Here is a 72,089-nt window from a genome sequence, read left to right on the forward strand (position 1 = left end):
ATCCTTTCTCTCAATATTGAAAATTCATATTCAATTACGTGTTTCATAAACACAAGAATCTCATGATCGTATTCATAATATTTATATTAAGGCAAGAAACGATTCATATTCTAGATTTTCTAGAGCACGCCTTATATTGATTTAAGTTCACCTAAATCTATCATCGCATGGTAAACATAGGCATATATCTCATATATAAAATTAAATAAACAAGTAAATGTAAAGTGCAATAAAGTAAATGTGTTTGGTTATGGCCCCATCCTATGTGATCTTTATCAAGCTTATGATAAAGATCAAGGTCAATCTAATATGGTGATGGAAATAAATACAACTACTTTTTACATAAGTCTTCTTCTTTGTATCACCTTCATTAGATAGCCTTCTTGAGTCTTCAATTACATTACATAGATTGAAAGTAAAACTAATCTAATGAACTTACAAGAATAACTCGAGTTACATTCGAGATTTATGATTACAAAGATTGACGACATGCAAGTCGTATTTAAAACCAAAACCAAAACCATTACACTAAGGTCGAAAGGCCATAACCATCCACCATGCTCATACAACACATAAAAGCATATTAAAATACACAATCTGATCTTAACATATCATATTATCCATGATCTAATCATAAAAAAAAATATGACAAAAATCAGAAAAATTATAATCAAATCAGAAAAATAAGAATCACTGTTTACGGGCAGTAAACGACGTCAAACGCCTTACAGACGAGTCGTTAATAGCTTTAGCTATCAGTTTTGTTCAGACGCTCGTTTATCTATTGAATAGGGTATTCGTTTGCGTAAATCGGACACCAGACCCAGATTTCAGCAAATCTGCAGCAGCCAATTCAGAATCCGTATCTAATATGATTCTCATAATTAGAACAAACATCAATCATGTATATATCAGTATATATACAGATTACATAATCATCTTATGATTATACAACTCATATGAATATCATATATTTAAAACCATACATATATAAGCATATTATATCAACATCAAATCATGGCGAATCACGTACATGCTCATATATCGAAAACAGTTAAACACATAAACGAATTAAAAACTTTTCACAAGTAGCTCTGATGCCATTGAAGGGTTTTTAGCACATAAACGCATAGAAAACGTGAATTTAAATCTTAAAAAAAACGAAACCGTCCGCAGGATCCATGCGAAAAATAATATTTAATTCATAGTTCAGTATGTTTACCTTAAGAAGCTTTACATTAATGAAAAGATGGAGGTCTTTAATAGCGATCCAAGAACGATGAGCGGAGATCCCTAGCAGCTGCTCCTCAAGTGTGAAGCACTCCACGGGTATCCACCAAGAGTACAATGTGATGGAGGAGGAAGAGGTTGAGAGAATTAGTTGCCTCCCTCTTGTTCTACTTTAGAATTAGGGTAAATTATTTGGGTTGATGCAAATAGGGTTTATAATAGTATATTTATAGGCAAAATTTTCAGCTGAAATTTTTCCATAAAATATTATTATTATTAACCCTTTAATTGATTATTCTTATTAACCAATTAACTAATTATTAAAACACCTTTTAATCATTAATCCCTTTTCTAAACACTTTAGAAAAATAATTCTCTCACTTGATTTAATTTCCAAAATTAAATTCTTAATTAATAATATTAAGAATTAATTAAATCTCATTTAATCAATTATTAAATCTGCTAATTATTTATTTATTTCACAAATAAATAAATACCATCCATTATTAATTAATTCCTCCACAATTAAATGATTCTCTTTTGTGGTGTGACCCTGTAGGTTCAATATTAAGCCGGTAGTAGAAATAAATAATAATAAAACTATTTTATCATTATTTATATAAATTATCTAATTCATTAAATATGATTAATTAATAAATTAATCATATTTATTCTACATCGTGAGGGATACTTCTCAGCATATCGCGACTATCCGGATAATACGAATTCACTGCTTAGAATACCAAGAACCTATACAGTGAGTAGTTACCGTACAATCAATTCCTTCTACCCTGCAATGTCACGATTAAATACAAGGCATGGAACTTGTGTCAAGCCTATCTTATTTAATCATTTGCTTTCCCATTCACTATGCTTAGTTCTATTTAATGTAAATTAGAAACTCCTTTCTAATTTCATTCACTCTGGCCAGAGATTCCTGAACTAGCATAAGTGGATCAGCATTGAAAATTCTCTTCCTTCACTGGAAGGGGTAGATCCTTTATTGATCATACACTATCTTCGTGTACAAATTCCTATACCCAGTAGAGCCCTTATAATTGTCCCTGGAGACTAAAAACTAAACCAAAGCATAGTTCAGTGTACACAAGATGGTTATGATGACCTCAAGTCTAAGGATACATGTACAACTATCACTATATGAACAACTGCTGACACGTGAGTGAACTCCATCAGTTGTTCAGCTGTGTGAGTCATGTTCAGTGAACTTATTCTATAATAAGCACCTACATACTAGTTATAGTGTCACCACACAAATGTCTATGAGAACAAACATCCTTCATAATGAAGCAAGCATAGTATGTACTGATCTTTGCGGATTACTAATTACCAGTTAGTAATCCTATGACTAGGAACTATTTAAGTTTAGAGTTATCATCTTTTAGGTCTCATTATTATGATCTCATCACAATCCATAAAAAACTTTACTCTAAACTGTGGTACATTTTATTTAAACACTTAAAATAGATAGAGCCCGCAATAAAAACAAAACAAGTCTTTTATTAATATCAATGAAATCAAAACAGATTACATAAAAGTTATTCCTAAATACTCATACATGATTGGACTTAGGACATATCTTTTTCACTCGTGACACTCCCCACGCGCCCGTGCATCGCACGCCTCCACCCCTCCTCTTTCTTTTGTGTGAGTGCGTCTCAACAGTACCCTAGGCGCCTGGTTTCTTTTCCCGAATGACTTTCTCCTGGCAGCTGAATGTAGTAGTTTATTTATTTCTTTGTACAACACATATCACCATAGGTGAATAAAATGTTAAGGAAAGGTCGGCGCACCTATGGCGACCTCCCTGTCTGCTTGATGTGTGTCGACAAAAGAAATCAAATCTATCAAAATAAATAAAAATTGAAAATTACTATCTTCTACTCCTCAAGGTCGCCATAGGCGAATGAGTCTCAAAGACAAATGACGACGCTGAATTACAGTTAGTCTCCTCAGACACTATCTCTTGGTCGCCATGCAAAAATTATTCTATGGCAATTCTATTACTCTGGTTGCCATACAAATTAATCCTGCAAGCTGTAAATTGAAACACTTGTATGAAAATTATCCACGTGTTATCCTCTATCTCTCCTACATTCTACCTTCTACAAAATAAGAGAATTGCAGCAGATTGAAAACACTTCTTAGCAAAAACACTATCGAAGCTCTGCAAATTTTTTCTTGTAGAGTTAGTTGATTTTATTTATTGAAATTAAGGAGAGAAGTGCTGTCCAATTTATTTCACACCAATTAAAGCCTTACAAACTTGTAACACTCATTATTTAAAGCTCTCTTGATTGTATTTAATATCTTTTGATAGAAGTTTTGAATTCTTAGAGTGATAGATAGAACCCTAGATTAAGAGTTATTATTTTGGTTCTCTCTATATTTGTTGCTTCGAATTATTTATATTCGGAGTTGTAAGCAAACCTTTACGGTTTAATTTCTTAATAATAAGAATTATTCCGTAAATCTCTTTGTGTTTTTTATTTTGTTTTCGAGGTTTATTTTCCGCTGCAATTAATTTTAGAAAATGAAGAACATACATTCATCCCCCTCTGTATGTACATTTGGACCTAACAAGCTAGAAGATATGCCTCGTTTGGATCCCAAGACGGCCAAACATTGTCTTAATATACAGCCCGATGCCAAACAGGTAAAGCAGAAGAAGAGGACTTTCGCAGCCGAATGGCAGAAGGTAATTGAGGTTGAAGTGGAAAAGCTATTGGAGGCCAAGTTTAATACCCTGACTGGTTGGCTAACGTGGTGGTCGTTAAGAAATCCAATAGAAAGTGGATGATGTGTGTGGACTAATCATATCTCAATAAGGCTTGCCCAAAGGACCACTACCCCCTACCCAGCATCGATCAACTGATAGATACCACGATCGGATACCAGGTACTTAGTTTTTTTGTTCTTTTTTTGGTTATCATCAAATTGCCATGAACGACAAGGATTTTCCCAAGACATCGTTCATAACTCCGAAGGGAACTTATGCTTATATCAAAATGCCCTTCGGACTTAAGAACGCTGGAGCCATATTCCAACGAATGGTGAACAAAGTGTTCAAGGAGCAGATTAGTCGGAATATGAAAGCCTATGTGGATGATATGATCGTAAAATCCCTGTTCCAAGATCATGCCGAGGATTTAAAAGAATATTTTGAGACACTCCGAAGAAATAACATGAGGATCAATCCGAACAAGTGCATTTTTAGGGTGTCAAGTGGAAAGTTTATAGGCTACATGGTCTGTACCCGTGGGATAGAGGCGAATCCAGAAAAAATTGAAGCAGTTATTAACATGGAAGCCCCTAAATACATCAGAAATATCCAAAAGCTGACCGGCCGACTGGCCGCCCTTTAACGTTTCATTTCCAGATCAGTCGAGAAGGCACTTCCTTTCTTCGTCGTGCTCAAAGGGTCAAAGAATTTTGAGTGGGGGCTCAAATGTTAAAAGGCGTTCGAAGAAGTGAAACAATATCTCACTAAGGCACCACTCTTAATGAGGCATGATCTGAAGGAAACACTTCAACTATACTTAGCCGTGTCTGACAGAACACTGGGGGCAGTACTTGTGAAAAATCATGAGGGTAACCAACATCCCAATTTCTACATATCTCGCGTCCTTAAGGATGCAGAAAGAAGGTACCCCAATGCCGAGAAATTCGCATATGGGCTGGTCATGGCATCCCAAAAATTGCGATACTATTTCCAGAGCCGAACGGTTCAGGTTGTTACTGACCAGCCTTTGAAGAAAATTTTGACAAGACCAGAAGCTTCGGGAAGGGTCGTGGCATGGTCCATCGAATTGGGGGAATTTGACCTCGAGTATGTCCCCCGAACGTCGATCAAAGCTCAAGCCTTGGCAGATTTCATGGTCGAATGCACGTTTTCAGGGACGCAGGACCTTACACCGGAAGAACAACTTATTCAGACCCCGGGTAAATGGAAGCTTTTTGTGGATGGGTCGGTCTCCTGGAAGAAGTGTGGGGTCGGCTTAATATTTTCCAGCCCCGAAGGGTTTGAGATATGTCAGGCTATACGATTCAACTTTCCCCTCACCAGTAATGAAACAGAGTACGAAGCCCTCCTATTAGGAATGGAGCTGGCCCGAAGTCTCGAGGCAAAGCATTTAAGGGCGTTCAGTGATTCTATGTTAGTAGTCAAACACTTCTCAAGAGATTATGAGCAAAGAGATCTTCGTACAAAGGAATATAACACTAAGGTAAAAAATGCTTCTTTGTCATTTGAAACTCTTGAGCTAAGTCAAATAGGCAGGGAAAATAATAGTCGGGTGGATGCCCTCTCCAAGATAGCTTCGGATGAGATACATGGCCTAACCGGTTCTATCTACCTCACTGATGCCAAGACGCATTCGATTGAGAAAAAAGAATGTCTGGAAATTTACCAAGGCACCGATTGGATGACTCCGATTCGAAATTTTCTGGAAAAGGGAATCCTGCCCTTAGATCGAAGGGAAGCCCTAAAAATAAAGTACAGGGCATCAAGCTACACAATTGTCAATGGAAGAATGTACCGCCGATCTGTCAGTCATCCCCTCTTAAGGTGCTTGAATACTAAGAGCAACATAAAACCCTAGAAGCGGTGCACGAAGGAATTTGCGGAGAACACCTGGTCGATCGGTCTTTCGCCTTTAAGATCCTTCGTTAAGGATTCTTTTGGCCGATTATGCGAGCCGATGCGAGTGAATATGCGAAAAAATACGAACAATGCCAGTTGTTTGCCACAGTTCCGAAGCAACCTCCCGAAGAAATTACTTCTATTTTTAGCCCCATTCCATTCACCATGTGGGCCATATACATAGTCGTAATTCTCCATACTAGCACCAAACAGGAAAAATACAGCATAATTGCCATCGACTATATGACCAAGTGGGTCGAAGCCCGGTCGTTATCCGCCATAACTAAAGAAGCAGCCAAGAAGTTCTTTTTGGAGCAGATCATTCTCAGTTTTGGAATTCCAAAAATTTATGTTTCGGATAATGGAACCCATTTTGTTGGAAACAAGTTTCGAAGGTGTCTGCATCACTTCAGAAATCAAAAGAAGTTCAGTTCAATCACGCATCCCCAGGGGAACGGAGCAATCGAAGCAGCGAATAAAATAATCTTTCGAGAAATAACGAATATGTTAGGTGAATCCAAGGGAAAATGGGCTGAAGAGCTACCTTGGGTCTTATGGGCTTACCGAACAATGCCTAGGTCCTCCACTGAGGAAACTCCTTTTCGGTTGGCCTATGGAACAGATGCCCCGATTTCGATTGAAGTGAGCCTAGAGTCTTACAGAACTGAAGTCTACAATGTGGATATCAATAACTTCGGATTAAGGGCAAATGTGGACTTGTTAGAAGAGGAAAGAGAGGTTTCCCATCAAAGAACATGAAATACTTACTGTAGGTAGCCCAACACTATGACTCTGGAATTAAAAAGAGGTTGTTTGGCATCGGAGACCTGGTCCTAAGAGAATTAGCCGCATCCATCCTGATAAGACGAGAGAAACTTCAGTCAAACTGGGAAGGGCCATACAAAGTAACTGATGTCATTCGCCCAGGAACCTACAAGCTAGAAACACTAGATGGCGAAGCAATCAAAAACACTTGACATGTCAGTCACCTCCGAAAATTTTATCAGTAAGAAAATTTTCTTTTATTTCTCAATTGAACTTTATTTCCGAGTTTCATATGTAAAGTGTAATGATTTAATGATCAACAAAAATGCATTTCTTTCTAGAAAATTTATTACTTAAAAAATTATTACAAACTAAGCAGCCGAATGAGTATTATTTATGGGCGATCCCGAAGAAGATAAACCATTCTGCCGCCGCGTTTGCTTTACTTGAGATAAAGGGCCAATGGATATTATCTAGGAGCAATCCTAAATAGATGAATATCCTTTACCCTATGACTGTTACTAAATTACGAAGAGAATACATGCGGCAAGGACGAACGAAGAACGTCTAAGAGAAATATTGAAAAAAAACTTTCCCCTTCGCCCTTCCCTTATAATTTCTCACTTTCACTATAGAAAGAAATGCAATATTGCCGAATGACGAAGAAGGCCTTGTCTAGAAAAGATCACGAAGAAGACAAACCCTTCGTCCTCCAATCATGCATCAAAATTTTTACAAGTAAACCTAGAGAGCGAATAAGGCCTCGTTTAGGGGCGATCCCGAAGAAAACGAGCCCTCTCCCTTCTCGGTTCAGTGTTACTTTGAATGTTACAATTCTAGCCTTAATTTTTACAAGTACCAGTTTTGACTGATGGAACGAAGGGGCATTGGCCTAGGGGAAACCCAAAGAAGGCCATCCCCCTTGTTCCTTTGCCCGAAAAGACTTTTCTTCTCCGTTTTAATGACCCGAGGTTCTCTTCGGACTAAGGCCTCGGCCCTATAACACTTGGGGGCCAAAGATGCAGGGGTACTATACACACAAATTGAAATTTCTAAGGTGAAAGTAATGTCGAAGATGCAATGAATACAGAAAAATAAACAATGTTGACAAAAGAAAAGAAAGATGCATTAAAACTTAAAGAAACTTTGTCCAAGGCGAGTTAAATTACAAAGCTCAAAGACAGGAGTATCGATTAAAATTTTCAAAAATTTACAATTCATAAGATCTAAGACTGAAGGTCCTCATCTGAGAGCTCTTCGTCTTCACCGGAAGAGATCGCAGGAGTTTCAACCGCTGGCTGACCGATAGGATCCTCCAGACTATCGTCCAACAACTGCTTATAATCTCAGCCAAGGCCATGAGCCTTCTCCAGGACATAGTCAGCGCCGAACTGGAAACAACGCTCCTCCGTCTGTTCCAGCTTCTTCTTCTTCTTCTTCTTCTTCAGCTCCTTTTGAGAACTCTTCAACTGGACGTTTTGGTGACTGATCTGCCTGTTGGCCTTGGCAAGGTCTACCTCCAGCCTTTCCTTGTTGGCCTGCAACACCTTTGCTTGCACCTCATTTTGGGTTTGCACCCTCTCGAGCTCCTCTTCGGCCTCCGTGGCCCTTCTCTCCAGCTCCTTAACCTCGGCCATCCGGACCTCCATGTCCCGGACCTTGTCCTCCACAGAAGTAGCCCAAGGGGCAGCCTGTAAAAAATACACAAGGCAAAATTATGTCAAATGAACAGAGAGAAAATACGAAGAAGGCCTAAGATAAGTAAAAGAAAATTAACTACCTACCAGGGACTTAAAAGACATTAGCTCCGCACAAGCTTCCATCGGAGAGGCCACTGCAAAGGAAGGCAGATCAACAAGAAGCTGTAGAACGTGGCATAGGTCGAAAGCCACATCCTTCGTCGACTGCCTAGTCGGGTAGACAGTATGATCAGACGTCAGAATGCCCCACCCAGGGTCTGAACGACCCTGTGTCGACTTCGGAGCCGCTTGGATGAAGCCCCCTCTCCCATAAACTCTGACTCGACCCCATCATCGTCTTCCGAAGCCGGAGGGGCCTGTTGAAGTGGGACCGCCCTCTCAGCATCGGGCCTCTCCTCCTTCTCCTCTTCGGAAGGATCCAGAATAATATTCTTACCGGCCGCCTTGTCCCTAGTTGTCTCCTCCATAACCCTTTTTTGGCCGCCTTGGCCTTCTTCCTCTAAATGAGAGCCTACCTGGAAGACACTGAAAAACAAGACAAAAAAGAGGTCAGTCTGAGCAAGTACTACGAAATGCTAAGTAAATAATGCATAAAGACTGAAGGGAGAAAATGCCGAGTGAACATAAAGGAAAGCAATCATATAATGGCAAAGCTACAAGTATGAAAAATAGATGAAGGAAGAGATTGTTACCCCCACCCCATAAGCTTAAAAGACAGTCCTTGTCCCGAAACTCCTCGGGACCAAGCTTGCTGACCTTCGCGTCCACTAGGGCCGCATAAAGGTCCTTCTCCTCCTCCGTCAAGTTCGACATTAGGAGCGTCAAAACGTTGACATCATACTACACTGACATCTCAGCTAGCTTAGGCCCACTGATAAAGCACCAGTGGGTGTGGGTAGATTTGTTGCTGGAGTTGGTGGTCGTCCAATCCGCTCGGCTAGCCCGACGGGAAATATTGTAGATACCTGAACTCTTCGGGTTCAGCCGAAAATCATAATGATACCAGAACAACCGAGTGAGCGGCTGAACCCCGGCCTGAAGGAACCTGTTGTGAAACAGTTAATGTGAATGAATCTGTTCATATCTATCTACCCCAGGGCAATTCCCATCTGGCTGAAGAGCCTCCTCAGAATCTTCAACATCAACACTCTGAAGCCGCACCTAAACGCCGCCTCCAAGATTCCTACGACGCAGTCTTCATACCCCTTCGGGACACCAGGACTATTGTAGATACGCTCGTCCTCTTTGGAATAGTCGAAGTACATTTGGTCCACGCGATCCTTCGACAGCTCCTAACGATTGTTGGCCTTAGGATACGATGCTACTGAGCCAAATAGAGCCTGTCCCATTCTTTCAGGACGAATGGAAGAAGTCCCAGCGAGAGTGTTCTCTCTCGGAACAGAAGTCTCATCTGGAGGATTCGCTCGGTCCATGTCTCTGTATTCGGAAATAAAAAGACTAGTTAGTCCATGTACTCGGATTAACGAAAAAAGGAAATAATATGAGGACAAGGGGACCGAGTACATGTCCAAAAATCGAGCAAACAAGAAAATGCCCAGAGTCGGCTCCCGAAGGATGTTTTACAGAAAAGTTTTCCCGAAGGAAGTTCTTGCCCCAGAAAGCCTTCACCTGCCATCTTTAAACTCAGCAGGCAGGGAAGAAGGAAGAACTAAACACCCTGGGTCAGCTCCCGAAGGTTGTTCTATAATAAAAACCCCCACGAAGAGAGTTCTTAACTGAGAACAACTCACATGACCTCTTTAAACCCATTGGGCGCCCCTAAAAAGTCCTACAACCTACCTAGAAAGGACACCCCGTACAAAGAGCAACACAAAAACACTAAACTCAAGCCCATAAAATAACCTCTAAACCCGCATGCAAAGAATAACACATAACAACTTGCATGAAAACATAAAGTGTACAAAAAAGAACTGACTAATTTGAAGATGTTGCTTGACTGAGATGGGATGATTGGAAAAAGTGGAGTTGTTGCTGCCCGTGATTGAAAGAATTTGGAGAGACTTTGTTGTTGTCTGTATTTGGTTGTCGGAAAGAAATAAAAAGAACACAAAAGTGTACTGTGGCTCTTTATATAGGAGCCTAAATGGATTTGGGTGCCAAAAGAGGCGACGTTTGGCCCTCTTTTGAAATAGACGGTCCAGATTAAAATAGTTGAAATTCAACGGCTGAGATGGGGCCATGAAACGACGTGACAGACAGCTGTCACATTAATGCACCCACGACGTCGCCACGTGTATAAAAGAAAATCGAGGAAAGACCGAAGCAGTCGTCCTAGGATGTCTTCACCCCAATATGGGCCTAGATTGATATCCATCGACCCGTCCGAAGGCCCAGCCGAAGGACATGGACATGTCGGATATGGACCCAATAAGGACCACCGAACGAAGGCATATCAGACAATTATACTATTGGGCCGAAGGCCCAACAGGTCCATGAACCGAAGGCTTAGTCAACTCAACAGATTGAGGCCCACTTCTACTCTAACCGTTGGGATTATACAATTATAACGTCCCATTTTCACTCTTCATAATTAAGGTGTAACGGACGAAGCATTGATGACAAAATCGGGTATAAAAATCCCAGAAAAGTAAGACATACACAATCACACACTTATTCTCTCAAATATTCTCTACTTTCTTGTATTCCTTAAACCCACTTTACATTCAGATTCTTATTCTCACACTGGAGGTGAATCGGGGGGACAATCACTCGCATTCTCTTATCTTTCAGGTAACAGCCGAAGACAGTTCTTGGCTAGCCGAAGACAGTTCATTCAGTTCGAAGAAGATCTGGGCATAACAGGTCCATTGAAAAAACACATAGACATCATGATCACATAATGATTTTAATCGACGCCTAATAGTAGCACTAATCTGTAAAATTTTCTACACCTCTTCCTCAATGACAATATGTCAATATTTTGAAGTAAAAGTATAACCACTATTTCGAAAATAATTGTAAGGTTATTCACCATCAATTTACACTTTAAATATGATAGTTAATGGCAAAATGTTAATAATGACCACTTTTTTAAGAGGCGAAAACAAAGTTGACGGATTTTAAGAAATTAAAATTTTGGGTACTATTTTAAAAATCAGGACAAACAATTATTATCACTCTATAATTTACTCTTTGTTGGTATGTGGGAGATAGTTAATAATGTATTCCAATTCAATGATTTTACGTATTTATATTGTATTAAAAGCTAAACCAGCAGAAGAAAAAATACGGTGTGCAGGGGCGGAACCAGGAATCTAACATGGGGGGACCAAAATAAATAAAAGTAGAAAACATACCGATTTATTTGAGATGTGCACGCCTTTCTTTGATCAAATAAAAAGAATCAATGATCTCCTCGGCAGAAATGGTCTCCGCAATCTCCTTTTCAATATACACTATCAAATAATCCCTAAGAAATTCATCTTCCATTCGATTGCGAAGACTTGTTTTCACAATTTTCATAGCAGAAAAAGCTTGTTCAGATGTTGCAGTAGATGCTAAAAGAGTCAAGACAAGCCTTAATAGTCTATCAACTAATGGATACATGTCAGCTTTCCCTGTGGTTACCAATCCATGACATAAATCACCAAGAGTAGACAGATTCTTCAAATCTGGATGAACCGGAACATCTAACTTATAATGTTGTAGTTCACACTGTAGATGGATTTTTTCATCTCCCAAAAAATCTTCTGGATAAAACTTTTCAGCTAACTTGCAAATGTTCTCTATGTTGAAAGACCTGTCCACAGAAAAGGGATAAACTTGCACAGGTTGATATGGGCCAAGATCAATGTATGCTCTCCTAATTAAATCTTTTTTATTTGGATGATAAGTCTCAATTTGTTTCCGCAAACCAGGATCACGTATTAATGAATTGAAATCAATAATTTCATTAGTGTTCTCAGAATTAATACCTTCATTAACAATCTCTGGATTTTGAGGATTTTGCTCGGAGTTTCTGTTTATCCCACCAAAAATCAGAGGCTCAACTCCATCTCCAGTGACTTCAATTGAGGCGGCAGAAGGCTCTTCATCTTCACAAGTAGTTGTTTGCTTCTTCTTGGATTGAAAATAGGATGTAATCTCTTTTCTCTTACTCATATTTACGGATTAGATGCAAATGTAGAGTAGATAAAGAGAGATGATATTAGGGATTGTAATTTTGTAATTTGTATGTATAGTGTGTATTGGGGGTTTTGAGACCGGAGCAGAATAACTGAACAAGTATGTTCTGTTTTTAGACTTTAGTTTTAAGCATTTTTTTTTCAAATTGTACTATCTTTATCTTATATGTTTATTTATTAATTATTAAGATTAATGAACAAATTTCATGATTTCCAACTAAACAATATTATTTTGAATGAAATATTTAACAAAATCAATAAAATTTTGTATAATCAATTCTCAATCTCAATTTTTTTTTTTTAAATCTAGGGGACCAAAAAATTTTTTGATAGTAAATTTTAAAATTTTATATTAAAATTTTGGGGTTATTTCGCAGTTGGCGGGGAACGGGGCTCCCTTCGGCCCCCCAGTTCCACCCCTGACGGTGTGAGTGACGAAAACTGATCAACAGGTTGTTCCGCCCCTCATCCCGGCATACATGTATGAAAGGTTATGAGTAAGTTTTTCTCATTTCGAATATAACAATGATAGAGTATTAAAAGATCTCGTGTATGTCAAGGGAATTGAGTTTTCATGTATCAGATGTTATGAATAATTTTTTTGCACTATTTTAACATTAATAGCAATTACTACAACTAGAAATATAATCATCAAAATATGTGAACAAAACATAATCTAAAATTTAAAAAGTATCAAAAGACATATATTTTATAATACCATCATCCTCCCGTGGAATTCGAACATGTGACCAAAAAGAGGATATATAGTTATCCCCTCTTTTAAGCCAACCCTTTTACTTCTAATTATGTGTCATCTTTATAATTTATTTTATTCTAAACAAGATCATAGAAAATATAAAATGAGGTTATCATAGAAAAATATAAAATGAAAATGCCTAAAATTTTCAACTACCTACTCCGATCTTGTTCAGAAAAAAAAATTATCTACTCAGATTAGGGGGACCAACTCCCCGTTTGTGAATAGGATTAACATAATCACTCACTAATCAACTTTCGATTCCAATGATTTCATAAGAATAGTGATGTATATCATATAATTGCTTAACAAAGAGCTAAAGAAGGAAAGGGTGTGAGCTATAATAGTGTACTTGACTTTCGCGTATTTACAGGCCCACGCGTCACCTAAAGAAGCTAACGAGATTTAATCCCTAATTGATCACCATCTCTTGGGTTTAAAATCAAAAGTTGTCACTGTTAATCCTTTTTTCCCAACCATAGACGGTAGACATTATGTAATTTACCCAACACTCAGCAGTATCTCCTCCTCCAGTTAGAGGTACCTCTTGCTTCCGAGTTTTAAAGTTGAAGGAAATTAACTGCGAGTTAAGTAAAATATATTTACTTTTCCTCGTAGTCATTCCGTTAATTATTGAAAAATAACAAAAGTAAATGATGATAAATATAAATTATATATATATTTATTCTAAATTTTTACTCTAAAAATGAGATAAATAATCAGTTATTTTCTTCCTTTTTAAAAAGTCGGGAACAAAGCTTTAAATCCAAGAAGTGTGACGGTGTGAGTGGGTAACTAAATTTTCTTAAAAAAAATTACTCATTCTCAAAGACTGGGACTAGATAGGTTAGGTAACTGATATAGAATCCGGACTCTTGAAAGTATACTAGGGATTTTTTGTCCGCGCCCTACATATTTTTTCAATTTTAAATTTTTTTCTCGAAATTTGTAATTTTTATAACATAAACAGTTATCTTCTAGTTTTATTTAATTTATTTATTACAGTTATTTAGGTTCCGTTTATTTTAAAATATAAAATTGATATTATAGTTTAACGTTAAATCTCAGTATTTTAATTTAGTTTTCTTTCTCTCACATTTTAACCAATTAAAAGTCTGTTAACTCATATTTTAACATTTCTCTTTTAGTTTTTAGTAGTCAATATTTTAATAATTTGTACAACAAAACTGAGTAAATATTTTTTTTAATTAAATACTTTTTAAAAAAATCCAGTAAATATTACATAACATAAATAGTACACCATGAGGATTCTTTAAAATATGAGAATATTTTTATCAATCTTGTTCCTGCTTAAACTTTGCATTAGATTGGTACACAGTATGTGAATAGATTTGGCATATAGAAAAACTTGGTTGATTTTTGTTACTGTCTAAACATTACTAATCAGATATTTCTATTTTGTATAGCATTATACAATGGTGTCTACTTCAATAATGAAAGTTGACAGTGGATTATATTTGTATATTGAGATTAAAAAAATCTATTAAAGTTAATTTTCGCATATATGTTTTTCTACATATATTGCTTAAACATGTGAACTTGAAATCATTTTTTGTCAATTACTCCTCTAACTGTATTTCTGTATATAAATTTCAAATATAAAAAATTAGTTCAATATTACTCGGCGTCGCCTTACGGGTCGCAGTTTAAAATTTGGAAAATTAAAAAAAAAATTAAATACTTAATATGAGTTATTTTAAAACCGTTGAATTGAAAACTACAATGTTATATTTCTATATATATTGCTTAAACATATGAATTTGAAATTAATTTGTGTCAATTACTCTCTAACTGTATTTCTATATATATAACTTAAATATACAAAAATTAGTTCTATATTATTCGGCATCGCCTTACGACGACACCTCGTAGTTTAAAATTTGGAAAATTAAAAAATGAAAGTACTCAATGTAAGTTATTTTAAAACAGTTGAATTGAAAACTACAATTTTACATTTCTACATATATTGCTTACACATGTGAATTTGAAATCAATTTTTGAAAATTACTCTCTAAATGTATTACTATATATATAACTTAAATATAAAAAAATAGTGCAATATTACTCGGCGTCGCCTTACGGCGACACCTCGTAGTTTAAAATTTTGAAAATTAAAAGATATAAATACTAATATAAGTTATTTTAAAACTGTTGAATTGAAAACCATAATGTTTTACCTGAATACATATACAAAACATATAAATTAGTGCATTAAAATAAAAGTTATTATTCTGCTAAAGGAAATTTTTTATTCAAAAGTATTTTAATATTATTGCGACGCCTCGTCGTTTAAACATTATACAATTAAAATATTTTTTTATCAGCACAGATCCATATCAATGCTCTATAATTTGCAAAATGATTCGCCAGTTTTCTAAAAGATTTGTTGGAAGTCTCTTGAACAGTAGATGTCATGGAAATCACAAATTGATTCCAAATAGCTAATGGCAAGATTGCAAGCATATGTGTGTTCTGCAAATGTTATTAAAAAAGTTACCTAAAAACATAGATATGAAACAATATACTATTCGTATCCACTTCCTGATTCTAATCCTAATGCTAAATTTGCCATAATATTCTATGTGAATTGTAATTATGGAGAATATAATTGAGAGTTAAGATTGTAATCACATCCTCATTCTAATCTTGATACTGACAAACCCTAATTCATATCTTGTTTGATTCATATCTTGTTGCATAAGAAATCTGGATTTCTCAGCATCAAGATTAGAATCAGGATGTTAATATGTAAACTATGCTCTAATAGATGTGAGAAATGAGATTGTTCGCTCGAACCTTCAATGTCCAAGCTACTTGAGTAACATCCAGAGCGGACAAATGCTGATGGTCCTCCATATCTGTATGCAAGAAGAGGAGAAACTTAATAAATTACTATGGAACTTCAATGTATATTTGACAAAATAAAAAATGTGTACCTCTATTACTTTCTTTTGATGTTTGAGTATAGGTTGAGAGCCCAGAAAACTTGTTTCATGAATATTGTGACTAACACGGTAAGAAATGTAACAATATAACCGGTCACGCGTAACTTGCATTTGAGGGTGATGAAAGTGATATAGGTATAAAAATGCGCACATCGATCGCATAATCACCCGGATAGAAAGCATATTCATTAGTTTCCCTTAAAAAATTAAATTCTGGAATATTTATAAGATATGTTGTATTTAAACTTGCCACTAATAATGTCAAAATAAAAAGAAATAGAACAATAAGTAATAAAAAAATAATGTAGTATGTGTATCAGTGATACCACATTTTCTTACTCCCCTATGTTTGAGCAGCGTGTGATGATTATCAAATTATTTTGATTACCATTTTTTTGTTGTGAGTCAAAATCCCCTTCAACATGCTTAAAACCGATATCATGTTTAGACTTTTCACATAAATCTAAGATTACCCGTGCATGGAATATTATACACAAAATAATATTGACAAAATTGCAACAATAACCAAATATCTACATAAACAGATGCAGTAATGCACTTGTTTTAGATATTAACCTTATAACCTACTTTAGTTAGATTATAAAGGGAGATGAGAGCTCTAACAAAAAATATGACGTTATCAAATGCTAATCAGGTTTGAAAACGACACATGTGACATTGAAGTAATATAAGGATGGTTGCAATACCCGTCGACACAAATTTTGATTCTTCAACATTTTAATATTACTGATAGTCACCTTAAAGTGACACTTCCAATTTTAAACATTATAAAATAAATTCTTCAAAAAAAAAGATAATAAAATTAAAATATTCAAAATAACAGCTAAATTTTGATATAAAATTTAGTTCAATATTACCCGCCATCATGTTAGGCGACACCTCACACTTTAAACTTTGAAAAAAATATAAATACTCTATATAAGTTATTTTAAAATATGTTAATTGACAACTTATACTTGATGTATACAATTTACAAAAGCAAACATTAGTACATTAAAATTATTTTCTAACGAAATTTTTCTATAAAAAATTCATTTTAATATTACTGATATCCACCTTAACACCTCCTATTTTAAGCATTATAAAATTAATTATTGAAAAATATATTATAAAATTAAAATATTTTTTTCTCGACATAGTTTGCTGTAAAAAATTTAAAATTATATAATATATAACAATGATTTTGAAATGCAGATAAATATGATTTTTCGAAAATATAAATTGTGTATGCATATATTTTGAAATGCATAAAAATATCAAATAAATATAACACTATCTCTTTTTTAAATTTTTGGAGATTTTCATTAATTCATTCAATATTTAATATTTTAATATCAAAAGATAATTGACCTCAAAATCAATATTACATAAGGTTACATAATTTATCCAAATTTTTCATAGTTTAATATTGCACTTTTATCTATCCAATATTATTTTATACATAATTTGAATGAACTTAATAATTTTATTAGTTAAATACTATAAAAAGTATTCATATAAACTAAATTTATTATTTATATACTATGATACTATTTAATCTGATTTTTTCAATATAAAAAGTATTCATATAAACTAAATTTATTTTTTCAAGTTTACATGGCAGTTCAAATTTTAAATCACCCAAAATACTAACTAAACTCAAAAATACTTGTGAAAAACAATATTAGGACAAAAAAATTGAACATTTGCTATTATTGCATCAATAATTTTTTTAACATTGCTAAAAATAACAATGTTCAAGCTTTGTTCTCCTCTGCATTGCGCTGCACAACAATCTCTGTTCTGAAAGAATATTTACCTCGGAAATGCATCGCTTTCATAAATAATTTAAGCTCATTGATAAGCTTGACATAAATATCATATTAAAGGAAAACAATCTGGTGAAGTGAATATGATGAATTTTAATCATGTGACCGGGACTACATGTATGAAAGGGTCTATCTACAGAATGCATCCGGCTGCTCCTGATGTCATATGTATTCGACCCACCTAGGAAAAAAAAAGTTAAGATTCTGGGATCAATAACAATGGCTTTCAACCTTATGTTTACCACATATTGCTGGTTGTTATCCCTCAAGGAGGAACAACTGAAAAGCTTCCTGGCACAATTACTTTGTAAAGATTTTCAATAGTTAAAGATGCATGTGACAAAAACTGATAACCCAATTTCTCAAAGTAACCTACATGTTGAACAAAACATCTCCCGCAACGACTATAGAATGTATGAGGCCTTCCTGACACCCTTGCAAGATTGTGCACACTGCCTCGGTCACATTTCCCATTTAAATTTATTTTTGTGCACGAATTTTTTTAAAAAAATCACAGTGAACACTTCATATTTATACTATATTTATACTGAGAAATACTTCAATAAAATGATTAAAAGATTTCATTACTTGGTTTACTTCAAAAAAGATGTAGTTTGTGATTATTTTGTTAATGACACATTAATTATAGAAAGTGGTCAAAAATTTCATTTTAAATATAAACTTTGAAAAAAATATGTAATTACAATTAATATTTTAATCATTTTATAATAACCGAAAATGTATCTATCTTGTTAAATGTTATATTTTTAATTTTACTGAATACATACATGTGCTTTTCAAATTTTTTCATCAAAACTACTTTAAAATTTCATTAGTATTAATTGAAACTTTAACAAATCTATATATAAAACTACAGACTTTGTAATTTTTCAAACTTAGAATGGAGCTCAAATATTAAATTGAAAATTCCTGAAACTATTGTAATGATAAAATAAAACTAAACTTAGAAAAATGTATGGATAAAAGCACGGGGACAACAACAAATTACATAACAAATACAACAATAATTTTTCTAACATAGTTAAAAAATAATCCACCATGTTCCAGTTTTGTTCTCCATGTTCAGCACTGCAGTGCCTAGTGCCCAGAGGTTGAAACTTTGTTATGTAAGATTACTTTTGTCCTGACTATATCTATTCTCTTTTTTCCTTTCATTTTCATATCCTTAACGGCTTAACCTATGTTAGGCTGAGCCAGGCTGAGCTCCTTCCACACTGGCAATACACTCCTTTCATAAGTAATTCAAGCTCATTCCAAAAATCACTTCTTTGTGAGGCTAACATATCCTTCTTAGATTTATAGGTCGTAAGGTATAAATAGTTGACATCAAGCAGGCCCATTGGTAAGCTTGACATGAATATCACAGTTAAGTACAAAATTAGAAGCACGGATCAGAAAAATAATCAAATATTCTGGTTGGATATGGAGAAAGAACAGGTAATTGAGGTACATAATTATATCTAACATTTTTTTATAAGTGCTTTGGTATATTAAAATAACTTATATAAAAATCATGGTTAAGTTGTCTGGAACTCTATTAACAATGTTATGAATACAAAGTGAATCATAAAATATACTGGAAGAGGATGAGATCAGGAAAGCAATTGGAAAAAAATGTAATGTTAAAAGAATCCTTGACCGGAACTAAAGATTCAATATGGTTAAAACAAAGGAACTTATACAACGAAGAATGTGATCGATTCATGGTGATTTATGTACGATGTTTAGTCTCTAAACTTTAATCTTGTTTACAAATGAGATATATCATCCAAATTAGGTATTGGAACTTGGATGAGCTGAAAGCAGCATATATTACAGGCTTTAGTACTTCACCATGATTCACTTTTATTGGTTTATCAAGTCATGTGCAACAGTAGAGCTCGCGAGGAGATGTTGCACACTAATTCACATGGCACATAGAGAAAATCAAAAGTTTGAAGGGAGAGGCCGGCTCCTAATGAGAACAATCTTGCAAAGAAACAACCCCCCTACCGAGTCCTCCTTGAACATATGAAATAATAAATTATGCAGGATTTCAATTTCTTGGTTAGCAGGTTCCTAATGTTTTTGTTGCTGATGGCGATTGTGCTGATGTAGAGACAAAGATGTGTCCCATCTGCGATTAGAATTGAAACTTTACCTCATAAATTATCCACAACTGCATTAAGATGAAAGAAGATAATTGGAATCCTAACTGCATATATTAACATCTTATTTTTCAAGGGATATTCAATTACTATAAAAAGATTTAAAAATTTGACATTTTATCGTATGAAGCATGTTATATACACTTGAACATGGACAATCACCTCTTTACTGGCATATATAATTCAATTGACTTCCAAAATCTCTCTTTAAATATGATCCGCAGTTCACGTAATTCTGAAAAATCAGTAAATCTTGCAACTGCAAACATTAAATATAATACAATATCTCTGCAATCCTCAGGTCATTACTTTTTCTAGCAATTCCTTGTGATCGAGTTACTTCAAATTTAATATGACAGACTATCTCATCGTAATAAGAAATTGGTATTTGCCTCGGTAAGTTCATTCATCACTTCTTATTCCAAATTTTCTCCTGCAAGTACAAAGATATATATATATATATAATGATATACAATCCAAATGATTAAAACCGGGGGAAGGTAGAAAAATCGGAGAAAAAGTGGTATAAAATGTATTACTTTTGTCATAATCAAGAACAATGCTATAGCAACATGTATATTTTATCAACATAAAATCAAATGAGTATCAACATAATCAAGAACAATCCTAAAGCAATAAAGGCGAAAAGAAATATTGACTTTAAATCTCTTGATATTTCTCCCAACCTGTATATTTTATCAACATAAAATCAAATGGGTATCAACATAATATCTCACCAGTAATTAAACTACATAATCTTAAGTGCACGGTTATGGAATAGTAGCCTGAAACTATTTATTTATATTAAAATTGGACAAAAGGATATAAACTCGACAAAAACACGGTGAAATTAAATAGTCGTGCACACCTGGCTTAAAATTTGTTGAAAACATGGTGAGATTCATCCCCGCGTCTGCACAAATCTAAACCAATATGGTGAGATTAAATCTTAACGTGTAAAGGGGGTAATTTTAAAATAACCTAGTTTCTTGATATTCGGAAAGGCAAAAGTGACATACTCAATAATCCCGCTTCGAGAGGATGGTAGAATGTACGCAACCTTACCGACTCAACTAATAAGTTTCTTAGCTAATCCAAACCATTTGTTCTAAAATTCATTATGAAGGTATCTGCATAGTTGTTTGATAGTCAGTTAAGTCTGTATCAGTGGTTGTTTTACTTGTACTTAAGCCCCTGTTAAGATTTAATTAGAACCAATCATACTATTCCATTAAACGTTAAGATTTAATTAGAATTTATCATACTATTCCATTGGTTCAATGATATCATAATTGTCCATTAGTTAATGATGCAACCATTTAAGTTCATGTAGACCCAACAATTAAGTTCATGTAGGACCTAATTATGCATAACTACAAGACCCTGCTTCTTGATTCAGATGCTGCAAGTCTTCACGTCTATTCCTTTAACAATAAAGATTAAGAGAACCAAATGTATTTACCTCTAACCTTCCATGCTTGGAGCTTTGCAAAATTATTATCTTACAAGGTCTAAGTCTGGACAGATCTCAACCCTACTTGCGAGTTTAGGTACATCGTATCAATCTGACCCTATTTCCGATTAGACATACAGAATATGTTTGGTTTGATTTTACTAGAAACGTAAATTATCAACTGAAATAGCAAATGAGGCCTCTAATGGTTGATACTCCCTTTTTATAGTGTTTTAAGGTTTATTTCGTAAAGAATTCACCATTTCCATTTGTTATAGGTTTATTCATGTGAAGTATACAGAAAAGTATATAATCCGAAAATACTTGCATCATAAGGTAATTGGTGGGAAATTGGTGAATATGTAAATAAGTAAAAAGGATGACCTATGTAGAGTTTGGCTAACTATATAACATGACATCTCATAACTTTATTCCATTTTCAGTTGCAGTAATTACATCTTTCTAATGACTTTTAAGAAATATAATTATTGTCCTTGACAAGATTCGAACCCTTTCTTTTTTACACTAAACATATCGCCGGATCAAGAGCCCATCGGTTATTTATTAAGGAAATTATAATAGTGTGCTATAACAACAAAGTCATGAAATCTGTTACAAATCGAGAACTATAGAATGTGAAGTGTGAACTAAATGTCCGTTTTGTCATGAGAATTCAACAAATCGATTAACGAGGATGTGAATGAGATATAAATATAAAAATGTGTTTTAAAATCTTATTTACATCCCCGTTAACCGGATTGAATTCTCATGATCTAAATAGCCCCTAACACCTAAAGGTTTCTTTAGTTAGGCCAATGCGTGAAGAGTAACTTTTTACAATGCAAGTGTATTTTTTTTGCTGCATTTTTGCTTTGCAAGTTTATTACATACAGGCTGATTATTAGTTTTTGTTGTAAAATATAACAGATAATGTGAAATAAGAAAGTCTTGAATGTAATGAAGGGGAATGAAGAAAAGTTGTGTGATGGAAGAGTGAGGGAGTGGGCAGTGTATGAAAACAAACAAAAATGATGCCGTGTCACCAATTGGGCATTTGTCGTCTGTTTGTTCACAGTTTGATGTTGTTAGGCTTCTGTAACGTTCCACGTCACACCGTCTTTCACGCGCTTACTGGACAACTCTTTTCCAGCTGGATAATATCATTCTTGCTTACCTGGAAACCAAACTTATTGCTCTCTCCTTCATCTCAATTATTATTATGATATTTCTACTCCCTATGATTTTTGCAGTAAAAATGTCAGATATCTAATTTTAATAAATGAGCACAAAGACGGTACAAATATAAAGCGAAAAACTCGAAAATTGTGAAATATGTCATATATGATCTCAACCTTCATTATAGGTCAAGAAAAAAAAATCGAACATGTGATTTGTGGTATACTTCTTCTGCTATTAAGTTAGAATCTCATAGACATTAAAAATATCAAAATGCCCATTACAAAAGATCTCCTTTTTTTATCCATTCTTCCCCCAGAAGTCGGCAGCAACAAAAATATACCATGCCGTCACATGATCAATAGACTTTCTTCGATACAAAAGTCAATTCTTGATGGAACTAAATATATTAGTTACTACTGATTTATAAATGTTTATGAGAATATGACCAAGTCACAAATAATCAGACGAAACAAAAGCAGCTAAAAAATTAATTTACTTTTTCCGCAATTCAAATTAATTTAGTTTTCTCGTATTGAATCGTCCTGCAAACGTCACGATCCATTCTTACCACAAACTTTGGTACTACATGTATGGATTTTTAATTTAAGCAAGTGTTTGTAGCTTTTCGTTGGTCTATGTTAACTGAAGTTGGTATGTTTTGGTGTAATGGTATCAAATATTGGATTCACAACTGAATAATAATAATAACTTTAACAAACTATGATGTCAAAGAAGCTAACTATTATGTGGTTAAACAGAAAGGGTGGAGAGACAAAGAAGAGAGTGAGGTGTATTTTGAAATATTAATGGTTAATTTTAGTTTCCGTATCTCAACTAGACTTTTCTTTTTCTATGTGCTTGAGTCACTGAGTAGAGATTTATAATGGCACGCTTATGATCATTTTTATAGTGTTCGTTAGTTTGTGATAAGTTTAGGTCAAATTTCATGATACATTAACATGGAGGTACATGTACACAGCAAAATCAGCTATTTATCAAAATATTATTTTTTTTAAAAAGACAATAGTAGGACGTCCCTTAATGATAAATTCTGTTTTATGTTCCTAATTACGTAATTATAAATGATTTCTAATGTTCATGTACGAAGAGTACTTTTGTAATGGGAAAAGTTTGTCAAATACTTGATACTCTGCCATTATAATTCATTAAGTACTCGTGTAACTACTGGGATACGTATTACGTACCGATGAACATTTTTCTCCAAAAAAATTTAGGAGCTGTAGATTTTCGAGAAGGGTACGATTTAAGCATTTGTATCCCAGATTCCTGGCATTATTCTGAATAAACTATCTGGGATCTTCCTTTTTCTTCTGGCATTAGAATTATCTAAATGAAATTTTAATAAAAAAAATATCACATTTAGACTATGTTCTGAATTCTGATATATAACGGCCCATTATTAATTCTACATATATTTTAGCCACTTACAATGCAACTGGGCCTTGCTAACACTGGCCTCCTCAACTTTTTATGGGAAACCAAACAGTCCAGGGCTTCTGGGACCCTGGCCTCAAGAAAATCTTTTAGTAGCAAGGTTAAGTTTAAACAAGAACAGTTCAGAATTCAAATATTGTTACACATTACAAGCACAATCTGATTGATTTGAGCAAATCAAGAAGCTATGCTACACTGAAACTCCATGGAATTAGAGGACTGATTTTTCAGCTTCGAAATACAATCTTGCCAATCGCGATGATCGGAATCACTAAATTCAAACAGCTACTACTCTCACTAATTTGCACTAAAAACAATATAATACAAAGGGGCAAAATTTGCTGGCTCTAGTTGACAGTACCATATTTATCGTACACTGAAAATAACTTACAATACACGATATGACTACAGGTCGTTGACATGATCAACCAGCTTAAGTCCCCAGCTCATGTCCTCGCAATGCCTCACATGAGGAACAACAGCACCAGTGTCAATCCCAGTTTTCTTCTTACAGTCGTAGAATGGAGGGGCATGAAAACAAGGCTCCATTGACATGGCTCTGCGACAAGGTGGATCAGGGGCTGTTGCGTTTTCTGGCTTGTACAGAATCCATGGTTTCAATCCGCCAAGTCCTTGGGCTACATATCCGAAAGTTGACCATGAACTTGTAACTAGTTTATCAGTCAAACTCAGTAGGTACATTTCTGCCCATGCCTTCTTGTTCTGCATCTTTTTCTCAGTTTGTTGGTACTCTTCATGACTTGGCTGATAAACTCCAATTATTTCACCTGTTACAGTTGGATGCTCCCAGTAAATGTCCCTAACTTTATCCAAGTAACCGGAGCTTAACGATGTCATGAGTACAGCTTTGGTTTTTTGATTGGTAGATGGGATGATGATCTGATCGTTTTCATCAACTTCTGGTAGCAGATTTTCCTTCATTGTACAAGCTAATATCTGATCTAGTACATGTTGAAAAGGCCCAACTCCAGTATCAAAGACTCTGATCTGGATACCTATTTTTTCATCTGCTTTTGCTAAATATGCTTCATAGAACCTAGTGACGAGGCCCCAAATGGAATTCGTGGGGTAGAAGAGATACCGACCTAAGAAGTGGAAAACAGTTTCTTTCTCTGGGAAGAGACTATGTAGTTCTTGCTCAAAAGAGGGTATCAAGAAGAGAGAAGGAATAAAGTAATTATCTGTTTTTATAATTAGCCAATCTATGTTCGGAAAAGCAGCTTGATCTTGCTCACAAAAAAATAGCTTGTCATGATCACCGTAATCATGGGCTAGATGAAGATACAGAAAAGGGGTGACTGAATGATCTAATGTGGCATTCTTCACTATATTTCCGTAACTATGAGGAGAACTTTGGTCAAATTTGTCAAACTGATTAGTGACTGGAAAATCTAATGGAAGTAACCACGACGTTTCAGGAAATGGCTCACAGAACAGATCAGCCATATCAGCTCCACGGTCAACAAGAAGAACTCGATTTGTCAAAAGAGCATATAGAAATGCAGAAGCTAAAGTTAAAATCCTGTTCCCTAAACCACTATAAGATATCCAAACCACATACTTACAGTCAGACTCAGAGGGATTAGGCTGTTGTCCAGCCCTGAGTTTTTCCACTGTTTTGTTGTATGACATGGTATAGGGTCCACACCGTTTGAGATGAGATTCATAGCTTCGTAATCTGGATAGAAGGTAAGAAGAAGGTTTGTATTGTGATTCTTTGCGATAAGATCCTGAATGGTGTCTACTAAGACAAGATTTTGCATCAAAACCACCAGGAAGAAGGCCCCCAAGCACTTCATCATTCCACACCTCAAACAAATGGGAGGATTCACTTTCTACCCTGGTTTCTAAAACAAGAGTACATAAAAAGATGTAAGTAACTGAATAAAAGTTTCAGAAAAATGCCATCTTTGTTAGCTTATATTAACATTTTATTACATGGCCGAGACCGAACACGAGTTGTAATAATCTGTAGTAATCTTTTACTGTAGATAATATCTTCAAGCTAGGACATTAATGAAAACATAAGTAGGAAACACACAGAAACTATTTAGCTTATATTTCTTGCAAAATTTTAATTCAAATGCTAATTCTTCTATAGTTCTATCCCAAAATATCTCCAAGAAAAAGAAGAATGTGATAAATTAAATTGGTGAATCAGTAACCCGATGCATTAATTTATAGCATATAGTAGATGGGGCGCTAAGTTTCTTTTGTTAACATACTTTAGCTATTTCATTAATTTGACATACAAAAAAAGACTGTTTGCAAAAAAGAATTTGTCCGGTACCCCTATTACAAGTCCTATGTGCTCTTTCTAAATTCATAACTGTAACTCCTCAAAAGCTCATTCCAAGGTGCTGTACTGCTGTGTATGCTCTAAAAGCTGTGACAATCAATAACAGAGACATTTCAATTCTAAATTGCCATGTAAGTCCCTAGGACTGCTGAAATTCTGATTATATAAACTATTAATTACGGAGAAGTGAATCGTATGAGAAAATACTTGCCCTGCCGGCTCATAACAAACCACCTAATTATCTTTCATATTTTGTTCTACACTTAAGAGTTACATCCACATGAGGTGTGCGAATCATAGCTGGAAAATGTAATTGTCATGATTATGCATTCATGGAAACAGTTTCTCCACTCCTATGAGTAGAAATAAGCTAGCCTTGCCTGCATTAGACTCTCCCTGTACCCTGCTTTTAAAGCATCATATTGACTATTAAGTACATTGTCTTCTGTTCAACTTTTCATTACATCCTCAGCATCTGAAACATTAAGCCACAACGGTGGCACCATCTTCATGACACGTTGACAGCTCAATTCCCAATAATTGGCAATATCGTTAAACGGTTTAGCAAATTGGCCATCAATTAGCTAGCACTGTTTTGTATGTATTCTAAATACTTGTATCAACTTACTAAGTCTAATTCTCTTATTAGAATACAGACTTAGTATAAATAAAGAAACTTCAATACTCTCATTCTTTTAAATAACTCTAGTATAATAATGATTGACCAGCCTAATGAACATACAGTTTCACATTAATATACATAAACAGAAGTAACAAATAAGAATCAAAACAGATTTAAGCACATAATGAAAATAAAATATCACAAAAATGAAAAAATAAGAATCAGCCATATGTAAACAGTACCAATGTGTTGTTGTTGAGGAATGAACTCATCAATAGGCCTAGCTTCAGCAACAGCCCAAAGAGAATGAGAAGTAGAGTCTTTCAAGATCAAAGAAAAAGAGAAAAAAACAGAAAGGCCCATCAAACAAACAACAAAAATCCCCATGAGTTTAAGTGGATTCAACCCATTTTTTAACTCCTCAACTCTGGACTCAAGGTCATTATGTCCATTAGGATCTAAACGATCTGCAACTCCATTAGAGCTCCTATTATGTCTCTTCATCATAACAAAACAATAACTAGTAAAATCAAAAGGGTTGTTTTAGTTTGCGAAGATGTCAAATGGGTCGAAGAGAGAAGTGAAAAAGGTGAAGGAGAGTGGCGTCGGTTTGACAAGTACAGACAGTAAAGAGAAGTGGTGTGCAGTAGAAACACTAGTAGTGAAGTGTTGCGCTAGTTGTTGATGTCCATGATTTAAAGATTTATGATTAGCACATGGTGAACGAGTCACAGATATTTATTGTACCGAATCATATCAATCCCACCGACTCGTAAATTTATCTCAAGATTTATTTCGTTGTGCTCGTCCACGTTGTGTTCTCTATTAATCAATCATCTAGTTATACTTGTACTTGTAGTTTATATATCAAGAGAATGGTCAAATAATCCCAAAGCTATTTTAAAATGACACATGATATATTTTAATTGGGTATCATACAATTAATTAAATAAACTGCATATATTTACATCATCTCATCAATTAAAATAATTCAAAACAATACATCACCATTATCATATCATTTTGAAATTATTTTTTTAGGACAATTCTAACCCAGACACTACTCTTGTTGTTACGCCCATGATTCAGTAGATGCAAAAACACCCTTCGATCGTCCAAGAACTTCCTTCGGTCTTAACCTGAAAAAGAAGAGAATGCTAGGGATTATCTCTCGATTCACATCCCGTATGAGAATCAGTAATCTGAGTTTAGGATAGGTTTGAGAATACCAAAAAGTAATAGAGTGTTGAAAAGGAAGAGAATGCGAGAGATTGCCTCCCGATTCACATCCAGTATGAGAATTAGTAATTTGAGTGTAGGATAGGTTTGAGAATGTTAGGAGCAATCGATGATATCAAACGGAAACTATCAGAAGTTTACATCGACGGATGTTGATATCGACGGATAAGGACATCGATGGATGTTAATAATCGACGGATGATGATGTCAACGGATGATGAAATTAGTATTTGTCACGTCAGTTGATCTCCGAGAAGGAAAAGGAAACAAGAACTCAAGGAGGTGAAAGAATTTATCTCAGAAGCCATTGTATATGTTTCCTTGTTGTTGATAGAATAGGATTCCTTATACATTGTGTAGCTGTACTCTATATAAAGCACATATTAGGTTCATGCTATAAGCATTGCGACATCATTGTTATATCTTTCGCATAACCTATCAGCTCTCAAGGATATTTTGTTCATTCTTTCGATAGAGTACGATTGTAATAAGTTTTTATCAGTTACTATAAAAACTGTTGAAGGTTTGTCGAATTAATTGAATCAACTGTATTCACCCTCCTCTCTACAGTTGATTAAGGCCTAACAATTGGTATTAGAGCTTACTGTTAACGTACAAACAGTTTAAGATCTGAAAATCAATCAACCATGTCAGACAAAGAAGAAGAACCACAGAATTCAAATCCGAAGCCACCACCCCCGCCACATCACAGATAAGCAGCAACATGAGTATGTATGAAGCAATCAAGGTGCCTATCCTGAAGATACATGAATATCCAATATGGAAAGTTAGGATAACCATGTGTTTGGAAGCCACATATCCTGAATATCTGAACATGATCTATGATGGTCCTCATTGACCAATGAAGGTAGTTGTTTCGCTTGCAGGAGAACCAGAGAAAATGATAGACAAAGACAAGAAGGACTACACTCCTGAAGATATCTCATCTATCATGAAGGATGCTAAGGTCAGACACATCTTGCACAACAGTCTTGATAGTGTTATGTCCAATAGAGTCATTGGATGTAAGACAACAAAAGAGATATGGGATGCTTTAGAAGTAAAGTGTCAAGGTACAACTGCTATCAGGGAGAACAGGCGGACAATACTTACTTAAGAATATGAGCAATTTGACTCAAGGGACAATGAGTCCTTAACTGAGTTCTATGACAGATTTCAGAGGTTGCTGAATGACATATCCCTTGTCAACAAAGAATATGATTTGGAGGACTCAAACCTGAAGTTCCTACTTGTTCTCCCTGAAAAATGGGACTTTAAAGTCACATCAATAAGGGATAACTATCAACTTGATAACACACCTCTAGATGAGATCTATGGAGTTCTGAAAACTCATGAACTAGAGATGGAGCAAAGAAACAAGAGGAAATGATCAAAAGTTAGACCAGTTACACTCAAGGTTGAGGAGAAGCCAAAGGTGAAAGTTAGGAGGAAAAGCTACTCCAAAAGGAAAACCATGATTGCAAAGTCAGACACTGAATCATCAAACTCTGATGATGACTCAAATACTGATACTGAATCATATACTGACAATGATCATAACAACAATGAAGATATGGATCAAATGGTTGCCTTACTGGTTAAAAGCTTTAAAAAGATGGTCTACAAGAATTTCAGGAAAGGGAGAAGATTTTCCATAAAATGTTCCAGTTCCTCAAACTCTGATAAGAGGAACAACATGAGAAATACTGATGGAAAGGAATCAAGATCTGGAAAACTTGACAAGTCAAAAGAGAGATGGTATAACTGTGATGGAATTGGACACTTTGTAGCTGACTGCAGAAAACCCAGGGCTGAGAAGAAACAAGCCTTTATCTCAAGGAAGAGAAACTGTGATGATTCATCAGATTCAGATGATGTAGTCAATTATGCTCTCATGGCAAAAGCTGAAGCCGAGGATAACATTGCTGAATTAAAGGTACCTCAGACTACTCTAACTTTTGATACTGATGATATCTATGAATTAAGATTATTTCTTAAGTCTATGCATGTTAGTTTTAGGGATCAAAACTTGGAGAATAATAGAATCAAGAGTGAAAACTCTGTATTAAAGAAAATGAATGATTACTTAGAAATTGAGTTTCTTTCCATGCTAGAAATTTAAAAATAACGAGATAATGCTGTTTATATTAAAGAAAAATTGTTAGAAAACATGCTTATCTAGAGAAGGAGCTAGCTAAAGAAAGAGAAGTCATTAAACTTTGGACTAACTCAGGAAAGTCAACTCAGGAAATTTTAGAGAATGGTTGTTGGGGATCAAGATTAGGATATTCAGCTAGATCTAATTCTGATAGGAAAAGTGGAAAAGAAACTGAGATAACAGAACCAATAAAAACTGATAGCAAGGTCGAACTGAACAAGGTTCAAGTAAAGACCATTAACTTTAATCCTAGTGCTAATACTGTTAAGTCTATCCATGAGGAAGGTACAACCTCAGCACCTAGATCAAACTTAATTACTGAAAATAGTGAACAAGTTCACACAAATTCAGTAAATATTGGTTCAATGACTCAGAAATAGCTTAAGCAAAAGATGAAGGATCTACACATGTAATACAAGAGGAAAAGGTCTAGGAAAAATAGGAATGGCAAGATAGGTGTTAATAAGATTGGAAATTATGTAACCCCACCTAATGTACCTAGAAAGACCTGCTCAAACTGTGGTAGCACTAATCATCTTGCTAACTCTTGCAAGAAGAATACAAAGATAAATAATGTTTCTTCCAAATCAGAGTTTAGGAATAAAATAGTATGATATAAACCACAGAGTCCTTGTTTTCATTGTGGAAGTGTTTGACATTCTATCTATACATGTAAAGAGTCTCACAGTTTGTATTATGATTATTATAAACTGAAACCCTCTTTAATTAAAGTAAAATTTGTTTCTGCATGTATAAATACTGATAGTAAGAATGTTAACATAAACTCTGATAAAAAGTCTTATGCTGCATATGTTAACAAACTTAAAAAGGCCAAATGATCCAAGTAAGTTCGGGTCCTTAAAAACACTAGCTGATTCAAATTATTGATTGCAGGGTGACAGGAGGAATGTTATAGTCTTGGACAGTGGATGCTCAGGACATATGACTGGTTATAAATCCCTGCTATCAGAATTTGAGGAGAAGGCTGACCCAAGCGTTTCTTATGGAGATGGCAACTTAGGAAAAATCTTGAGATATGGAAAAATCAAAGTTGGAAATGTCATCATTAAAAATGTAGCTCTAGTTGCAGGACTCAAGCATAATCTAATCAGCGTGAGTCAAATCTGTGGTAGAGGTTACCATGTCAACTTCTATGAGGAGCATTGTGAAATTGTCAGCAAGTCTGATGGCAAGATTGCATTGACTGGTGTAAGACATGTTAGTTTATATGAAGCCAGGGTCTCCACAAGTATTGATAATTCAAAAGTTTGTCTATTGAGTAGAGCATCTGTGGAAGATAGTTGGAACTGGCATAAAAGACTTTCTCACCTAAACTACAACAATATCAATGAACTAGTGAGGAAAGATCTTGTTAGAGGATTGCTCAATGCAGTTTTTACTCCTGATGGCTTATGTGACTCATGCCAGAAAGCCAAGCAAAGGAAAATTTCTTTCAAGCGTAAAACTGAATCCTCAATTCTTAAACTATCATCTACTTCATGTTGATCTCTTTGGTCCAGTGAATGTTATGTCAATTGCCAAGAAGAGGTATGCACTCGTAATTGTTGATGAATATACAAGATACACATGGGTGTATTTTCTGCACACCAAAGATGAATCTTCATCCATTCTTCTTGACCATGTAATGGAGCTGGAAAAAGAATCAACATACAAAGTGAAGATCATCAGAAGTGATAATGGAACTGAATTTAAGAATAGCTCTATGGAAGAGTTTTGCAAACTCAAGGTGATAAAACAAGAGTTTTTTTGCTCCTGGAACTCCACAATAAAATGGAGTTGTTGAAAGAAAGAATAAAACTCTGATAGAAGCTGCAAGAACCATGCTAGAGGAAGCAAGATTGCCTACCTACTTCTGGGTTGAGGCTGTGCAAACTGCTTGCTTTATACAAAATGCAACATTGATCAACAAGCTTGGAAAAACATCATTTGAGATGGTGAAGGGAAATAAGCCAAATTTGAAGTTCTTTCATATTTTTGGTTATAAGTGTTTTGTTCTCAAAACTCATCCGGAGCAGCTAACCAAGTTTGATCTGAAAGCTGATGAAGGAATATTTGTGGGTTATCCGTTGACCACAAAAGCCTTCAGAGTTTATAATCTGAGAACAAGAACAATCATGGAATCTATACATGTGTCTTTTGATGACAAGAAGATAACAGGTCTAGAAGATACAGATGACCATGACAAATTGAGATTTGAAAATGAAGTACCTTATGCTGAACTTTTAAATCCTGACTCTGATACAGTAAGTCCTGATTTCACTCAAAGCTACGAGGTTCCACAAAACAGTGGAAATGCTTCTAACACTGAAGCATATGTTGAGGGGGAGTAACATGACTCAAATCCAGAGACTACAACAAGTGATTCATCTCAAGAGACATCAGTAGAAAGATCATCAGACTCATCTTCTTCAAATTCTAATGAGTCAAATACTGATAACAATGGGAACACTGATTCAGGGGAGCATCAAGAAACAATAGTGGTATTAATCAAAGAAATAACAGAGAGTTCATGAATCAAGGGGAGGTTCATCTTCAAGAAGTCAACTTCCATTTGCAATAAAATGATCTAAGTCACACACACCTGACTTAATCATTGGAAACCTTGACAGTGGTGTAAGAACAAGAAAAGTCACTCAGAATGAATGTCTCTATCATTCTTTTCTATCTCAAACTGAACCTAAGAAGGTTGAAGAAACTCTACAAGATGCTGACTGGGTCACAACAATGCAAGAAGAGCTTAATGAGTTTGAAAGGAACAAAGTCTGGACTCTTGTGCCAAGACCAAAGAACAGATCTGTAGTTGTCACAAAGTGGGTGTTCAGAATCAAAACTGACACTGAGGGAATTGTTACAAGGAATAAAGCAAGACTGGTTGCAAAGGGTTACTCACAACAAGAACGCATTGATTATGATGAGACATTTGCTCCAGTTGCAAGGCTAGAGGCAATAAGAATCTTTCTTGCCTATATTGCTCACAAGAAGTTTAAGGTGTTCCAAATGGATGTGAAGAGTGCATTCTTAAATGGAGAACTCGAAGAGGAAGTTTATGTTGAACAACCTCCAGGGTTCATTGATCCAAGGTATCCAAATCATGTCTACTTACCGGATAAAGCACTCTATTGACTGAAGCAAGCTTCAAGGGCCTGGTATGAAACACTTGCTCTATTTATGTTAGAGAGTGGTTTCACAAGAGGTATAATTGACAAAACTCTCTTTTATAAATACCATGGTAAGGACTTGTTATTTGTACAGATATATGTTGATGATATCATTTTTGGATCTACTAATGATAAACTTTGTGAGTGATTTGCAAAGCTAATACAGTCCAGGTATCAAATGAGTATGATGGGAGAACTGAGTTATTTTTTGGGGTTACAAGTTAAACAGACTAATGAAGGAATCTTCATAAATCAATCCAAATACACCAGGAATCTATTCAAAAGATTTGGAATGCTATATGCTAAATTGCATCAACTCCCATGGCCACTACAACTAAGTTAGTTTTAAATACTGGTTCTTCAGTAGATATAACTAACTACAGAGGTATGATTGGCTCACTCCTGTTTCTGACTGCTAGTAGACCTGATATCATGTATGCTACCTGTCTTTGTGCAAGGTTCCAAGCTGATCCAAGAGAACCTCATCCATTAGCTGTGAAAAGAATTTTTAAATATCTCAAAGACACCATGAATCTGGGATTATGGTATCCTAGAGATTCAGACTTTAAGCTAATTGGATATTCAGATGTTGATTTTACAGGATGCAAAATAGACAAGAAAAGCACTTCTGGAAGATGCCAATTTCTTGGTGGCAAATTACTTTCTTGGTACAGCAAGAAACAAAAGTCAATTTCCACATCAAATGCAGAAGCAGAATGCATTACTGTAGGAAGTTGTTGTGCTCAGATTCTATGGATGAAGAATCAATTACTAGATTATGGGTTAGACTATTCTTCTATTCCTATATATTGTGATAATCAAAGTGCTATTACAATGACAGGAATTCCAGTACAACATTCAATGATAAAGCACATCAATATCAGGTACCGTTTCATAAGGGAACATGTGGAAGCTGGTACAGTGGAACTGGTCTTTGTTCCAGCAGATCAGCAAGTAACAGATATATTCACCAAACCACTCTGTGAAGCTACATTCACAAGATTGGTGAATGAATTGGGAATGATTTCAGGACAACTCTCAAACTCTGATAATTACGTCTGCTGATATTTTTGAAGCATGATATCTTATTATTTGTCAGTACTTGTTAGATACTGATTCTTGTGCTAAATGATGATGCCATGATAACATGCAAATTGTGCTAAATGATTTTATGTGAAAACTGTATGTTAAACTACCGATTATGCTTACATGCTCTGTTATTAGTTAAACTTGTTTTGACTAATAGGTTTTGTCAGTAGTTGATGAATTCTGATATTGGTCAACCCAGTTTTGACTGATAAGTCCTGATATTCGTAATTAAAATACTGATAATGATCAAAACTTGATTGGTTGTTATACTTCATTGATTATTTTGAATTTGTTAAAAATAAATTATTAAGCAGTATTTTAATTATATAGTGAGATAATGGATTATCTTTTAATTGCTTAAATGGGTTATTTACTGATGCAAGTATCTTGTAATACTTGAGTATTTACATTGGGAATAGGAATCTGAAGAGAGAGATTACTTTTTGTTTACCTAGATACGCGTAATCGTGTATTTGCATTATGGTCAATTATTACATAATTAATCAAAAAGTCCCTTCAGTTTCTAAACCTCCCTGCTATAAATATAACCCTCCACTCTCAAAATTTCTCACTGCCTTTTTACTCACAAATTCCAAATATACTCATTTTCTTAATTAAGAATCTATGGCCAATGTCTATTCCCTTTCACATGGAGTTTACCGTCCAGTGGCAATTCCTGAATACGGAAGTTTGTATTTCGACATCGGTCAACTTTGGGTAGTCTTCCACGGCCAAGATTATTCTCTCTCTGAGATCCAACAGTCGATTCTTGATCGACTGAACTCAAATGACACTTAGTCTCTTCATTTCTTCAGACTAGTCGTCCGCTTTGAAGAGATGAGACGAGCTGATGTGGCTGCACAATAGCATCTCGATGAAGAACAACATCGCCTCTTATGGTTGGCATTGCAAGAAAATATCATTTCTCTTGCAGGTTCTGTGACGCTCTCAATCTCGGGGTTAGGAAATGAGGATCACACACCTTTAATCTAATAATTAAATAAGCATAAACCCCGATTAACTACTAACATGATCAAACATGATAAAGTATGAGACAAGATTACGACTACCAACCATAAATAACTTACAACCCCAAAATAATATTAAATAATCATAATCGATCCCGGCTTGGAACCGACATATAACCCATTATATCTTTACAACTCTCTGGCTAAGCGCTTGCTCACTCAAAAACATCACTACCTGCTCTGGCAACCGGAAGCCCTCAACACGATAGGGACCACCAGGTACGCTCTTACGAGCAGTGTGCCTAAGCATGACCATCTTCTTGCTTAACTGCCATGGTTAGATTAAAAACAAACATATGAGTATAAAACTCAGCAAGTAACTATACCGTAGTTTTACGATATAGAATCCACAATATACTTTACCAATCTCAGGGCATTCTACTTTATCAGTTCTAGGTGGCAGATTTCTATCTTTCGGGTTATGAAGGAAAAAATTGGGGCTTTCAAGGAACAAGGCTCAAAGCAGGGTGAAATCCGACATTCATCACAAATCATTAAAGGATCAAAACAGATCTTTCAAAAAAAAGAAAGCGACAATCTTTTCATTATATGGAATCAATTATATGATCAACAGAATAAAATCAGGGTTAACGAGTTATAAGCTGCACAATATCACAATCAACTCTTTTCAAAGCAATATAAACCATTTTCATTTTCAAAGAATCAATTACTGAGTAGGAAATTTCAATTCCTTTTTAAAAATCAATATGGAACCCTTGATTGGATCACTTTATCTTTCATTTCATTATAATACGGGTGATCAGCCCGTACCGACCTCCATCCGGTCTTTAAGGTACCAAATGGCATAGTTTCAGCCTTAAACTGGACTAGCCCCGCTAGCCTCTTACTATGACTGGACTAGTCCCACTAGCCTCTTACATCCCAATCCAATCCATCAGGAATTCGTTTGAAAAACCTTGAGTTGGAAAAAGTAGGTTTTCTAAATTCATTTTAGCATTACCAAGAATATGAAATCATTCGGACTCTTTCAAGTCGAAACTCATTCTTAGATTCAATTTCAAGAAATCAAAGTTAAGGAAATGAATCAAGGATAAGAAGGTGCAATTCTAAGGATCTTGAATCAATGATAACAAGGTACTTAAGTTAGAAGAATCAAAATTGTTTCAAGGATCAATAGGGAATATGGTGATCAAGGAATGTAGCATCATTACAAGGGATTTGTAAAGGTACTTATAGGGTTTATAACAGTTCACGATATAACAAATATTTTGAACAGGAAAGATAGGTTACCAAAGGGTTGAATCAATAAGCTTATCAATAACAGTTTTACAAGATCAAAGACAGGGTATCTCAAATAAATAACAGGGGTTCATTCTTTTAACAGTTCAATACTCTACATGACATGAACAATATCCTCTCTATAACTATTTACACAAGTAATTAAAGTTACTTGCCTGAATTCGCTTTCCTGAAGGTTGAACTACTGCCACCTAGTATTTCTTTCCCTTTCCTAGCCTGAATGCCCTCACGCTCCGAATCTACAATCCAAAACCAAAACCTTAATTAGTTCTCAACTCACGTTCCCAGAACGTTCACTCAATACGATAACTCGATTATACTCTTGACTCAAATATACGAGTATAATTTATACACATATGCACATAGCACATAACACATTCCTTTCTCATAGCCTTTATATCTTTATATACTCAATAATCAACTTATACTTGCTTAACCTTAACTATTCTTCAAATCACACTATTATAACTCATACGAGTGTATGATTTATTCATAACTAAATCTTTACGACCATAACTATCACGTATAGTTCTTTAATATTCAACAACTTAATTCCCCTTTTTCTTTTATTCCTTAATTCGAACTACAACAACAATCAAACAAACAATAAATCACATATCTCCTAGAATTTCACATGCAATCACTTAGCAAGGTAATGGAACCAAATCAATCGCTTTTATACCTATATTCCATTCGGCTATAACCACAAAACATAACCAAGTGTACTCAATTTCAATCACACATAATCAAACACAAATAAACCTCTTTTGGTAACATGCAAATTACAAGAGTCACTTACGCAATCAAGCTTCATCCTTTTTAATCCAAAAAAAAACCTGAATCATAATCACATTAAGAATCGAAAATCAACACCTTCTTTCAATTATCAAAAATTTGAACACAAGCACCATCCAACATTGACATGCAACCAAGTTCTCCTTTCAATTATCACTAGCAACTAATACCATTAGCATATAAACTCACAAAATCAACTTAATTCTCTTTTTAACCATAAGACCCATTCAGGTTTTTCAAGAAAACACACATGCAAAGATCAATTTTGACATGCAAAGTTTTAAATCACAATTTCAACTTGTTTTAAAACTTAACTTAAACATTCAACTCATTTTCTTTACAAATCAAACTAAACTTATTCGATTATACTCAAATCTTACATGCAATTATCAATTCATCTCTTTAAACCAATAACCATTCTAATTTCCCACTATTATCCTAAAACAATAATCCACAATCACTTTAATCAACAAAAATCAACTCAATAACTTCCGAAAACAAAAACCCATTCGGTTTTTAAGAAATCACCACATGCAAACACCGAAAATGAGTTTTATGACTACTAGAGTTCAGTAATAACATCATCACTCACCACCGGTTCACCAGAGTTCATCACCGGTGGCGGTGGCTTCACGGTGGTGCCCTCATTCGAGGGTGTCCAACCATAAAACCTCCGATTCACTTAAAAAAATGCAGTAACACTACATGCAATATGATTTCATCATAAAAATTACAGAAACAAGAATTGATCAAGCAAAACTCGGGCCTCGGTTTCAAAACCGAACCCAAACACACATACACGCACTTTGCATGCAAGCATAAGCACACACATGCATATGAATTGAAGCTCATATATGGAACAAAGATGAAGATTCATGGAGGATTTCAAAGAATTAGAGAGAGAGAGAGACAATATACCGAGAGGAAAAGAGAGAGAGAAGAGAGAGCTTCGAGAGTGAGAGAGAGATGAGAGAAAGTGAGAAAACAAAAGAGAGAGAGAAGAACCGGGTAAAGGAAGAAAAGAAGGGGGGGGGGGGAAATGGGTTTTTATAATAAAAGGGCAGGGGTACTTTTGTAACTTACAAATCCTTCTTTCCTTTAATTCTCCTTTCTCTTTTATTCAAAAATCAAAAATGAATTTAAATAATGAATAACTCTCTCAGAAAAGATGGGTATGCAAAGACTGATAATTTTAAGACGTAGATCTCAAAATTAGCTTTCCAACCATTACTCATAATAAGATTTTGAGCGTACGGTTGATTTTATATGATTTTTATGAGTTCGTACTAATAATAGTATTTTATCACATAAAAATCAATTTAAAATGTAACGATCATAAAATAAATCCGTATATCATTTTTAGAAAGTCTTTAGGACTATTTCAAAGATAACAGAACAAATCTCATGCCTTTACCTTACTCAGATAATTTTATAAAAATATGCGAAGGTTAAATAAACCTTATTGAAAGCAAGTAATTCCCTTAAATCCATAAAATATTAACAGATCACATAATCATGCATACAGACAAGCAAACACATATATGGACACATCACAATTCATGTCTGATCATAAAAATTGTCCTTCTTTAATATTATTCCTTTTTACGCGTACCGGGTCACGTTCAGCCTGACGGCCCGACGCTCAGTGTTTCAATCACGCTTCACAATATCATTATCGATCGAAACGTCATTATAACGTATTACTTTACTCAAGCATTTCATTTCATATAATAACATATAATTCACATTTTAAATACTTTAATCCCCTTTTTAGGACGAGTTCCGTTCTACCTGACGGCCCGACAACACAGCTTAACTCCTGAGCTGACTCTTTAAATTGGAACGCCTCTATTTACGCTCCTAGATATTAATATACATTAAAGACAATTAACCAACACTTAATCACATAATTCATATTTACAACACATTAATCATATTGTATTCTCTTAATTACGTCACAAAATTCTCGGTCGTTACAAGTTCTATGTCCCAGATCTTTTATCGGAGGTCGATGAAGAAAATGGAAGAAGAAAAGAAGAAGAAGTCAGAATAGTTAGATTCTTTAGGGTTTTGTTTTTAGAATTCTATAAAAATCTTGTACTCGGCTTCTTAATGATTAATGAAATATTCTATCTTCTTTGATTCTTAAGTGACTACTTGTTTACCTTCTTGTGTGTGTGCTTAAATGCCTTTAAATGTTATATCCAAATCAGTATTGCATGTTAAACTTCAGATATTTTTAATAGTGCATGTGATTAAACTAATCTCTATTTAAGTTCATGTGATCACTTCAGTACATATTGAGCATACTGTAGGAGGTAACTATTGTTCAAGAAGAAATTTATGGAAGATTTAATTCTTAGTCAATGAGGATTATTATCTTTGAGTGTTACATTCTATCTAGAATCTTTGAATTTTTTTTTTCTCATCAAGAAAGTTTTTCACACTCATTTCTTAACATTACATATCTTAGATCTTAAGTTTCTTCTCACAACTGAAACACTTGAATTTATTTCTCAAATGTAGCCAAAAATCAAGTGACATAATTCTTGAATTGTGTTCACCACTCAGAAACAACATTTAGTTGGTTAGAGACTACTTGCTGAGGTAGATCTTAATGATACTAACAGAGACACAGAGGTTTCATCAATTTTTACCAAAGACTCTGTGATAGCTTTCAATAAACACATTCAAGTGTTAGTTCTTTGCAAGAAGGACAAGGTTTGAGATCATGGTACATGACGGTAACCTGATCAAATCCTCTCCAATTCAAATGGAGGTTCTCATTATTGATGTACAACAATTGTCATAACCAAAGTATCAACTGTGAGCTTAGTTGTGTATTCACAAGGTATAAATACTGTTATTACTTTATCAACATTTACTCTAAATACTGATCTAGTTCTTTTAGCATTTATAATATTTTTCATGATATAAATCATGTTGGCATGATTACTCCTAGACCTTAATTAAGGGCCACCTCTAGTTGTATGACCACAAATCACCCTTCTTTAGCCGCCTCTTATTTCTATAGGATAATCTTTCTGAGCCTTTTTCTGTGAGATGTATGAAAAGATTGAGAGAAAAACAGAATTTAAGAGATAAAAATCCTTCCTAGCAAAAGGAGAGGTAGATGAGAGATAGAATTTAGTAATCGTTGTGAGGAAGCTCTGACTATTTAAAGTCATGAGATGTGTGGTGTGAGGAGTAGTGAGACTGTAATATCTGGGATATATCGTTTCATTATTTTTTGCCAATAAATAAATATTATGCATATTCAGTATTGATTCTATGAATTATTTGTTAAGTGGTATATGTGTTTGGATGTTTAAAAATAATATAAATTGAGTATTTTAATTTTTATATGTCCAAAATAAAATATAGATAATTATCATATCTTCCTATTTATTTTTATGATGATTTATGATTTTATAGGAAATTTATGGATTTAATAAATTCTTTTTTCGAGTATTTATAAACTATTTTATATAATCGGGAACCAGTCGACTTCACCCGTTTTTACGTTTTTATAACCCGAAACTCTTCCGAGAACTCCTTCCTAACCTAATTGCAATATTCCGAGCATTTTCCATGTTTCGACTTTTTCGATCCGGCGTACGGTTTGTCCTGTGCGGGTCCCGGCGCAATATTTTCGATACAAAATTCGTTTCGGTAAATCAATAAAACTCGTATTTTCGATCAACGGGATCTTTTTATTAAACTATTACAATTATCACATCGTAATACGTGTAACCAGGCGCTTAGACCAAGACCGCAGTACAAATTGTACAGATTTGGATAATTATCCCAAAAACCGGTACCGTTTGGATCTGTTTTTATAAATAAACGTATTATTTTACATCCGGAATGATCCAACGGGATACTAATTTTCCGTAAGTATAAATAGCCTTTACCGTAATTATTTCCGTACCGAAAATCATTTGCAAACCAGTAAAATCTTTATAAAACAGAGAAAATACTATATTTATATTTCATTCTTCAAAATTAAACTCAAATTCGGAGGCGTTATCGATATCGGATTTTGGCGTGCATATACTCAAAATGAAGCTATTGATTTGTACTTTCAGAATCATCCATCAAAATCACTGCAGAAATCAAGGTTTATTTTCTATATTTTTATTTATTTTCGAATTATTATGATTAAAATTATAAATTTTTGTTCGGATGACTGTTTGGATGATTTGATAATTGCATGTTGTAGAGCTTGTTTTCCTGATGATTTTGATATGTTATATGACCGATTTGGAGTTCAATAACATGTTCAAAAGTGAGTTTAATTTTCGAATTTTGAAATTAGGGTTTATACTCGTTTGAATGTTCTTGATTGAATTTGGGGGTTTCTTATTTAGGGATTTATAGACGTTCTAGATGGGTGGGTTTTGTTCCCCTTGAAATTTGTAATCGATTCGTATATAGTTGGTTAACAGGCGATCCCTGGTTTGAACGGAGTTGTCTTTTAAATTTTTTGCCGGTTTTTAATCGAGCTCGCCAAAATTCTATTGAGTTTTCGCCGGAAAACACTGTCCAGGGGTTGTAAACCCGAACTGAACCCATCTCTGAGTTGCTGTTGTGTTAAGGAATTGATTGGAGTGTAGAAACTAATCAAACGATTCCGTGTTTGTCTGAATCAGCCTCGCCGGATTCTTTTCCGGCCGTCGTGTTCTTCAAAATCCAGGTGACCCATTCAGGTCAATTTTGACCCAGGGTTTGACCCGATTTTGATCCAGATTTTTGTAAAATCAATTCTTGATTCCTGTTTTTACAGTTTAGTCCCCCAGGGTTTTCAAACTTTGCAAAAATTTGATTTCTGTTTCAAAAACTTTTAAAAATCAGATTTCTTTTATAAATTCATTTCCAAAATTGAATTTTATTTTCAAAAATTCTAAAAATCATTTATTTTAATTCCAAAATTCGTTTTTAATTTAAAAATAAATCTAAATTACTTAGTTAATTAATTTTAATTAATAAATAATTTTAACTAATAATTAATTGATTAATTGATCAATTAATTTAAATATTAATTGATTAATTAGTTTAATTATTTATTAATTGATTTTAATTGATTATTTAATTAGATTTAATTATTTTTAAATTATTTAAAAATTCCAAAAAATAGTTTTGAGCTTTAAAATATTATTCTAAATTGTTTTCAAGGCTTGATAATTATTATAAAATTAATTTGAATCCAGATTTGGCCAACCGAACCCTGTTTATTGCTTTAAAATTCATCCAACGACCCATTTTGACTCCGAAAAATGTTTTAAAAATCATATTAAATACCTGAAAGAGTGTTTATGACCCGAGACCTCTTTATAAATGGAAATTCATTAGTTGTTTGACGTTCTATGTGTTATACGTGACTTGTTTGTTGGACTATTGATCTATATGATCGGTGTTTATTTGTTTTTAGCATAACCTTCGATTCGTTAATCGGATTTGGGTAAAACGAACGGTAGATAGAAGTATATACCGAATAGAATCATATGAGTTGCGTATCAATAGATACTTATGATACGTGAGCAGAAGAAGCAAGGCGTAGGAAAGGGTAACAAGTAGTCGAGAAGTAGGAGATTGTGATCGGAAATTTGTGAAGTATAGCGAGCTAATATCAGGCAAGTGTTCTAAACTTTCTCGAGATATATATTATGAATAGTTGATAGTTCTATTTTATATTGCAAGTGCTTTGAAGCACTGAACCCTAAACCTTGATTCCAGTTATTGATCTTTGAGCCATACCTTATTCTTTATGAACCATTGATTACAGAATACTTAAATACGAACCACAGCTATACGATACTACTCCATAAATACATACAAACTAAATACTGAGCACTGAACCAAGATTTGCTTATATTCTCCGAACATTATAACTTATACATTGAAAGACCAAATCCTTGTATCCTTGAAACTTTGATTCTTTTGTTATCCGATTCTTCCACCAGCTGATAGCCATTCTTTGGAATTGCTATTTTATTTCCTTGTGAAGACTTAAACCCATCTCATGATTGAAATACCCCATGTTGATTATGATTATGTTTATTGCTTTACATTGTTTATACTGTTATTGTGATATAATTGGTTTGTTTTATAAAATTATGGACCATATTCGTGGTCAGACCAGATTGGTGGTCAAGTTAGGCCAATGTGTGCCTTGGATCCAGTAATTAGAGCAGAGCTGTACGCCTTGCTCGGGTTTAGTGCGTGACTAATCAGTAGCCTAACCTTGGTTTTTTTTAAATGAAAATATAATATCCAATTCTGAATCATTATTCATTGTTCACTTGATACCTCAAATCATTTCACTTGATCATTTTATTCTCAGTGTTGTCACTATGACTAGCTGAGTTAGTTAGCTCATTTGTGCGATGTTGTTTATGTTCTATTCCAGTTAAGAAGGAACTGGTTAATAGCGAGGATCCCCAATCCGGTACGAGAGCTTGGGGTCCAGGTTGATCGAGTTAAGCTAGCCGACAACTTTTGGAGTAGTTTAAGTTTAATAAAGTTTGTAATAATGTTTATTAATCAGTTGTGAGTTTGAATAGTTGGGATTCGGGCATTTGTAATATAAGTGTGTGTGGCTTGTGTGCATACTTTAACCTGTTGCGATCCGTGGTAATTGGTAAGTAGGGTCACTGCATATTATTATTATCTTTATTATTGTTATAAAACAGGTTATAAATAAGGTGTGTGTGTGTGTGAGTGGACCCCAAACTTCTGACCCGGGTTTGGAGGGCACCACAGGTTTGGTATCAGAGCTACAGGTTATAAGTCACTGACACAAGCCTAGATTGACGGGAATGGGTAGAGGGTTAGGATTAGAATTAAGAAGTAGAAAGATAGAACGTCAAGAGGTTTAGTGCAATGGTATAACAGGTATTAGTATGATTCGCGTCATGGTTCGAGATTCTTATTTTTGTGATATGATTTCAGATAGCAGCGATGGATGACTCTTTCATTCCAGCACCAGCTGATCACTCAGAGCCCTCGGTTGGAGGACCATCTTCGGATCCACGTCCTTTCGTTCCACCAGTGTTGTCTATTTTACCTCCACCTGTGTTGCAGCCCGTACCACTGCAGGCTATTCCACCCCCAGGCATGAGGTCGCCTATCAGAGGACCCCTACCTGTTGATTCAGATTCCACTGGGCATTCAGTTGCGGGTGCCCCATTCCAGTCTACATTGCATAATGTTCCTTATTACCAATATGAGGCTCTTCTACTGGAGCGTGATTCCTTGTTGGCACAAATCCGAGAGCTGCAACATATCATCAGGACTACAGAGGTTAATCGTGGTGTGAGGGAGCTTCGAGAGGAGATTCATGTGACACGGAGGGTTCTTGAGGCTAGATTGCATGGAGCTACATTAACTGGCCCTGATGCATTTATAGGATGGGCTAGCGAGGTGATAAAGGACCTCGAGAGGCTGGGCGGACCAGAATTTCCTTAGAGTTAGAGCCAGAGGCACAGAGATGGAGATGCTAAGCAGTGCTGTTGTGGTTGTTTAGTATGTACAGTAGTGTGTAGTTTGTAATAGTAGACTTTTGGGCTGTATTTATAGACTAGATCTGCTGATTAGTGAGTAGGTTTGTTTTACCCTTTTACTTTTACTTCTGAAGCGTTTTAACGCTTGTACTACCCAAAACTTTTGATTTATATATATCAGTACCTTTTCCTTTCCAGCATTGTCATTTACATTACTGCACCTATTTTACTTTACTTTATTTATTGCATCAGTTATACCACCTGTGATACCATGTACCCTACCCCTTTAATTGTTTACATTCTGTAAAGAAGCATGCAATTTACTTAGTTCAACTGTTACAACTATTTTTAAAAAGAGATATTTATGTTTTATAAAACTTTTCTTTTATGTAAAGGATTTGATTTAAAAGCTAAATAAGTTGTTTGATTCTTTACAGAAAATGCCTCCCAGAAGAAATACCCGCACCAACACCCAGAATGAAGAAACCAACAACAACCAAGACAATACCAACCAGAATGTAAACCCAGGACCCATAGACCCAACAATAGCCCAGATTCTTCAAATCTTGTCTCAACAAACAGTTCACCCGACTCAATAACAACAAAGACAGACCAATCCCCAGGTAACTTTTAAAACTTTTCAGGCGGTGAACCCACCAGAATTCAAGGGTTCCTTAGATCCGATTGAAGCAAATGTTTGGCTAAAGGAAATAGAGAAATCGTTTGCTTCAGTTAAGGTAAAGGAAGAACAGAAGGTTGAGTTTGCAAGTTATTATTTGAAGAATGAGGCCACCTATTGGTGGGAAACTGTGAAGACATTGTAAGGTACAAATGTTATTACTTGGGAGAGGTTCAAAGAATTGTTTCTAAAAAGTATTTTCCCCAGTTTGTTCAGGATCAAATGGAGCTGAAGTTTTTAGAGCTAAAGCAAGGAAATATGTCGGTAGCTGATTACGAGAGTAAGTTTGAAGAGTTGTCAAGGTATGTGCCATCATATGTGGATCCTGACAGGAAGAAGGCCAAGAGATTCCAGCAAGGTCTGAAGCCATGGATCAGAGGGAAGGTAGCCATATTTGAATTGGATACCTATGCAGGAGTTGTACAGAAGGCCATGATTGCAGAAACTAAGAGTGAGATGTCATAGAAAGAAAAGGAAAGTAAGAAGAGAAAGTTTGAAGGGAATGAAGGACAGTCACAACTAGGGAAGTTTCCAAATTTTGAGAAGGGCAAGTTTCAGCCAGGGAGAAATTTTAATTTCAAGAAGCAAAATACAGGCGACGGAGGTCAAGGCAACCGTTCAGTCAATGTGAATCAGCCAAATCATTTGAGGCTAACCTTTATAGATTGTCAGGTATGGGGGAAGAAGCACAGAGGAGTTTGTAATAAGTTGAACGTGGTTTATTTCAAGTGTAATCAGAAAGGGCACTATTCGAGGGAGTGCCGTAACCAGCCAGCGAGAGAACCAGTGAACAAGGATCAGCCTACCCGGAATCCAACAATTAAGGTTCTAGCTATTGGATTTACATGCTTTAAATGTGGAAAGCCAGGACATATAGCCAGGGATTGCAAGACACCGACCCTAGTCAGTAATGCATTGAGAATTATGGGATCTACTCCAGCAGTGAATGAGACTCCAAGGGCTAGAGTTTTTGATATGTCGGTGAAGGACGCTATCCAGGATACTGATGTCGTGGCATGTATGCTTAATGTAAATTCTTTATGTGCTAAAGTGTTAATAGATTCAGGAGCAATTCGATCATTTATTTCTCAAGATTTTGTTAGTAAGTTAAATTGTCCAGTTGAGTATTTAAATGAAGTAATGACTGTGGAATTAGCAAATCAAAAACGTGTATCTGTTAATCAAGTTTATGGGAATTGTGAAATTGAGATTTCTGGTAATAAGTTTTGTGTGGATTTGATACCATTTAAGCTAGGAGAGTTTGACGTTATCTTAGGAATGAATTGGTTATCTAAGCACGATTCCCAAATAGATTGTCGAAATAAGAAGGTAATGGTGAAGACGCCAAACGAAAGGATAATCACATTAAGGGCCAGAAGCAAGCAAAGAAGTTCTTAACGATGATTCAAGCTAAAAAGTTACTACGACAAGGATGCGAGCATTTCGTTGCATTTGTGATTGATAGAAATCAGGAGCCAGCAAAACTTGAAGATATTACGGTCGTCAATGAATTTTCAGATGTGTTTCCTGATGAGTTACCAGGACTTCCTCCAGATAGAGAAATTGAGTTTGTGATCGATTTAGCACCTGGAACGGAACCAGTATCCAAGTCCCCATATAGAATGGCGCCCGTTGAGATGAAGGAACTAGCAAAGTAATTGCAAGAGTTGTCAAAGAAAGGAGTAATCAGACCCAGTGTGTCCCCGTGGGGTGCACCGGTACTATTTGTCAAGAAGAAGGATGGAAGCATGAGGCCGTGCATTGACTATCGGGAGCTCAATAAGCTTACTATCAAGAATAAGTATCTGTTGCCTAGGATCGAAGATTTGTTTGACCAGTTGAAAGGAGCCAAGTACTTATCCAAGATCGATTTGAGATCGGGATATCACCAACTAAGGACTAAGCCATAGGATATACCAAAGACAGCTTTCAGAACAAGGTACGGAAATTATGAATTTTTAGTAATGTCTTTTGGACTGAACAATGCCCCGACATCATTCATGGACTTGATGAACAGAATTTTCAAGGAATACTTGGACAAGTTTGTTATTGTGTTTATAGATGATATTTTGATTTATTCAAAGACAAAAGAGGATCATGCAGAACATTTGAGGACAACTTTGGAGATTTTAAGGAAGAAGAAGTTATATACTAAATTCTCGAAGTGTGAGTTTTGGTTACAGGAAGTTCAGTTCTTAGGACACATAATCAGTAATGAAGGGATCAAAGTGGACCCAGCGAAGATTGAAGCAATTACAAATTGGGAAAGGTTGAGAACACCGACAGAAGTAAGAAGTTTCTTGGGATTAGCGGGATATTATCGCCGATTTGTTCAAAATTTCTCAAGAAATTACAACACCATTGACAAAGCTTACACGGAAGAATGAAAAGTTTATATGGAACGACAAATATAAAGAAAGTTTTCAGGAATTGAAGCAAAGATTAATTACAACACCTGTTTTGTCACTTCCCAATGACCAAGGAAATTCCGTAATCTATAGCGATGCTTTCCATAAAGGACTCGGATGTGTTCTGATACAACATGATAAGGTTATTATGTATGCGTCAAGGCAACTGAAACCACACGAACAAAAGTATCCTACTCATGATTTGGAGCTAGCGGCCATAGTATTCGCTTTGAAGATTTGGTGACATTATCTATATGGAGAAAAATGCGAGATTTATACGGATCACAAGAGCTTGAAGTATATATTCACACAGAAGGAGCTTAATATGAGATAGATAAGATGGTTAGAGTTGATTAAGGATTACGACTGCACGAATAACTACCATCCCGGTAAAGCAAATGTTGTGGCAGACGCGTTAAGTCGAAAAGAAAAGTTGAATGTGTTATCAGTACCCGAAGAAATATACAAGGAATTTCAGAACTGGAATTGGAAATCAGAGTTTGCAAGGCTGATGAAGCGAAAGTGTATAGTATGACTTTCCAGCCGGAATTGTTAGAGAAGATAAGGAAGTGTCAAGAGGAGGTAATGGATCAGAACATCAATCGTTTAGTAGGTGAGGAATTGTGCACGCAAAAGGACGATCAAGGTATTCTTAGGTTTTCTTCTAGAATTTGGATTCCATTAGTAACGGAGTTGAAGAATGAAATTTTATAGGAAGCTCATAATTCAAGGTATTCAATCCATCCCGGGAGTACCAAGATGTACAGAGACTCAAAGGAAAATTATTGGTGGCCAGATATGAAGAGGGAGATTGCAGAATGGGTTAGCAGATGTTATACATGTCAAAGAGTTAAAGCAGAGCATCAGAGACCAAGTGGATTGTTACAACCATTAGAGATTCTAGAATGGAAGTGAGAACATATTTCCATGGATTTCATAGTCGGATTACCAAGGACGAAAGCCAATCATGATGCCATTTGGGTTATAGTGGACATACTTACCAAGTCAGCTCATTTTCCTGCCTATAAATGAAAGATTTTCACTAGACAAGTTAGTCCATATGTACCTGAAAGAAATCGTAGTTCGTCATGGAGTTCCTGTGTCTATCGTATCAGATCGAGATCCGAGGTTTAATTTGAGATTTTGGAAGAGTTTTTAAGAATGTTTGGGAACGAGACTGAATATGAGTACGACTTACCATCCACAGAAGGTTGGCTAGAGTGAAAGAACAATCAAGACAATCGAAGACATGTTACTTGTTTGTGCTATTGATTTTAAAGGAAGTTGGGATGAGCATTTACCCTTGGTAGAATTTGCTAACAACAACAATTATCATACTAGCATTGGGATGCCACCCTATGAAGCTCTTTATGGACGCAAATGTCGATCTCCCGTATATTGGGACGAAGTAGGAGAACGCAAAATACTTGGACCTGAATTGGTGCAACGGACGAAGGAAGTTGTTGAAGTTATCTAGAAGAGATTGATAGTAGCACAAGACCATCAAAGGAAGTATGCAGATCAATCAAGGATATATATGGAATTCGAAGAAGGAAATATGGTATTACTGAAAGTATCACCGTGGAAAGGATTGACAAGATTTGGGAAGAAAGGAAAACTGAGCCCTAGATATGTTGGACCTTTTGAGATTCTAAAGCGTGTTGGCAAAGTAGCTTACGAGTTGGCGTTACCCCCGCACATGGAGCACATTCACAATGTTTTTCATGTATCGATGCTTAAGAAATATAATCCAGACTCCAGACATGTAATCGAATATGAGTCAATAGAACTTCAAGCAGATTTGTCATATGTAGAAAGTCCGATAGAGATTCTAGAAGAAAGAGAGAAAGTGTTAAGAAATAAAGTGGTAAAGTTAGTAAGAGTATTATGGAGAAACCCAAAGGTTGAAGAGTCAACCTAGGAGTTAGAAAGTGATATGAAAGAAAAGTACCCTCATTTGTTTTCTTAGGAGATTCTGAGGACATAATCCTTTTAAGGGGGAAGGATGTAATATCTGGGATATATCGTGTCATTATTTTATTGCCAATAAATAAATATTATGCATATTCAGTATTGAATCTATGAATTATTTGTTCAGTGGTATATGTGTTTGGATGTTTAAAAATAATATAAATTGAGTATTTTAATTTTTATATGTCCAAAATAAAATATAGATAATTATCATATCTTCCTATTTATTTTTATGATGATTTATGATTTTATAGGAAATTTATGGATTTAATAAATTCTTTTTTCGAGTATTTATAAACTATTTTATATAATCAGGAACCAGCCGACTTCACCCGTTTTTACGTTTTTATAACCCGAAACTCTTCCGAGAACTCCTTCCTAACCTAATTGCAATATTCCGAGCATTTTCCATGTTTCGACTTTTTCGATCCGGCGTACGGTTTGTCCTGTGCGGGTCCCGGCGCAATATTTTCGATACAAAATTCGTTTCGGTAAATCAATAAAACTCGTATTTTCGATCAACGGGATCTTTTTATTAAACTATTACAATTATCACATCGTAATACGTGTAACCAGGCGCTTAGACCAAGACCGCAGTACAAATTGTACAGATTTGGATATTTATCCCGAAAACCGGTAGCGTTTGGATCTGTTTTTATAAATAACGTACTATTTTACATCCGGAATGATCCAACGGGATACTAATTTTCCGTAAGTATAAATTGCATTTACCGTAATTATTTCGGTACCGAAATTCATTTGCAAACCAGTAAAATCTTTATGAAACAGAGAAAATACTATATTTATATTTCGTTCTTCATAATCAAACTCAAATTCGGAGGAGTTATCGATATCGGACTTTGGCGTGCATATACTCAAAACGAAGCTATTGATTTGTACTTTCAGAATCATCCATCAAAATCACTGCAGAAATCAAGGTTTATTTTCTATATTTCTATTTATTTTCGAATTATTATGATTAAAATTATGAATTTTGTTCGGATGATTGTTTGGATGAGTTGATGATTGCATGTTGTAGAGCTTGTCTTCCTGATAATTTTGATATGTCATATGACTAATTTGGAGTTCAATAACATGTTTAAAAGTGAATTTAATTTTCGAATTTAGAAATTAGGGTTTATACTCATTTGAATGTTCTTGATTGAATTTGGGGGTTTCTTATTTAGGGATTTGTAGACAGTCTAGATTGGTGGGTTTTGTTCCCCTTGAAATTTGCAATCGATTCGTGTATAGCTGGTTAACAGGCGATCCCTGGTTTGAACGGAGTTGTCTTTTAAAGTTTTTGCCGGTTTTAATCGAGCTCGCCGAAATTCTATTGAGTTTTCGCCGGAAAACATTGTCCAGGGGTTGTAAACCCGAACTGAACCCATCTCTGAGTTGCTACTGTGTTAAGGAATTGATTGGAGTGTAGAAACGAATCAAACGATTCCGTGTTTGTCTGAATCAGCCTCGCCGGATTCTTTTCCGGCTGCCGTGTTCTTCAAAACCCAGGTGACCCATTCGGGTCAATTTTGACCCGGGGTTTGACCCAGTTTTGATCCAGATTTTTGTAAAATCAATTCTTGATTCCTGTTTTTACAGTTTAGTCCCCCAGGGTTTTCAAACTTTGCAAAAATTTGATTTCTGTTTCAAAAACTTTTAAAAATCAGATTTCTTTTATAAATTCATTTCCAAAATTGATTTTTATTTTCAAAAATTCTAAAAATCATTTATTTTAATTCCAAAATTCGTTTTTAATTTAAAAATAAATCTAAATTACTTAGTTAATTAATTTTAATTAATAATTAATTGATTAATTGATCAATTAATTTAAATATTAATTGATTAATTAGTTTAATTATTTATTAATTGATTTTAATTGATTATTTAATTGGATATAATTATTTTTAAATGATTTAAAAATTCCGAAAAATAGTTTCGAGCATTAAAATATCATTCTAAATTGTTTTCAAGGCTCTATAATTATTATAAAATTATTTTGAAGCCAGATTTGACCAACCGAACCCTGTTTATTGCTTTAAAATTCATCCAACGACCCATTTTGACTCCGAAAAATATTTTAAAAATCATATTAAACACCTGAAAGAGTGTTTATGACCAGATACCTCTTTATAAATGGAAATTCATTAGTTGTTTGACATGCTATGTGTTACACGTGACTTGTTTGTTAGACTATTGATCTATATGATTGGTGTTTATTTGTTTTTAGCATAACTTTCAATCCGTTAATCGGATTTGGGTAAAACGAAGGGTAGATAGAAGTATATACCGAATAGAATCATATGAGTTGAGTATTGATAGATACTTATGATATGTGAGCAGAAGAAGCAAGGCGTAGGAAAGGGAAACAAGTAGTCGAGAAGTAGGAGATTATGATTGTAAATTTGTGAAGTATAACGAGCTAGTACCAGGCAAGTGTTCTAAACTTTCTCGAGATATATATTGTGAATAGTTGATAGTTCTATTTTATATTGCAAGTGCTTTGAAGACTGAACTCTAAACCTTGATTCCAGTTATTGATCTTTGAGCCATAAACCTTATTCTTTCTGAACCATTGATTATGGAATACCTAAATACGAACCACAACTATATGATACTACTCCACAAATATATATAAACTAAATACTAAGCACTGAACCAAGATTTTCTTATATTCTCAGAACATTATACCTTATACATTGAAAGACCAAATCCTTGTATCCTTGAAACTTTGATTCTTTTGTTATCCGATTCTTCCACCAGCTGATAGCCATTATTTGGAATTGCTATTTTGTTTCCTGTGAAGACTTAAACCCATCTCATGATTGAAATACCCCATGTTGATTATGATTCTATTAATTGCTTTACATTGTTTATTATGTTATTGTTATAGAATTGGATTGTTTTATAAAATTGTGGACCAAATTCGTGGTCAGGCCAGATTGGTGGTCAAGTTAGGCCAATGTGTGCCTTGGATCCAGTAATTAGAGCAGAGCGTGCGCCTTGCTCGGGGTTAGTGCGTGACTAATCAGCAGCCTAACCTTGTTTTTTTTAAATGAAAATATAATATCCAATTCTGAATCATTATTCATTGTTCACTTGATACCTCAAATTATTTCACTTGATCATTTTATTCTCAGTATTATCACTATGACTTGCTGAGCTAGTTAGCTCATTTATGCGATGTTGTTTATGTTCTTTTCCAGTTAAGAAGGAATCGGTTGGTAGCGAGGATCTCCAACCCAGTACGAGAGCTAGTGGTCCATGTTGATCGAGTTAAGATAGCCGACAACTTTTGAAGTAGTTTAAGTTTAATGAAGTTCGTAATAATGTTTATTAATCAGTTGTAAGTTTAAATAGTTGGGATTCGGGCGTTTTTAATATAAGTGTGTGTGGTTTTTGTGCATACTTTAACCTGTTACAATCCTTGGTAATTAGTAAGTAGGGTCACTGCATATTATTATTATCTTTATTATTTTTATAAAGCAGGTTATAAATAAGGTGTGTGTGTGAGTGGACCCCAAACTTCTGACCCGGGTTTGGAGGGCGCCACAGAGACTACTTTACAAGGTTAGAGAGATTAAGTTTTATTTGCTATATGTTTGCAGGTGCTCAGAGTACTAAAGAAATAGATGCTGAACAGCAGTCTGTTGAACATTAAGAAAACTCTGATGTACCAAGGGCTATTAATCTCCCTGCAAGTCTAAGTACTGATACTTTCTTACAGTCCATATATTCTACTATTCCACCACAAGAGACAATCCCTGTTTTTGTTGAAAAATAATCCATTTACTCTACTTTTCCATCACCTGAGGAAATCCCTGTTATTGCTGAAGATGTAGTTGCACAACAGTCCATTCATAAAGTTTCATCCATTTCAGAATCACCACAACATGTTATAGGAATTGAAGTTCTAGAAGTTAATCTTGAAATTCCAATTTATTTATCTACAATACTTGAAGATCTGGAGTTAACTGCTGAAGGCGTGGAAGCTTCTGAAGCCACTGGATTACATACTGCACCAATTTTTAATTCTATTCTACATGCTGAAGCTGGTGATGAAGTTCAGCAATTAGTGCAAAATCTGGTTCTTGTTGAAGAATCTAATGTTGGTGAAGAAGCTAATGTTTCTAATGCTATTATAGATCCTGAGGATGATCTTTTCTTCCCTGAAGATATGCCTATGCATGTGAGACAACAAAAACTGAAAGAGTTAGATGCTAAGAAGAAGCATGATTATTATGATAATCTCTAGAATGCTCATTGGAAAGACAATACATATCCTATATCCAGAACACAAGTTGTTGCACATCTGGAAACAACAGAACAGAAGATTACAAATCCTGATATGCTGAATCATCTGAAAGTATCAACTTTAGTTGTCAGATCCTTACACACAGCTCATGAAGCAACTATTACTCAAATCAATTAGATTAAAGAGTCTTTGATTGCTTCAAAGCTGACTACTCATCAAGAAATTCAGAAATAAATTTCACCAATAGCTGTCAGAAAAACTGCAATTGAAGCTAGTCAAGCTAGATTGGAAGTTTAACAAGCTCAAATGTTTGCTCAACTTACAGAAGTACATAATTCAATGAAGCTGATTCTTTCTTTAATTCTTGGTGATGATGCCAAAAAGGGGGAGAAAATTGTTAAATCTAAATGCACGCAGCTGACATTGACAAGTACTGATGATGAAAATCCTGATGGAGGTAATAAGGGGGGATAGAAGGATACAAAAAGGAGAAAAGGTGAAGAGCTAGTTGGAGTTAATGGTTCATCAAAATTAATCACTAGATTTCAATCTAGACAAGGAGGAGAAAGTAAGAGGAATGAAAGAAGAGAAGAAGATTTGACTGTGACTACAAAAATGCAAAATTCTTCACAAGTCACCATTGTTGCTGATGAAGACCAAGGTATTCTGGAGAGAGAAGATGGTGCTGAAGCAAGTCAATTTCTTCAAACTCTGAAAGTTAAAGGAAGAAAGACAACTCTTTTCTACAAGGATCCAAAGATTCAATTATTTGACTCTGAGGTGAGTAGAAGAATATTTGCAAAAGAAAATCATAGAGTTGATCTTGAACAGCTAAAGCAATTGAAGGAAGACTTCAAGAATTCTATGGAGACAGCAAATGCTGATATTGCTGTAATTTCTCAAGTACTTTATGAGGATGATCCTTCTAACACAAGGTTCTTTAACTGTGATGAGTTGGGCCACTTTGATACTGAGTGCAGGAAGCTAAAGAAAGTAAAGAAGGATAAAGCCTATCTGGAATTGCAAGCAAAGTATGAAGCTCTCTTGAAGAAACAGTTAGGAATATGTTGTGTACTTGATGATAAGTTAAACAAAACACTTAGTAGATTTAATTTAGTGATTTTGTAGCTTTCAACGGATGATCACTTCAACATCCGTTAAAAGGGTATCTTATGTATTAATAATTTTAGTAGCACATTTATATATATTGTACTGCCTTAGAGAACTAGATGTTGTAGAATGTTTTAAGTCATGTTGACTACTAGATTGATGCAAGATAGGTTGGCTAATTGTAAATATTAGATGAATTGTAATCTTGTATAAATGAAATAGAGTTAACTGCTATGAAGATAGTCTTAACAGATGTTCCACAAGGCTTCAACAGATGATCAACTAAAGTCTCAATGGATGATCAACCAGACTCTCAACGGATGATCCAAAAAAGTCTCAATGGATGATCCCACAGAGTTTCAACGGATGATCTAACTGAATTTCAATGGATGAACAAATTCAAAAGAGCAGTTGATAGTGACTTGACAGTCACATGCGTTGATTGTATGCAAATGGAATGTGGCAGCCTATTTACAGGTTTTAGAGAACAAAGAAGCATTTCTATTTCCATGCTAAATTGAAGATATTCAAAGATGCTGGATTGAAAAATGAAGGAGCATGAAATTAGACTAGAAACATTTTGTCTTATTTTTTTTATCTTTTTATCATGTAACTCGGTGATATATAAACCAAGTGTAGCAAGTAGAAAATTATCCAAGTTAGTAAGCAATTACCAGAGAAATAGATAAAGCTACATCTGTAAAGAATTTCTCTGTTCTTTGTAAGTTCAACTTATAAGCAGTTGTGTGCAAACTTTGCATCACAGAGTTTTCATATTAATATATATCTCTGGTGGAAAAGTTCAATCCACCAGAAAGTTTTTAAATACTTGTATTTGACTACTTTGTGTTTGATTTCTTCAATATTTTCATTCTGCACTTTAGCTAAATTAAACACTGTTATATACTCATAGTAGAACAGTTCTTAAAATTGAAAAAATAGCCATAATTACATTCAACCCCCTTTTGTAATTCTTTGTTAGATTTTTTGGGAATAACAATTGGTATCAGAGCAAGCTCTTGAAGTACAAAGAGTTTAAAGATCACAACAACTAACAAGATGAGCAGAAAAGATGTTGGAGTAAAAATCCCATTTCTGGATAAAGACAACTATCACTATTGAAAGGTGAAGATGCACCTGCATCTCCTCTCTCAAGATGAAGAATATGTGGACTGCATTGAGAAAGGTCCTAATGTCCCTACGAGAGCTGCTACAAGAAATGAGCTATCCATCCCAAAGCCTAGAGCAGAATGGTCTAATCCAGATATTGAGCAAGTTCATAAGGATAAGAAGGCCATGAACATTTTGTTTAATGGTGTTGATGGTGACATGTTTGACAACATCATAAACTGCAAAACTACTAAAGAGGTCTGGGATACTATTCAAGTTATATGTGATGGAACTGAGCAAGTAAGGGAAAATAAAATGCAACTCTTCATTCAGCAATATGAGCATTTTCATAGTGAAGAAAGTGAGTCACTCACTGACATTTTCAGTAGATTTCAAAAATTGCTGAATACTCTAGAGTTGCATGGAAGAGTCTATCAAACAAATGACTCAAACATCAAATTCCTTAGATCTCTACCAAAGGAATGGAAGCCTATGATAGTCTCACTAAGAAACTCTCAAAATTACAAAGAGTTCACATTCGATAGACTGTATGGGATTCTAAATACCTATGAGCTTGAAATAGAGAAAGATGAGAAGCTGGAGAAAGGAAGAAAGAAAGGAGGATCCATTACATTGGTTGCTGAGCAAGAAAAGGAGAAGGAGATAAAGGTTGAAGATGTTGAATCTGCACCAAACCCTAGAGTTTGTGAAGGCAAGGGAAAAGGGCTAGTAGCTGAACATGAAGATCATCTTAGTCAAGATGACATGGATGACATAGATGAACATCTGGCTTTTCAATCCAGGAGGGTTTCCAAGCTCAAATTCAAGAAGAATTTTGGAGCATCCAAACCAAACAGAAACATGGTTGACAAATCAAAATTCAAATATTTCAAGTGTGGCTTGAGTGGTCATTTTGCCAATGAATGCATAAAGCCTGATTCTGATAGAAGGAAGTTTGAGCCTGTGGATTACAAAAAGAAATACTTTGAGTTGCTCAAACAGAAGGAAAGGGATTTTCTAACTCAAGAAAATGACTAGGCCGCTAATGGACTAGAAGAGGATGAAGATATAAGCTATGTCAATCTAGCACTTATGGCCAAATCAGATGAAACATAAGTAAGCTCATCCATTAATCAGGTAATCACCACTAATCTAGCACATTTATCTAAATCTGAGTGTAATGATACCATAAATGACATGTCTACTGAATTATATCATCTGTGTATTACATTCAAGTCTCTCACTAAAGAAAACACTAAACTTAAAGAGAATATTCTGTTTTTTAGTGAAAGAAACATTGTGTTAGAAACTCAATTTGCTGAGTTTGTTAAACCGAAGATAGAGTGCAAGACTGCCAAAGATGAACTGACTGAATCCTTAAAGAAAGGGGATATTTTAAGAATGCAACTTGAACGAGAACATGAAGTAATTAAGGTATGGAAATCATATAGAGATGTCCATGCTCAAATTACTAAAGTTCAAGGTATAGAATCCTTCTGTGATGAAGCCTGGAAAAGGAGAAAAGAGAAACTAGATTCTAATTTGGTAGAAGGACTTTCAACGGATGTGGATTTGACGGATGATGAATGTTATCCGTCTAATGATAAAAAAATTATCCGTCGAAAGACAAGGCACCACATCCGTTGAGTGAAAGAAAGCCAGTTAGCAAAGCCAAACTATGGATCAGTTTCTAAGAACTTTGTTCCAGGAGAAACAAGTCAAGTGAAAAAGGACAAGAGAGTTAATGAAGGGCATCTGTCTATTAAGTAATTGAATGACAGATTGGAGAAAATGGAAGTGAAATCAGAATCTAAAAGGAAAAATAATAGAAATGGGAAAATAGGAATTAACAAACATAACAACTACACACCTGATAAATATGCACCCATGTCTGCACCTCCTTCATTTCCCAGTATGCCCACAATGCCTGTGAATGTTATGCTTGCATATAATTTGAATGCACAGTTTGCTAATATGCCATTTGCATAAAATCCTTACTATGCTGCATTTAGTATGCCATAAAATGCCATTTAGCATGCATTACTGGAATAACATGTTTGCACAGAATATGCCTTTCCATGTTAACCAGCATGTGCATGATAATTCTGTAATGATGAATGGCTTCAAGGGTTCTACTCAAATGACTAAGGATGAATCTCAGATACCTAAGTCAAATGAGGACAAGCCTATGAAACCTAAGAAAAAGGCTAACAAAACAGGACCCAAAGAAACTTGGGTACCAAAATCAACTAGATTTCATTTTGTTGTGTGCAGGGAAACAGAAAGAATCTTTGGTATTTGGATAGTGGGTGCTCAAGGCATATGACTGGAGATTCTACCATGCTCACTGAGTTCAAGGAGAGAGCTGTCCCAAGTATCACTTTTGGAGATGACATCAAAGGTTATACTGTGGGATATGGCTTGATTTCCCTAGACAATATCATCATTGAGGAAGTTGCCCTAGTGGATGGACCCAAGCACAATCTATTGAGTATCAACCAACTTTGTGACAAGGGAAACTCAATAACATTTAATTATGAAGCCTGTGTTGTGACCAACAAGAAAAACAACAAAGTGATCCTCACTGGAGTGAGAAAAGTAAATGTGTATCTAGCTGACTTCAACTCATCAAATACAGAATCTGTTACTTGTCTATTCAGCAAGGCAAGTCAAGATGAAAGTTGGCTATGGCACAAGAAGCTGTCCCCCTTAACTTCAAGACTATGAATGAGCTAGTCAGTAAAGATTTGGTAAGAGGTATTCCTCAAGTGGAATTCTCAAAGGATGGATTGTGTGATGCCTGTCAGAAAGGAAAACATATCAAGGCATCATTCAGAAAGAAGCTTGATTCAACAATTGAAGAACCTCTACAACTACTACACATGGATTTATTTGGACCAGTCAATGTGTTGTCCATCTCAAAGAAAAGATACTGCCTAGTAATTATTGATGATTTCTCAAAGTTCTTTTGGACATATTTTCTCAAATCCAAAGATGAAGCTAGTGAAATCATCATCAATCACATAAGGCAAGTTAATAATCATCCGGATTTTAAAGTTAGAATAATCATGAGTGACAATGGAACTGAGTTCAAGAATTCCGTGATGAGATTGTTTTGTGAAGAAAATGGGATCATGCATAAGTTTTCAGCAGCAAGAACCCCACAGCAAAATGGAGTGGTGGAAAGGAAAAACATATCTCTTATTGAAGATGCAAGAACAATGCTAGAAGAATCAAAGTTACCAATATATTTTTGGGCAAAAGCTGTAAATACTGTATGCTACACTCAGAATATTTCTTTGGTTAATCAAGCAAAATGCATGACACCCTACCAATTGTTCAAGAACAGGAAGCCAACATTAAACTTTCTTCATGTCTTTGGCTGTAAATGCTATATCTTAAGGAATCAAACTGATCTGCATGGAAAGTTTGATACCAAAGAAGATGAAGGTATTTTTGTTGGATATGCAGTTGGAAAAGTATATAGAGTCTACAATCTTAGAACCAACATTGTTATAGAATCTGTACATGTTGTGTTTGATGATTAAAAGATTGAAGGACTGCAAGATGGAGATTTCCATGAAAGCCTCAAATTTGACAATATTGAGATGATTTATGATAATAGTGATGATGAAAGTGATCAAGAACTAATATCAAAGGACAATGCAGAAAAGTCTACAACTAATGAAGCACATAATTCAACATCCGTCGAAAGACCAAGTGCATCATCCATTGAAAGACAATTTACATCATCCGTCGAAAGGTGAAGAACAACATCCGTTGATACATCAATAGGATTTGAAAGCCAATACAGATCACAAGCAGAAAGAACCCCAACCTCAAGTCAAAGATCCACAAACTCAGGGGCAGTTTATTCTAATCAAAACTCAGTCACTCATCAAAACAATTATGAGGTATCTTCATCTAGAGCTAATCTACCATAACAAAGAAAATGGACAAGAGATCACCCATTTGAGCTAATTATTGGTGATGCATCTTCAAGGGTGCAAACAAGAAAAGCAACTCAAGAAGAATGTCTATACAATAGCTTTCTATCACAAGATGAACCTAAAAAGGTAGAAGAAGCTCTGTTGGATCCTGGTTGGGTTTTAGCTATGCAGGAGGAGCTAAACCAATTTGAAAGGAATAAATTTTGGAAACTGGTACCCAAGCCTAAAGGAAAGAATCCTATTGACACCAAGTGGGTATTCAGAAACAAGATGGATGAAAATGGCATAGTAGTCAGGAACAAAGCTAGATTGGTTGCTAAAGGCTACTGTCAACAAGAAGAAATAGATTTTGATGAGACCTTTGCTCCTGTTGCAAGACTTGAAGCCATCCGAATTTTTCTAGCCTATGCAGCCCATGCCAATTTCAAAGTCTATCAAATGGATATTAAAAGTGCCTTTATAAATTGAGATTTGGAGGAGGAAGTCTATATCAGTCAGCCTCCTCGTTTTGAAGATCCCAATTTTCCACATTATGTATACTATCAGTTGAAAGCACTTTATGGACTAAAGCAAGCACCTAGAGCCTGGTATGACACATTGTCAAAGTTTCTCTTAGAAAAGTATTTCACAAGAGGTACTGTTGATAAAATTTTATTCTTTAGAAATGTTAATGGCTCCAATATACTTGTTCAAGTTTATGTAGATGATATTATATTTGGCTCTACAGATGAAAAACTTTGCAAAAAGTTTGCCAAACTGATGCAAAGTAAATATGAAATGAGCATGATGGGAAAACTAACTTACTTTCTTGGTTTACAAGTTAAGCAAGTTAGTGATGGAATATTCATTAGTCAAACCAAATATATTTATGATCTTCTAAAGAAGTTTGACTTAATGAATTGCACATCTGCAAAAACTCCCATGGCCACTGCAACTAAACTTGAATTTAACACTACTGAAAAGTCTGTGGATATTTCAAGATATAGGGGCATGGTTGGCTCACTTTTATATTTAACAGTCATTAGGCCATATATAATGTTTGCTACTTGTCTCTGTGATAGATTTTCATTCTGATCTTAGAGAATCTCATTTAGTGGCTATTAAAAGAATTTTTAGATATCTCAAAAGAACACCTAAACTTGGCATTTGGTATCCTAGAGATTCTGGTTCTGATCTAACTGGTTACTCAGATACAGATTATGCAGGTTGTAAAATTGATAGAAAAAGTACTACAGGAACCTATCAATTTCTAGGAAACAAGCTAGTATCTTGGTTCAGTAAAAAGCAAAATTCAGTTTCTGCCTCTATAGCCGAGGCTGAATATATTACTGCTGGTAGCTATTGTGCACAGATTTTATGGATGAAAAATCAACTGTTGGACTATGGTCTACATGTGAATAAGATTCCTATTTTCTGTGATAACACAAGTGCCATTGCAATTACTGAAAATCGGATACAACATTCAAGGACCAATCACATTGACATCAAGTACCATTTTATTAGAGAGCATATCATGAATGGTACCGTGGAACTTCATTTTGTTCCGAGTGAGAAACAACTTGCAGACATCTTTACCAAGCCACTTGATGAATCCATCTTTACTAGGTTGGTAAGTGAGTTAGGTATGCTTAATTACTCTTAATTTGTTGTGATGTCTAAGCAATTTAAAATATAGCCAGAGTAAAATTTGATATTTCCTGTCTAAAGATGAAATTTTGGCTAAGTCAGAATTTACATTTCAACGGATGTTCATTATCCGTTGAATATGAATATCCGTTGAATTCTATCATTCGTTGAAGTATCAAACATTACTCTGGGTACTTTACCCTTATCCGTCGAATTGCTTTCAATATTAGCCGTTAATTCTAGGCATTATCCGTTGAATTTACTAACAACCTGTAAGTATATTTTGATGGATAATCATAAGAATTTTGACAGTTTTCTTTATTTTTAAACAGCTATTTTGGGCAAATTTTACTGGTTACTTTATTTTTGGCTTTTACCTTTTTACCGTTTATTTTTGAGATAGTATAAAAGCCAATTTCCTTTTCCATTTCTACTTTTAGATTTCTCAAGCAATTCCTTTAACTCTTTCATCTCCAAAGCAAAAGCTTTCTTCTCTGTAATTACTCGTATTCTCAGTAATAGCACCAGTAGTCAAGATCATGTCCCAAACTGGGTTTGTTTATGAAAAGAATAACTTCGTCGCACTAGTTAACAAGGAGATTGCAGCTTCTGAAGATTACCACAGAATGATGGATTTCATTCGAAGTTGCAAACTGAAAAATGTTATATTGGAGTCTCCTGTTATCTATTGTGAAGTGGTCGAGGAGGTATGGACCACTGTTGTTTACAACTCAAAGGACAAAACAATTACCTTCACTATTAAAGATAAAAACTACTGCATTAATAGTGATATAATTTGTGCCTATTTTCAATTGCCTGAGAATAATACACTAGTTCCACACACTGACACAGATGTTAGCTCTATGCTTATTTATATAGGTTATTCTTTTGACCCTGCCAAGCTAGGTGAGGTTAGAAGAAAAGGCCTTAGAAACGAGTGGAGCTTTTTCTGTGACTCTTTTATTAAAGTCTTTTCTGGAAAAATTAGTAACTTTGATGCTGTGACATACTCACTTGTTAACATGCTATATATGTTGCTTAGTGACAAGTATCATAACTTTAGTGAGTCTGTCTTATATGAATTAGGCTTTAATCTAGGAGACATTAAGAAAAGGTCTAAAAACATATATTATGCTAGATTCTTTATACTGCTGGCTAATTTTGTTTCTGAAGATCTTATCATTGAGAACCAAACTAACAAGCTTGATTGTTGGGTTCAAGAAAGAAGGGTTATTTCTGATTTGAACAGGGCAAACAACCTCAGTGAGGTTCCTCTAGTTTACTTGCCAATCATGGAGGGGCCTGAGGTAAATGAGGTAAATACTTCAGTCCCTACTACTTCTCTACCACCAGTTTCTTTGCAGACAACTGTGGCTATGACATCTGTGACATTAACCATACAGGTGCCTACCCAAACCACTAAAAGAAATGTTTCCAAAACCAAGTCTCAAATACCCCACTCTAGTTCCTCTCAAAAGGAACAAGTTTCAAAATCTACTAAAACCAAAGAGGGGAGTGTGAAGGGGAGTAAGTCTGGTGAGGGACAGTGTTATAAAAGAAACCCTAAGAATAAGGATGGAGAGGTGTGTGTAACCCAGCCTAGCCACATTGCAGTTTCCCAACAAACTGTAGTGCTTAATATGGATTTAAGCTCATTACTAGTTTCATCCTCCCAAAATGATGTCACTATTGAAACAAGCTCTCAACCAAGAGCACAGGCCAAGAGAGTTAGGGACACAGACTCACCCCAAACTTACACAAGAAAGAAGAAATCAAAAACACTTGGGGATACACAGGGTGCACACACAGTGCAAACTGCAGTCAAAGACTCAGTTACAACACCTTCTTAAATTCAGTTTAATGTGGCTCCTCTAAATGTGGAGTTATGACCAAAATATTTAATAATAGAAGCACCTCACACATAAAACTAACCCACAAATTCTCTAGATGTGGATATGATTCACACATCAATTCCTGATTCTCCATCTTTAAGTCTCATGGAGAAGCCAAAATCTACAACAAGTGAGCATCATCTTTTAGATGATTTGTTGGCTCACTTGCCTTTTCTTTCCGATTCTACTGAGAAATCTGTGCAAAATCTTAAATCAATCACCACAGATTCTACAGTAGTTTCCACTCCAAACTCTGTCATTTCTACTATCTTGACAGATATTGTTCATCCGTTGACTAGTGATTGTGTCTCGATGGATGTGCTTAACAGCAGTCATCCGTTGAAACTCTCAACTACTACCTCAACAGATGTTTCTCATCCGTTGACTATCACCGCACCACTTGAAATCTCAACTATTATTACAAGTGCAGATGATTTAGTAGTTGTACAATCACTCTTAGGATTGAGGAAAAAGAGTGAACAGGGTGAGAGGTTGAGTTCCAGAGTGATTACTCAAGTTGCTCTCAGGCAAAGGGAGAGGAAAAGAGTGAATTTATGCAAGCTATTTCTTCCAGCTTGGCAAAAGTGAGTGAGTGGAGTCCCACCTTAGTAGGTGAAGGTGAGGGTGCGAGGGTGGGAAGCCAAGGGGAGCCCTTGATGCAAGAAAATAGAGAAAATGAGAGAGAAGCAGGTACTGAAGAATGGGAAGAGCCCATTGTCAGTGAGTTAATGGATGTCAATGAGGCTGAAAAGAAACAACTATTTCAGCAAGATTATCAATTTATTCCAGCTTATCAAGTTTTGGCTAAACAGGACAATGTGGCTACTGAGAGAATTCTCAACTTGGTGCACATAACTGCCTCAATACAAAGGGCCAAGGATGCAATCACTGCCATGCCCTCCACAGCTGGTGATAATTTTGAATATGCTGAAGAATCTTTTGGGGATGATGGTGAGGATGATGAAGAAGAAGGCATGAATATAGGGGGAGATGCAGATATTCCATCATGGATGATGCACAAGGAATGCTCTTACCCACATCTCCAATCCACAATTTTCAAGCTCATTCATGACACCCAAACAACAATTCAAGCATCCACAAGTGCCAGCACCAAAAGTTTACTTAAAGCTCACCTGGAATCTCTTCAACTCCACAAGATACAGGCTCTCAAACAAAGTCAGGATATGGATGCTCTAAAGCAAGAAATTTCTGAAGTAAAACAAGACTTGTAGTAAGGTTGGATGCTAGGCTCCCTAACACCATAATGACAGAAATAGCTCAAAAGCTAAGGAAGGAAGCTGATTTGAACAGGAAGGCTGAGGTCATGGATTTAAGACTGAAAAATGTGGAGAAATCAATGGACAAGATACTTATTAATCAGGAAACTCAAACAAGTCTGCTACAACAGTTGGTGGCTACACATACCTCAAACTCTACTCAACTTTATGCTAACAAAAAGGGGGAGACAGTTTCTATTATTCCTGTTAGTCAATGGGAGTCAGTTAGTGAGAGGGAGAAAGTGCTCAACATAAATGTCAACAAGGTAATAGTTCCAGTAATTGCCTTCACAAAGCCACTAATGCTTGACAACATTGATTTAATCAATATAGCAGCAGCTGAATTGGAGTTGAATGAAAAATTGAAGAAGCTTGATGAGAACATCAAGAAGAAATTTGGTCCAATTGAGAAATAAGAGAAAGTCTGTTCTCATTTCTCTCAATTGAGACCAATTTCAACAAATGACATGAGCTTAGGTAACATGGAAAGGGGACAACCCTCATCAATCAAATCTCCAAAGGCTAATGTGATTTTCCAGCCAAAGAAAAATTATCCAAAGAACTCAGACAAAAATCCATTGGACCTGGCCTTTGAAACTCCCAAGCCTAATGAGAAGAAGCTGCTTGGAAGGTCTATTTCTTTCTTCAAAGATCCCAGAGTCTCAGTACTAAAGAAAAGAATTGCTAAAATCTACGGGAATGGCAAATTAATCTGTGTGGTGGCTGACATTCACAGTTTGCAAAGGCTAAGAAAGAAGAAAATGTGAGGCTCAAACAACAACAAAAGCAAGCTGATTTAGATGCCAAGAACCAAGCTAGGAAGCCTGCAACCATAGATCATGTACTGCCCACTGTGACAGCTGAAACTCATATTGAAGAAAAGCAAGTAGAACCAAAACAGATTAAGAAAATGAGATACAAGCTCAAACCTAAGAGGAAGCTGGATTTTGATGAAGACAAGGAAGAATATATGCCAAACCAATCTACTACCTCAAGTCAAACATCCATGCCCACAATGGAACGGGCTGAATTCAAGGTTTATCCTGACATGAATTTCCATGGTGAAACCATAATTCCCAAGGATGAACCTATAGATTGGGAAATCCTACCACTTCCTGATCTGAACATTCCAATCCAAACCAAGTGAAGAAAAACAAAGAAGAGAGCAATCAAAAAGGTCAAGCCTGTCAAACTCCAATCCAAGACATTAGCCAAGCCCAAACCAACTGTCAACAAGGGGGATCAACTCTTCATCTGTCACATCAAAAAATTCTCAGATATAAATCTCTATTGGGATGAGCTAGAAGAAGTTAGAGCTATTGATGCTTACAAACATCTCCCAGAAAGATTAGTCTTCAGGTACAAGGGTGGAAAGAGATGACTTGGCCTCTTCACAGAATTCTCAATGAAGGTTATTCTATTTTGGTGAAGATTTTCTCATCAATCAAAAAGAACTTTGGGTTCAACATAGTTGCCAAGAAAATAGTACTAAATAAAATTGAGGAGATAAGGAATAGCTGGAGAGGACCAAATGCACTCCTAAGATTCCTAACAATTTCATACACAGGAAGTAGAGTGCATTTGAGGCTTTACTGGTTGATGGAGTTCAAGGATGAAAAATGCACTAGAAGATTCTTTAGGCTGGAAGATCAGCTAAAAACTTCAAGCAATAAAACTCTCATGAAGATGCAAGAAATGCTGGATCGGACAAATGAAGACGAATCTGAATTCTACAGGCAACTCCAACATTAGATTAAAGAAAATAATGTGAAATTGGGAAAGAAGTTCAGACAGTCAAGGAAATAATCTAAATTTGCTTAGTCTAGAGGAACACCTTGAAAATGGCTTGTGAGATTCTCTGTAAACATTTCTCTACATAACTTTCAATAAATTGCAGCACTTGCTAATTTTACTAGAAATCAGTCTGTATTCACAGGGTGTTTTGTTATCATCAAGTTTCTCTTAATTTATGCCTACAATTCCAGTAGACATAAATTGGGGGAGATTGTTAGGAATATGTTGTGTACTTGATGATAAGTTAAACAAAACACTTAGTAGATTTAATTTAGTGATTTTGTAGCTTTCAACAGATGATCACTTCAACGTCCATTGAAAGGGTAGATTATGTATTAATAAGTTTAGTAGCACATTTCTGCATATTGTAATGCCTTAGAGAACTAGATGTTGTAGAATGTTTTAAGTCATGTTGACTACTAGATTGATATGCAAGATATGTTGGATAATTGTAAATATTAGATGCCTTGTAATCTTGTATAAATGAAATGGAGTTAACTGTTATGAAGATAGTCTTAACGGATGTTCCACAAGGCTTCAACGGATGATCAACTAAAGTCTCAACGGATGATCAACCTGACTCTCAACGGATGATCCAATAAAGTCTCAGTGGATGATCCCATAGAGTTTCAACGGATGATTAAACTGAGTTTCAATGGTTGAACAAATTCAAAAGAGCAATTGATAGTGATTTGACAGTCACATGCATTAATTGTATGCAAATGGAATGTGGCAGCCTATTTACAGGTTTTAGAGAACAAAGTAGCATTTCCATGCTAAATTGAAGATATTCAAAGATGCTGAATTGAGAAATGAAGGAGCATGAAATTAGACTAGAAACATTTTGTCTTATTTGTTTGTCTTTTTATCATGTAACTTGGTAATATATAAACCAAGTGTAGCAAGTAGAACATTATCCAAGTTAGTAAGCAATTACCAGAGAAATAGATAAATCTACATCTGTAAAGAATTTCTCTGTTCTTTGTAAGTTTAACTTGTAAGCAGCTGTGTGAAAACTTTGCATCACAGAGTTCTCATATTAATATATATCTTTGGTGGAAAAGTTCAATCCACCAGAAAGTTTTTAAATACTTGTATTTGATTACCTTGTGTTTGATTTCTTCAATACTTTCATTCCGCACTTTAGCAAAATCAAACACTGTTATATATTCATAGTAGAACAATTCTTAAAATTGAAAAAGTAGCTAGAATTACATTCAACCCCCCTTCTGTAATTCTTTGTTAGATTGTTTGGGAATAACAACAACAGAGAAAGGCTTACATAGCTGAAGGAAAGAGTTGGGATGACACTGATGAAGATGATGAGAATGAAGAATTTAGAAAATATGCACATATGGCTCTTGAGCAAGAAGAGTCATCCTCATCGAAATCAGAGGTACCAACTCTAACTACCATTGATTTAAATACAAGCCAATATAAAGAAACTGTTGAAAAGATAAGTGTAGAGATGTTTCATATCCATACAAGCATGATGGCAGCTACTGAGGAAGTTAGTAGACTGTCAAAGATAAATCATAAGCTTGAGATTGAAAAGAAAGAATTGGAACTGCAGCTTGTTGAGCTTGAAACTGTCAAGCAAGAAAATGAATATTTGAAAAATAAGCTCAAGTGTGCAAGTGAAATAAAAGTTGTGTTGAGGGAAAAATTGGAAAAGAATGAGGTGAAATTGCAGTCTTTCAGAAATGCATCTCAGTTGGTTGGACAATACCATGAGAAGAACAAACCATGTGCTAATATAGCTATTATTTTGGACTATGATGCTTTAAACAGTAACAAGAAAAATGAAGGTGACAAAGGTAAGGCAATTGCAGATCAAGATGTCTCAGTTATGTTGTGAAAAGTTGATGCACCTTTGTTCAAGGCATGTGAAGTCAATTTCAGTGAAGTTGAGTTGGTCATCAAGAAAGAACTTGCAGATGAAGACAACGAAAAGAAAAATAAAGAAACCACTCCTATTGCTGAAATTAAGAAGAAGCTCATAGTCAATCAAGTTTCTAAGACACCAATCAAGACTGAGAATGCAGGAAAAGGAAGAAGAATAAGAATGGGAAAATTGGAGTAAACAAGAGCAATAACTTTGCATTTGTTGCAGATGCTCCCAGGAAATAATGTCAAAAGTATGGCTCTACAAATCACCTAACTCACCTTTATAAAAAGGCTATTTTGAGCCAAAGGCGGGAGCATGCAAATACAATGAATTAAAGGCTAAAGATCCCTATTCCTTCTATGACAAATTTGATTGCATTTCTTGCAATATGAAAGTGATGACAAGCTGTCATAGACTGAGAGTAGATCTCAAAGTAGTGAAATTTGGGTCTACAACTAAAATTGAAAATGCAAATCAATTATTGAACACTGTTCTTTCTGAGTCATCAAATTGTACTTCTGCAACTTTTGTTAAAAAGAAGAAAGTACCCAACACTGCTGGGGTAGCTAAACACACTTAATCGTCATTGTGTGCAAGGAAAAATGAAGAGAGTCATATGGATCATTGATAGTGGATGCTCCAGAAACATGATAGGTGATAAGGCCCTTCTATCACAATTTGAGGAGATGGTTGACCCATTGGTGACTTTTGTAGACAACGGCAAAGGATTCCCAATGGGATATGGCAAGTTAATTCCTGTTAATGTTGTCATTGAAGATGTAGCACTGGTAGTTGGTCTTGAGGTGAATCTCCTGAGTGTCAGTCAATTTACAGATAAAGGATTCAAGGTTTCATTTGACAAAGGAGACTGCTCAATTATCAGCAAAAAGACTGGTGAAGTTGCATTGAAAGGAGCAAGAAAAGGAAGCTTATTTGTTGCAGATCTGTTCTTAGCAAATAAGGATAGTATATGTTGCTTCTACACCAAGGCATCTATTGAGCAAAGCAAATGGTGGCACAAGAAACTCTCTCACCTGAATTACAAAGCAATTAATACCTTGGTAAAAAGGAATTAGTGAGAGACATGCCAAATTTAGAATTTGCTCAAGATGAAGTTTGTGAGGCTTGTCAAAAAGGCAAAATAAAAAGGTCTAGTCATAAAAGCAAAGCTTTGAATTCTATAAGTGCACATCTGTAACTTATTCACATGGACCTGTTTGGACCAGTTAATGTATTATCTATTTCTAGAAAGAAATATGCACTTGTGATGGTGGATGACTACTCAAAATACAAATGGGTAGGGTTTATACATTCAAAGGATGAAACTTCACGTATCATTATTGAACACATCAAGAAAATTGAGAAGCAGGCTAAAGATCAAAATTGTGTATAGAGATTGAGGAGTGACAATGGCACAAAATTCAGGATTGCAATTTTAAATGAATTCTGCAAAGATAAGGGTACTGAGTTCTCAATTGCAAGGACACCTCAACAAAATGGGGTAGTTGAAAGGAATAATAGAACTTTAGTTGAGGCTGCTAGAACAATGTTGCAAGATGCCAATTTGCCAACAAGTTTTGGGGAAAAAGCTGTCAACATTTCTTGCTATACTCAAAACATATATCTCATCAACAAAAATCTTGGCAAGTCATCCTACTCAATTTTGCCAAAAAGGCAGCCTACTGTGATGCATCTGCATATGTTTGGAAGCAAGTGCTTTATTCTAAAAGACAACTCTGAATATACGGGAAAATTTGACTCTAAAGTTTTTGAAGTAATTTTTTTGGGATATTCATTGGAAAGAACTTCCTACAGAGTTTATGTGCTTGAATAAAAGAAAATTATGGAAAGCACATATGTGACTTTTGATGATAACAAGTGTCTAGGCTAGGAATGCCTTGATGAGAATGAAACTGAGCCCTTTGTTAGGAATATGTTGTAGGCTTGATGATAATAAAACAGTCTAAGTAGATAAGTTAAATAACTTTTCTAACCATCAATTGATGGAGTGGCTTGTATTAAACAAGTTAGTAGCACATTTCTGTATATCGTGATAACTTAGATGTTTAGAAGTTGTTGGAAATTCAGAGTCATATTGACTACTAGAAAGATATACAAAATAGGTTGGCTAATTGTATATAAAAGATGCCTTGTAATTTTGTATAAGTGAAAGAGTGTCAACTGCTAAAGGATTCATCATCAACGGATAAACTTAAAGCTTCAACAAATAACTCAAGACACTTTCAACGGATAATCCACTTGAGACTCAATGAAAAACTCAAGAAGAAGTATCAACGGATAATGTTGGAGTCTCAAAGGATAACAGATTCAAATAACAGTTGAAAGCGACTTGACAGTCACATGGGTTGACTGTATACGAAAGGAATGTGGTAGCCTATTTGCAGGTTTTAGAGAACAAAGAAACATTTCCATTTCCATGCTTAACTGAAGATATTCAAAGATGCTGGATATAGAAATGAAGCAACATGTGAATAGACCTAGATTCTTGTTTTTACTGTTTATCTTATTCATGTGTAACTTGGTAGTATATAAACCAAGCGTAGCAAGTGTTATCGATTGATCGAACAAGTGAGAAATAGGAGTTGAACAGAGAAATAGAAAAAGCTAAA

The 72,089-nt window shown here is 35.1% G+C and overlaps 2 protein-coding genes across 2 annotated transcripts; one reads left to right on the forward strand and one right to left on the reverse strand.

Annotated features, from left to right (window-relative positions):
• The first annotated feature begins 4,751 nt into the window (after nucleotides 1-4,751).
• LOC141718316 (uncharacterized) lies at nucleotides 4,752-5,849 on the forward strand. The gene has a single exon (XM_074520700.1). The coding sequence runs from the start codon at nucleotides 4,752-4,754 to the stop codon at nucleotides 5,847-5,849; it is 1,098 nt and encodes a 365-aa protein (XP_074376801.1).
• Nucleotides 5,850-24,443: 18,594 nt separating this feature from the next.
• Nucleotides 24,444-28,011, reverse strand: LOC141717731 (galactoside 2-alpha-L-fucosyltransferase-like). The gene is made up of 2 exons (XM_074519918.1): nucleotides 27,492-28,011; nucleotides 24,444-26,175 (listed from the first exon to the last, which is right to left on the reverse strand). The coding sequence occupies exons 1-2, from the start codon at nucleotides 27,754-27,756 to the stop codon at nucleotides 24,713-24,715; spliced, it is 1,728 nt and encodes a 575-aa protein (XP_074376019.1). The 5' UTR covers nucleotides 27,757-28,011; the 3' UTR covers nucleotides 24,444-24,712.
• Nucleotides 28,012-72,089: the final 44,078 nt, after the last annotated feature.

This window comes from Apium graveolens, chromosome 4 (assembly GCF_009905375.1).
Source record: "Apium graveolens cultivar Ventura chromosome 4, ASM990537v1, whole genome shotgun sequence".
Classification (NCBI taxonomy): domain Eukaryota; kingdom Viridiplantae; phylum Streptophyta; class Magnoliopsida; order Apiales; family Apiaceae; genus Apium; species Apium graveolens.

Excerpts from the sequence above, each read along its gene's own strand:
- LOC141717731 (XM_074519918.1), bottom strand. The coding sequence starts at position 27,756 with ATGATGAAGAGACATAATAGGAGCTCTAATGGAGTTGCAGATCGTTTA. Across the intron at positions 26,176-27,491 it reads TCCTCAACAACAACACATTG|AAACCAGGGTAGAAAGTGAA; the intron begins GTACTGTTTACA and ends CTCTTGTTTTAG.
- LOC141718316 (XM_074520700.1), top strand. The coding sequence starts at position 4,752 with ATGAGGCATGATCTGAAGGAAACACTTCAACTATACTTAGCCGTGTCT.